At 44.1% G+C, this 72,089-nt stretch overlaps 1 protein-coding gene across 1 annotated transcript; it reads right to left on the bottom strand.

Moving 5' to 3' along the window:
* Positions 1-15,882: 15,882 nt before the first annotated feature.
* On the bottom strand, positions 15,883-57,324 carry IL2RA (interleukin 2 receptor subunit alpha). Its single transcript, XM_061181656.1, has 8 exons — positions 57,261-57,324; positions 28,135-28,317; positions 26,398-26,511; positions 24,009-24,230; positions 22,780-22,866; positions 22,365-22,436; positions 21,098-21,164; positions 15,883-15,941 (listed from the first exon to the last, which is right to left on the bottom strand). Exons 1-8 carry the CDS (start codon positions 57,322-57,324, stop codon positions 15,917-15,919), a joined length of 834 nt encoding a protein of 277 aa, XP_061037639.1. The 3' UTR covers positions 15,883-15,916.
* Between the last annotated feature and the right edge of the window lie 14,765 nt (positions 57,325-72,089).

Raw genomic sequence — 72,089 nt, 5'->3', positions numbered from 1 at the left:
GCGGATTCTTGACCACTGGACCACCAGGGAGGACCCATATTATTTATTCTAAAAATTAAATTTAAAAAGTCTCATGACAACCTTAAACACCTTGTTTTCAAACAGGAATTTTTAGCTCATGGGTAATTTTAAGAAATTGAAACAAGGCAAGCCAACAGCTTTGATATGGTTTTGCAGGTATACTTTCAAGTGAAAGTTTACTTTGGCCATTTTATTAGGGATACTTCTACTGTAAAGTTTAGTATACTTCTAGTATAAAGTAGCCATTTTAAATAAGAATCCTGAAGTAAACAGGCTTCTAAAATGAGAATGTTTCCAAAATAACTAACCAATAAGAGATTTAAAATCTGGCATTCTGGTAGACCAGAGAGGCTCAATTAGGCAAGATTATTCATCCCTAAAAGATAGTTCATCTCTTCCAGACCATCTGTTTACACACTATTCCAAAACCAATAGACATTTTTTTTTTTGTTTGCTGATGTAGTTGCAAAAAAAAAAAAAAAAACCAACAAAAAACTGAAAACAGAGATGTGCTTTATATCTTGTCACTTGATTTAAATGGCCTTAAAAGGAAGGGATGTGTCATTCTTCACCCGTCCTCTTTCTTGCTGGCTGAAATGCAGACATAATGACTGGAGCTCCAGCAGTCATATTGAGCCATGAGGACTCTCAAAAATAGGAGCCACAAGCCACCCATAGAGTAGAGCTAAGATGGAAAGAACCTGGGTCCCTGACACCAGGAGGACCAAAGCAGCTTGGACTGTCTCCCATTGAATTTGTTGAACCTGAAAGAGAAATAGACATCTACCTTGTTTGTCATTGCTACTTTTGGTTTTTTTCTTACAACTAAACTTATCCTAACAATACATCTAAAAAGAGAAACTATGTTCCAGATAGGCTTGGGTTTTTTCCCTTATAGATTTTCTTTTTATTAGCCCTGGTATTTTCATTTCCCTGATGCAAGTAAAAACATTTAGTATATTCTTTATTTTCATCAATTTTGAGATACTATTAAGCCTATTTTGACATCATCATTACCCTTTTGTGATTTAAAATAAATTTTATTTAATTTCATTTATAAAAAACATAAAATTATGTTGTATTTTTAAAGAAAAAAGAGTCTGTTATTATTATACATTAACTTAATAATCACATTTATAATATAACTAAAAGAACATTGATAAGGTTATAAGATGTGTAAGATTATTCTAATTATTCTATTATCATCTGAGCCTTCAACAAGTTGTAGTAGTAACATCAAAGATCACTGATCACAGATCACCGTAACAAATATAATAATAAGGAAAAGATTGAAATATTGTGAGAATTACCAAAATGTGACACAGAGACGTGAAGTGAGCAAATTGTTGGAAAATGGCACCAATAGACTTGCTTGATGAAGGGTTGCCACAAACCTTCAATTTGTAAAAAACACAATATCTGCAAAATGCAATAAAATGAAGTGCAATAAATTGAGGTCTGCCTGTAGAGCTGATAGAAGAACATGCATGCTCATTTCTGGGTATAAATATTGTTTACCTCAGTCTCTACTATTCTTGTACACACAAAATTTAACATTTAATCCAAATGACAAGAAATCCCCCCAAAACAAAATGAAATGAGATAAAATAGTCAACAGAGCCAGATACAGAGATGGTGCAGATGTTGAAACTATCAGAAACTTTAAAATAACTATTATTAATATAGTAAGAGTGTGTAGTGGAAAAAGTGGACAACATGCATGGTGGGGAATTTGACCAGATAGATGAAAACTCTAAAAAAGAGTTAAATAAAAATGCTGGAAATGAACACCATTTCTTTATGGACTAAATTGTGACCTTCCCTCCTTCCCCCCAAATTCATATGTTGTAGCCCTAACCCCCAATATGGCTGCATTTGGAGATAAGGCCTGCTCTGGCAGACTAATAAGACCATGATATCAGACATGAAGAATTCCTTCAACAGGCTTATTAGCAGGGGGAAGAATCAGTTAACTTGAGGAAAGGACAGTAGAAATTATCCACACTGAAACATGAGGAGTGAAAAGGGAGGACAAAAAATACCAGCATCCAAGAACTTTGGGATGATATGAAATGGTCTAACATATGTGTTACTGAGTCCTAGAAGGATGAGAGACAGGAAGATAGAAGAGATAAAAGCTGAGATTTTCCCAAAGTGCATGAAAAACAACAAATTCCAGATCCAGGAATCTCAAAGCACGCTGGTCAAGATAAATACAAATAAAAACACAATTAGCACATCATTATCAGACTGCTGAAAATCAGTGATAAGGTAGAAAATCTTAAAGACAGCCAGAATGAAATAATGAAATAATCCATAAGGAAGATATTACATTCTGAAGACTTCACATCAGGCACTGTGCAAACCAGAAGATGATAGAGTGACATCATTAAAAAACTGAAAGAAGGGAATTCCCTGGCAGTCCAGTTGTTAGGACACCACGCTTCCACTGCAGGGGGCATGGGTTCAGTCCCTGGTGGGGGAACTACGATCCCGCAAGACACGTGTCGTGGCCAAAAAAAAAAAAACAGCAACTGAAAGAAGAAAAAGTCAACCTAGAACTTTAGACTCAAAGAAAATCTCTCACACAAAGGAAAGAAAAATAGTGTTTTTTTTTTTCCTGCAAATAGATGCCAAGAGAATGTATCACCCATAGACCTTCACTACAGGAAATGTTAAAGTAAATTATTCATGCAGAAAGAATATGAGACTAGAAAGAAGTCTGTATCTACACAAAGGAATGAAGAGTACTGGAAATTGTAAAAATGTGGGCAAATATTAAAAAGTTTTTTCTTATTTTTAATCTCTTAAATGGATAATTGACTCAGTAAAGCAAAAACAGTAACAATGTATTATGGGAATTATAACATATGTAGAAGTAAAATGCATTTCAACAATAGCACAAAGGATGGGAGAGAGGAATTGGGAATGTACTGCTGAAAGATTATTACACTTAAAGTGAAGTGCTAAATTATCATTTAAAGATAGACTATGACAAGTAGAAAATGTATATTCTTTAGAGCAACCACACACACAAAAAAGGTACAGATAATAAACAATAGTGGAATGGAATGGAATCATAAAAAAAAATGGAATCATAAAAAAATAATCAAAAAAACCCAGAAAATGAGAAAAAAAAAGTAACAAGGAATAAACGGGACAAATAGAAAACACATAGCAAGATGATAGATTTAAACTCAACCATATCAACAATTAAATTAAATATAAATGGTTTAAGCAACCCAATAAATTAGAGAGATTGTCAGATTGGATTTAAAAAGCAAAACCAGCTATATACCGTAAGAAACCCAGTTTAAATATAAAGAGAAATAAGGGAAAACAATGGAAAAAGATATGCTATGTTAATACTAATCAAAAGAAAACTGGGGCTGTATTAATTCAAAGTACACTTTGAATAAAGAACAAAGAATATTACCAGGGATAAAGAATATTAAATAAAGAATAATCCTAGGATAAAGAGGGACATCATATACTAACAGGATAAATTAATCAAGAAGACATTGCAGGGTTTCCCTGGTGGCACAGTGGTTAAGAATCCACCTGCCAATGCAGGGGACACTGGTTCGAGTCCTGGTCCGGGAAGATCCCACATGCCGCGGAGCAACTAAGCCCGTGCGCCACAACTACTGAGCCTGCGCTCTAGAGCCTGCGAGCCACAACTACTGAAGCCCACGCGCCTAAAGCCCGTGCACCACAACAAGAGAAGCCACTGCAATGAGAAGCCCGTGCACTGGGCTAACGAAGAGTAGCCCCCGCTCACCGCAACTAGAGAAAAGCCCACGCCCAGCAACAAAGACCCAACGCAGCCAAAAATAAATAAATAAATAAATAAATTTATATTAAAAAAAAGACATTGCAAAAAACTTTCAACAAAGTGAGTATAGAGGGAACATACCTCAACATAATAAAGGCCATATATGACAAACACACAGCTAACATCATACTCAACTGTGAAAAGCTGAAAGCATTCCTCTAAGATCAGGAACAAGACAAGGAAGCCCACTCTCACCACTTTTATTAAACATACTATTGGAAGCCCTAGCCACAGCAATCAGACAAAATAAAGAAAGAAAAGGAATCCAAATTGGAAAGGAAGAAGTAAAACTGTCACTGTTTGCAGAAGATCAAAACAGATGAACAAGAGATGAAAAGATGAAGATTTGAATTTTAATATGATAAAATTTATCAATTAAAAATTTTTTTTCTTTATGGTTACGAGGGTTTTGTGGTTTTTTTTTGTCTTTTAAAGAAATTCTTTCTTCGAGGACTTCCCTGGTGGTCCAATGGTTAAGACTCCATGCTTCGAATGGAGGGGGCGTGGGTTCAATCCCTGGTCAGGGAACTAAGATCCCGCATGCTTTGCAGTGTGGCCAAAAAGTAAAAATAAAAAAAATAAGAAATTCCTTCCTCAAAGTCAGAAAGATATTCATCTTTATTTTCTTATAAAAAGTTTAAAGTTCAGCTTTTGACAACGAAGTCCTTACTTAATCCATCTGGAGTTAACTTATTTGCATGCTATGAAATAGAGATCGAATTTCATTTTTTTTTTATATGGAAAACCCACTTTTTCTAGCTGTTTATTGAATAGTCCCTCTGTCATGCTACCTCCTTCATCATTCCCAAGTTTAACTCTCCATAAATAAACTCTTCCAGGAAAGGTGTGTCTCCACGGGATCAAGAAGGGCAACATCTCTGGTGAAATATAGTGGGTGACTCAGGTGAACATCGACTTTATTTCAAGTCATCCCAAACAAGAAAAAGCCAAAGTGTATGTATTTGTCAATAAATATATACACGCATTTATACTGGGGGTGAAATGATAAAGAAAATGTGATGACTGATAGGTGTCCATGAAATATAGAACTTTCTTGCAGTTTTGAAAAACTGCACCTTCATCTTTGATGAGAGGTCCAGGGATCCATGCAAACAAGAGCAATCTTGGCTTCCTTATGAGCCACGGAGAACAAGATTTAACCTTCCTTTCCACCTGAGAAAGTAGAGGGAACAAGGCTCAGATTCTGGCAGTGGGTAAAGAAATATACTCTCAACCAGGCGCGTTCCTTCCTGATGAATGTTCGGTTGCAATTCCTCAAATCAGTCTGGGAAATCAGAAAGATTGTTTCCAAGACCACCTGGAAGAACTAACAAGAATATATTTCTCTTTTCATTCACTTAGGATCCAGATTAATTGTAGAAAACTTAATCCAAATAGCAAGAATAGGAATTGAAATAATCATTAGGGCCCTGAGGAAACACTCCTATTATCGAAGTGGACTCCATGATGGTTCTGCTAGGGATCTGCTCCAGGGGAAGTGCTGGGTGTCATATTGAGATGCCCTAGTGCTATGGTGCTCTGCAGAGCCTATAGGGCTTGAAGTCAGGCTGCTGGAGTTTGAGTTTTCCTGCACACGAGCCTCCCTCTGCCTCCCTTTTCTCATCTGCAAGGTGGGAACAGAAGTGGGGTTGTTTGGGATACAGTGAGATTCCAGGTAGGGTCCTAGCCTAGGGCCTGACCTCTTTCAGCAGCTCATTATTATTACTATTAGTCATCATTATTACTCTTAGTAATAATAGTAGTAATTATTATTTGGCATTTAATGATGTCTAGCTGACTTGGGTTTTCATGGGCAAAGCTTATAAATAGGACATTTTCTGTGCCCAGCTAGGGTTCATGCTTATTTCCTTCATTTTAATCCACAGTAACATGCCGTTAACCTCTGATTTCTTGAGCCTGGACCTAATCTGGAAGGTCAGAGCCATATTTTAAGGTAATTTCATGCTAGTTATTATGGGACTCCTGAGTTTATGAAGGAAAGCATGCTTGGGTTTGTACTTGCATCAGATCCTACATGACTTCATGGGGAGATTTGGTTTTAAGGGTCATTGAGAGCAGATTGGGCCATAGCCTTTATCTCTTTTTTCAGGTATAAAACTGAAATAACGAGAAAATAAAACACAACAAATTACATACTTTTGAATAGTCTTCAGATAACACAGCTGTCTCTTAAAACTTCAGTCCACAACTCCTCTCTTATTTATTGGCCAAAGCAAGTCACAGAGCCGTGCCTGAGTTTAAGAGGGTGGTCGAGGGAACCTCCTGCATGGTGGAGCGCTGAATATTTGTGAGCACTTGTACCCATTAGAGGCACAGTGTGACCCACTGTACTTGCAGTTTATTTATTTTCTAATATTTTTGTCTCTAAGGGTCCCAGCACAAGGTTTGTCCATTTAAAATGACTGAGACATCTCTAGGGAGGGAACTACGGGAGAAGAGGAAAGGAAAAGCCCACAAACCCCACAGATGTACTTTTGGGGAGCAAAGATGCCATCTGATTCCTCCAGATAGAGTGAGCAGACAGCTGCCCTCACAGGACCCGTGTGGCCGAAGCATTTTAGAGTAGAGACAATAATTTCTGATTCTAAACCTCTGACCTGCCAGGTGCATTCCGTCCTGTCTCGCCCACTCCATGCTTTCCCTCTGTCCACTTCCGTAAGCTCTCAGGTCAATTATTAACTCACAGTTTTGTTTCAAATTCTATCCCAGGATTCCATTACCCACTTCTGTAGAGGGGGGACGTCTCTCTTCTGTTTCTGCCCCGATGTCTCCAGGTGGTAAGTGAGAGTGTCCTGTTCCAGGCCCTGAGGGTGACATCCTGCAGGTCCTTGGGTGCCATCAAGTCCTGGCAGGAGATCCGCTGACATTCTTGGCCTCAACTCCCTCCCTGCACCCAGGCTTCTTCCTCGCTGAGGCCTGGAGAGTGTGCGGTCCTGGCCCGCAGTCCCCTCTGGTCCCCACATGGGCACCTGGAGACATTTGGATTCTGTTCAGGCCACGTTCGCCCCGAGGGGAGCTCAGAGCTTAGACCACCTCTGGAAGCTCTCTCTGGCTTTTCCCACTTCTAGGGGTGCAGGATTTGTGTTCCTGGCTACTCTCAAAACAGCCGGACTTCCCTAGGTTCTTTTTTTTTTTTAAACAGCTTTATTGAGATATCTTTGACATATAAAAATTATATACACTTAGGATGTACAACTTGATGTTTGATCCATGTATACATTATGAAAATATCACCAGGATCACACTAATAAACGTCTCTGTCACTCTACGGTTGCCCCTAGGTTCGTGGGTGTCCCAGTTTAATGGGGTGCCTGTATCAGAACCTACCCCCCTCCGCAGAGCGCAGAGCAAGGGAAGGTGGAGGCGCTGAGCTAGACCTCACCCCTTCTCTTCCTTAACCTCGAGGAGGGCCGGGGAGAGTGGGCGTAGGGAAGGAAACCAGTTCTCCCGGTTGTCCCGCAATCCCCCACCTGTTTTGTCCCACACCTGGTGGAGTGTTCTTTGAACAGCAGATTAACATCTGGTGACTTTGTTTTCATGAGTCCGAGTGTAGGTGGTTGCAGGGGCACAGAGCAGAGTTTGGTGCCTTAATTTCTAGCTCTGCCAAAACATCATACTTTACATATCACCCTATCACACCGTCTACGGAGCCGTCTGTCTGCAGGTTTTCCCTAGAGAGTGGTGCTACGTATTTGTAAAACGAATATATGGGAAACTCAAAATCCAGGGGCCCTAACAGAGGTTTCAACACTGTCGTCTTGATCTACGTGGGCTGGATGTCCCGCTCACTGAAATTCACATGTCTCTGGGTGTGTCTGGTGAACCTATAGGGACAGGATGCAGGAATCTATTTGCGGTTTTGGAGAAGTAAGCCCAGGGGACAAGCATAGGGAGGAAGGGAGGACATCCTTGTGTCTGCCTGAGACTGTCCCGTTGGTCTGGCCCCTTGGCCGTGAGTGAGAACCTGATGGCAGGAAAAGCTATAGGCATGAGCTGAGGGTACAGGATTCACGGAGGACTTGGTGAGACTCCAGGGCACATGGAACTTGTTTTAGAGCAAATACAGTCCTGACAAGCAGATCCCAAAGGTGTCTGAGTGAGACGGGGTGTGTGTGTGTGTGTGTGTGTGTGTATGAGACTGTGAGTGTTGTGCGTGTGCCCGTGAGTGTGTGCAGGGCTAAAGTCCTACACTAGCAGGTGGAGCAAGAGCAAGGAATTATGGGTTATCACCAACAGCCTGGCTTGGTCTGAACCTACTGGCTCGTGAGGCCAGAAGACATTTCAGTCAGAGACCAGTCCCCCACCCCAACCCCCCAAAAACCCTGAACCCTGCCAGGAATTTCAGACAGAGGTGAATTTTTTAGAAAGCGTTTTATTGGGGGGGTTAATTGAAACTGTACATATTTGAAGCGTACAATTTGATATGTTTTGACGTGTCTGCACCTGTAAAACCACAATCACACAAATGCCCCTTTGTAGTCCTCACTGTGCCCCTCCCTGCCCATCCCCTGACCATCTGCTTTCTGTCACTGTATATTAGTTTGCATTTTACAGAAATTTATATAAAATAAATGGAATCAAGCAGTAAATACTCTTTAAAAATTGTGGTTAAAAACATATAACACAAAATGCACCGTTTTACCCATTTTTAAGTGTACAGTTCGTAGCATTAAGTACATTCAGAATGTTCTGCGACCATCACCACCATCCATCTTCAGAACTCTTTTCATCTTGCAAAATTGAAATTTTGTACCTGTTGAACAGTAACTCACCGTTCCCTACTCCCTGCAGCCCTGACAACCCCCATTCTACTTCATGTCTCTGATTCTGACTACTCTAAGTACCTCATATTAGTGGAATCAGACAGTATTTGTGTTTTGTGATTGGCTTATTTCATTAGCACAATGCCCTCAAGATTCATCCATGTTGTTGCATATTGCAAAATTTTCTTCATTTTTTAAGGCTGCATAATATTCCATCGTATATATAGACCACACCTTATTTATCCATTCATCTGTTGATGGACACTTAGGTTGCTTCCATGTTTTAGCTATTATGAATAACGCTGCCATGAACGCGGGTGTACAAATATCTTCTTGAGACCCTGCTTTCAGTTCTTTGGGGTATACACCCAGAAGTCGGATTACTGGATCATATGTAGTTCTATTTTTTAGTTTTTTGAAACTCCATACTGTTTTCTGTAGTGGCTGCACCATTTCACATTCCCACCAACAGTGCACAATTTCTCCACATTTTTGCCACCACTTGTTCTTTTTTTTTTTTTTAATTAAAAAAATTTTTTGCCTGCGTTGGGTCTTTGTCGCTGCACGCGGGCTTTCTCTAGTTGCGGCGAGCTGGGACTACTCTTCATTGCAGTGCGTGGGCCTCTCATTGCCATGGCTTCTCTTGTTGTGGAGCACGGGCTCTAGGGCGCACACGGGCTTCAGTAGTTGTGGCATGCATGCTCAGTAGTTGTGGCTCACAGGCTCTAGAGCGCAGGCTCCATAGTTGTGGCGCACGGGCTTCGTTGCTCCGCGGCATGTGGGATCTTCCCAGACCAGGGTCTGGGTCTATTAGGGTCTATTCTGTCAAGGTAATCTGAAGAGCTTAAACCAGATTTTCTGTTCCGAGTCTGCTAATGGAAAACACCTAGCCACCCACCTTGCCTGACTGCTTGAAGGTAGTTATTAGCCTTTTTTTTTTTTTCCAGATGGAATATTCTCTTAACCTACCCTTGTATCAGTAGGATAACATTGTAGAAGAAGAGGTCATGGGTTTTGCATGGCACTCCTTCAGAGGAGGAGTGGAATAACAAAGGGATTGGCTTTGAAAATCTCAGCAGCTCTCTCTTTCTGATTCCTGACTAGCTGGAAAGCACCGTCTGCTAGGAACATCCCCATGTGAGCCCATATTTTTAGAAAGCCTTCAGGGACACCTTAAATTAACTACAGTCATTCTCTGAAGATGAGTAAGGGAGTAGTCAAATTAGTGCAGAGAATTGATGCCATTTTCTCTGATATACTTGTTCACCTCCTGGAGGGAGAATTTTTTTAGATAACATTTGTGGAACAGAAAACATGTACTTACTTGAAAGTCTGCTTAAATGTCATATGCTTATGTATACGTATAGCTGATTCACTTTGTGATAACAGCAGAAACCAACACACCATTGTAAAGCAATTATACTCCAATAAAGATGTTAAAAAAATAAAAGGAGAATATTAAAAAAAAATGTCCTATGCTAATTCTTGTCCCATTTTCCACTGAAAATATTTTGATACCGATATGACTGTATAAGCCAAATTTGGGGGAGGTGCATGTAGGGTGGATGATTGTTATGGGATGTTGATACAGCTGCTCTAATGAGGGCAAAGGTCACAGTGGCCTAAAGGGGAGGGTATTTCTTGTTTTTTTTTTTTGGTAGTTATAACTGTTATAAATATCACATCTGCATTTTATTTTTTTTAAAAACTTTTTATTTTATATTGGAGTATAGTTGATTAACAGTGTTGTGTTAGTTTCAGGTGTACAGCAAAGTGATTCAGTTATACATACACATATATCTATTCTTTTTCAAATTCTTTTCCCATTTGGGTTGTTACAGAATATTGAGCAGAGTTCCCTGTGCTGTACAGCAGGTCCTTGTTGGTTATCTATTTTAATATAGTAGTGTGTGTACATGTCAATCCCAAACTCCCAACCTATCCCTAGGGGAGGGTATTTCTGTCTCATGTCCAGTGCAAGAGTAAACAGCTCTGGCGTGGCCCCTCCATGTCAGACATCCAGGCTCCTTTGGTTTTATTTCCCTGTTAAACTTAATGTGTAGTTTTTAATTCCACTGCTTGTTCTAGCTCCCACCACCAAGACCACCTGCCAGCCAGTGGAAGAGGGGAGGAAGGGCAAGGCACACCTGTTCTCTTCAAGCGCACCTTAGAAACTGCTCACTTTACCGCACTCATGTCTCACGAGTCAGAACTTAGTCACGTGGCCCATTTAGCTGCTGGGGAGGCTGGCAAACGTAATCCTCAGCTGGGGGAGGGCTGTGTGCCACTAAAACCCGGGCTTTCATTACCAAGGGAAGACTGGATTTAGGGGTCATAGCAATCTCTGTCAGAATAATTTATTTTCCATAGTTGTTTTAAATTCCCAGTCTGACATCTCTGCCATATCTGAATTTGGTTCTGATGCTGGCTCTGTCTCTTCAGACTGCATTTTATGCCTTTTAGCATGCCTTGTAATTTCTTTCTTTTTTTTTGGCTGGGCTGCGAGGCTTGAGGTATCTTAGTTCCCTGACCAGGGATTGAGCCCAGGCCCTTGGCAATGAAATCGCTGAGTCCTAACCACTGGACCACCAGGGAACTTCCTAGCATGCCTTGTAATTTTTTGTTGAAAGCTGGACGTGATGTACTAGGTAAAAGGAACTGAGGTAAGTAGGCCTTATGGTGTGAGGCTTTGTGTTTGTCTGCCTAGGAATTAGGCTGTGTTTAGCGTTTACTATACCTGTGGAGGCTGAAATTGCCTATGGTGTCATTGTTTTTATCTCCCTGGCTTTCCCTGGGTTTTCTCTGGGTTTCCCTAGAGACTTTTTCTTAAATAATGTCTAAGATGTGTGGGTCTTTGGGCTGTGTTTCCCTGTTATCATACAGGAGCCATACTGATGTGATGGTGAGGTGTGGGGGAGGGATTGTCTTACAATTATCTTACAATTGTCTTACAATTAGGGGTTAAGTCTCCTTAGTGAGCCTGGGGCTGTGCTCCTCCCCCAACCCCTCAGGTGGGATAGAAAGCCTGGATAGGAATTCAGGAGCCTGGAGTTGATATTTCCCTTCACCCATGTGGAAGGTAGAGCAGGTCAGAGTTGGGCATTTCCCTTCCCTCTGGTGCGTTAGGCTTAGATAAAACCCAAGATAGTTAGGGAAGCAGTTTCTCCCAGGGACAGGCCTCCTTAAGGAGAGCAGAGTGTCTGGTATATTTCAAAATTGGTTCCTTTGCCCCCTACCCCTGCTGCAAGCATGAGGGGGTTTTCTCTGACTATCACCACGAGGACCTGGTTCACCCCCGGGAGGTAAAACTCATGGAGACGTAGGGCCTCCTATGACTGGACCCCTGGAGTTTATACCTCCCAGACTTGTCCACACCGAGCCTCCAGCAGTCATGGGTTTAGGTTGCCCTGCCCCAGAGTCTGCTCCTGGCCTTCTGCTCCAGGAGGCCGTTGATTCTTTGCATCCACCTGTCTGTCACTTCACTTTGGGGGCAGAGCTTTGCCCTGTGACTGACGGATCTGAGAAGAGTCACTGGTGTTCAGTTTGTTCAGGGTTTTCTTCTTACCCCAGCCCCTGGAAACTGCTAATTTGCTTTCTGTCTCTTTGGAGCTGCCTATTCTGGACATTTCACATAAAAGGAATCATACAACATGTGACCTTTTGTGTCTGGCTTCTTTCACTTGGTATAATGTTCTTTAGGCTCATCTATGCTGTAGCCTTTATCAGGATTTGATTCCTTTCTATGGCAGAGTCATATTGCAGTGTGTGGAGAGACCATGGTTTGCTTATCCATTCCTCCGTTGGTAGGCCCTTTGGGTTGTTTCCATCTCTTGACTGTTTGGCTGTGATGCTGTTATAAGCAGTCGTATACAAGCTTCTGTGCAGACACGGGTTTTCTTCCTTCCTGCGGAACATGCCCAGGAGTGGAAGTGCAGGGCCATCTGGTAATTCTTTAACTTTTTGAGGAACAACCACCACAATGGCTGCACCATTTTACATTCCCTCCAGCAATGTATGAGGGTTCCTATTTCTCCACATCCTTGTCAACATTTGTTATCTCCTCTTTTTTATTTCCCTTAAAGTTGTCTTAACGGTTATGAAGTGGTATCTCACCATGGTTTTGATTTGCATTTCTTTTTAAAAAAATTTTTATTGAAATATAGTTGATTTACAGTGTTGTGTGAGTTTCAGGTGTACAGCAAAGTGATTCAGTTATATATATATATATATATATATATATATTCTTTTTTTACATTCTCTTCCATTATAGGTTATTACAAGATATTGACGATAGTTTCCTGTTCTATACAGTAGGTCCTTGTTGGTTATCTATTTTATATATAGTAGTGTGTATATTTTAATCCCAAGCTCCTAATTTATTCCTCCCCCCCCCCCCCCGTTTTGGTAACCATCAGTTTGTTTTCTATGTCTGTGAGTCTGTTTCTGTTTTGTAAATAAATTCATTTGTATCATATATTTTTTTTAGATTCCACATATAAGTGATATCATATGATATTTGTCTTTCTCTGTCTGGCTTACTTCAGTCAGTATTATAATCTCTAGGTTCATCCATGTTGCTGCAAAGGGCATTATTTTATTCTTTTTTATAGCTGAGTAATATTCCATTATATATATATATGTATATATATATATCTGATTTGCATTTCTGAAATGACCAATGATGATGTGCTTGTTAGCCATCTGTCAGGACCTCTTCATATTATTAAAAAGTATTGAGGCTCCTCAAAACGTTTTGTTATGCAGTTACATCTAGTGATACTTAGACACTAAAATGAAGAAATTTAAAAAATATTATTTATTAATTATTCTATAAACAGCAGTAATAAACTCATTATATGTTAACACCAGAGCGATGACATCATCACATATCATGTAGCTTCTGGAAAACTCCACCATACATTTGTAAGAGAATGAGAGTGAAAAAGGTAAATAACATCTTAATCACAGCTGACCCTTGAACAACACTGGAGTTGGGAGCAATGACCCTCTGTGCAGTAAAAAATCCACGTGTAAGTTACAGTTGGCCTTCCGTATGTATCTGTGGTTCCTCTGTATCCTTGATTCTGCATCTGCGGATTCAACCAACCATGGATTGTGTAGCACTGTAGAATTTACTTAAAAAAAAAATCCACATGTAAGTGGACTTGTGCAGTTCAAACCCGTGTTGTTCAAGGGTCAACTGTATTATGGAAAAATTTTGATCTCATAGACTTCCCTCCCCCAAAATGAGTAATGATAATCCAATTTTATTCAAGTAAGATAAATAAGATTAAAAAAATTCTTTTTCTGGTCTTAAATTCCTCTTAACATTAGTTTCCCCAGAAAACATATACTTGGGGGATGTTGACGATGGAACCTGATGGTACTTGGTTGGTCACAGAAAGGACAGAAAATGGTTCTTTAATCTAGATATGGACCTGCTGACTCCTGCCCATTTTTTTCGTAACATTTTCCTGCCCTTTCAGAAATGAAAACTGGCTGCTGATTTAAATTTTTCATTAATCTTCATTATGTGATTTTGTTTAACCTGGACATCTAAGTCAAATGCTTGAGAATTGAGATTTTTGGCAAGAGTCTGAATCTGCACTGAAATCTCAGCCCCTGAGGCTGATTTTTCCAGTGAGAGTTGAGGGTGCAGGCATAAACCCCGTGCTTCTCAAAGTGTGGCCCTGGACCAACATCATCAGCATCACCTGTAACCTGTTAGAAATGTAAATTCTCAGGCCCCACCCCAGACCTAGTAACTCAGAAACTCTGGAGGTGGACCCAGCCTTCCGTGTTTTTTTTGTTTGTGTGTTTTGTTTTGTTTTTTATTTTTGGCTGCGTTGGGTCTTCGTTGCTGCGCGCGGGCTTTCTCTAGTTTCAGAGAGCGGGGCTACTCTTCGTTGCGGTGCGTGAGCTTCTCATTGTGGTGGCTTCTCTTGTGGAGCACGGGCTCTAGGTGCGCGGGCTTCAGTAGTTGTGGCATGCAGCCTCTGTAGTTGTGACTTGCGGGCTCTAGAGCGCAGGCTTGGTAGTTGTGGTGCACGGGCTTAGTTGCTCCGCGGCATGTGGGATCATCCCGGACCAGGGATCAAACCCGTGTCCCATGCATTGGCAGGCGGATTCTTAACCACTGCGCACAGGGAAGTCCCTCCTTCTATGTTTTAACAAGGCCTCCAGGTGATTTTGGTTTGCTCATAGTTGTGCTAACAGTTTGAGGATCACTGGTGTGACCTTGTCCATAATTACATGCTCTCCCTCCCCCGCCCCCAACTTCCTTCTTTCTTTCCTTCCATAAACATTGAATGTATTGCTCCCTTATCAGTGTTTTTATGACACTTCTTTGAAAATGTACACATTTGCACATTGTGTGTCTGTCTGTAAACATCAAATTCGTGCTGGCCAAACACAGAGTATCATTTATAGCAATCCGAGAGAAACTAACTCTTGAAGTGGCCCATCAGTCACGTACAGCTGAAGCTTTTTGACTGGGATAATCCATTACCTAGGACCTAGCTTATGCCCCTTCTCCCGACATTAACTCCAGTGAAATCTTTTCAAATATTGAAGCTCTACAGTTCCAAGGGCTTGGTTGCCCTCTTTTGGTATTACCCAAAGACTATTCCCCCATGGACTCTGTTCTTTAGAAACTCAGAATTGAAGGTTCAGTGGAGGGGGGCTAGTTTAGAGCACTGAGCTAAGGTCAAAAGGATTCCTAGTTACCAATCCAGAGTTCTTAGGGGGCATTCATTAAAGGATGTGATCAGGAGTATGGGCTAGTCAAACAGAGGCTGGGAAAGGACCTACGTGGACCGAGGAACAAGGTCCAGTTACATAGGGTAGAGAGCGTGTGTGTCTATTTACATTAGTGCTAGGGTTTTCCTTGGGATTTCTAAACTGGGAAGTTGGGATGAACTTAGCATGAAGCTACTCTTCTTTGTATTATACATGGTATGGAGAGAGTTCCATGCCGGTCATGCTTTAATGAACACATACACATGAAAATAGGACCAAGAGTTCTGGTTTTTCCTCCTCGTTCCTCCAGTGACCTTGGACTTGCTGCCTACACGCAGGTCAAGCTCACTCGTTGATACTACAGAGCTGGCTTCACGATGGGGTTGCAGGTGCCTGGTGTCCTGTGATGTGACTTCAGAGCTTTCCAGAACCCATGGGATCAGGAGATGCCTCTTGGATGAGTGTTTAGCTGCCTTGATTTTGATTGTGGTCCATGACATCTGCGGGTTCTTCTTGGCTTCTTCTTGCCCTTGGTTTTCTAGATTGTCCTTCTATTCTTCTTCCTGTAGTGATATAACAAGTCATAGTCATGGGTGTAATACCACACCAAGAAGAATGTGGTCTGCACCCCAAACTGATATGGATGGAGCATTCAACAGAGGCCCCCATTGACCGCTAACTTTAAATCCCACCCCAGGATACTGTGACCTTCCCACATGCTGACCACCCCTCTAGAGGTCAAGACTGGCAGCCCCGTGGTCCTCACAGTGTGATGATCCAATCACTGTGTGGTGAGTGGGGCTGAGAAAGAGCCTGAGACCCGGACCATTACAGGTGTGGAGGCTGGGTGGGTCTTAGGGAAGGGGCTACAGGAGGGGGTCTGCTCCAGGGCTACTCCCCACGGGGTACATGACCCTCACGTTACATGTCATCCTAGTGTGTAGTGACAACAGTCCCCCGTAACACTCTAACATCTGGTGTCATCCCCAAGTCAACCGTCTTCCTTAACCCTCACTTCTGATCAGCCACCAAATCCTGCTAACTTGACTCACGTATTTCTTGATATTTTTCCTCCTTTTTTTTTTAAAATTTATTTTTTGTTCATTTATTTTTGGCTGTGTTGGGTCTTCGTTGCTGTGCGTGGGCTTTCTCTAGTTGCAGCAAACATGGGCTTTCTCTAGTTGTGGTGAGTGGGGGCTACTCTTCATTGTGGTGCACGGGCTTCTCACTGCGGTGGCTTCTCTTGTTGTGGAGCACGGGCTCTAGGCACGTGGGCTTCAGTAGTTGTGGCTCGCGTGCTCTAGAGTGCAGGCTCAGTAGTTGTGGCGCACGGGCTTAGTTGCTCTGCGGCATGTGGGATCTTCCCAGACCAGGGCTCGCACCCATGTCCCCTGCATTGGCAGGATTCTTAACCACTGCGCTACCAGGGAAGTCCTTTTCCTCCTTTTTAACTTATGTCCACTGACCTAGTTCATGCTCTCCTCGTCCCCTGTGTGGATTTATTCCATCGTAACATAATCAAACTGCCACCACCATTACCCACCTTAAATCCAGCCTCTATTGTGGCCGGACTGTTCAGAGGGCCAGTGCTACCATTTATCGCATAATCAAGCTTCTGTGGCTCGCTGTAGTCCTCAGGATCGGGCCCAAGCTCCTCAGTCTGGCCTGATCTTCCAGGACTTGGTCCCTGGCCATTCCCACAGCACCACTGTCACCACTGCCCCGTGCACTTTACACCCCAGTGTTCAGAACTGCTAGATCCTCCCAGACGTCCTCATGCCCTTCAGGCTGCCTTACTTCTCCTCCTGCCGTTCTTTATCTGGCCGCTGGTATCAGCTCTGAAAGCCTTCTGGGTGTCCCCATATAGGATTGGGTGTCCCCATATAGGATTAGGTGTCCTTTCTCTTCGTTCCTGTAACACCTCAATCTTAGGCTTTAACAAATTACATTTAAAGTCTCAATTTTTTTCCCCTTCTCCTCCACTGATCTGTAAGCTCCTGAGAGCAGGGGCCATTCGTATTCATCCTTAGGCCCCTGGCAAGTGCCTGGTACATAGGAGATATTCTCGTAGTCATTTTTAAATTGAGGTATAATTGACATAGAACATCGTGGAAGTTTAAGGTGTACCGTGTGTTGATTTGATACATTTATATATTGAGATGTAATGAACACCGTGGTGTTAAAGCTAACACTTCCATCATATCACATAACTGTCATTTCTTCTTGGTGGTGAGAACATTTAAGATCTAGTCTCTTAGCAACTTTTAAGTATATAATACAATGTTGTTGATTATAATCACCTCTGCTGTGCATTAGATTCCCCAGAACTTATTCATCTTCTAACTACAAGTTTGTACCCTTTGACCAGCATCTACATAGGAGATATCCTATCAAATTTTTTTGGAAGTATACGGAAGACAATAGCTACCTAAAAGGAATAATAAAACCAACTAGCTGTGCTAAGGGGTTTTCATGAATTGAAAACTCCTAGTTTTCTAGCTGGCGCTGTACCATAAGAACTTTCTGTGGTGATGGGAATGTTTTGTATCTATGTTGTCCAATAACGTGGCCACGTGTGGCTATCAAACACCTGAAATGTGGCTAGTGCAACGCGTAGGCCGAATTTTTAATTGTATTTAATTTATTTAAGTTTAAACTTAAATATCCACATGTGGCTAGTGGCGACCCTATCAGACAGTACAATCCTAGGCTTCCCCAGCCCTTCCTCAGCCCATGGGAACATCTGGTTACTTCCTAACTTGCTCAGAGCTCCCATGGGGCAAGGCTCCAAGAACTGGTGTGTTGGCAAATGTTTAACAACCAGCTCTCTGAAAAAGGCTGCCTGTTTCCATGGTGTAAAAACTCCCACCACTCCCAGTTTCAGGCTACCTTGAATACAGAGTTGGGAAGAGACGTGCAATATAAAACCATCATATAGATAGTATTTCCTCGATACAGATACACAGATGCAAATAACCCTGAGAATAAAGTAGTAAAATGCAGTAAAACAATTAGAAAGTGATTAATTTTGAGTACTTATTAACTTTGTTTTCTCTCTTAATAAATTTATTTATTTATTCATTTTTGGCTGCATTGCGTCTTCGTTGCTGTGCGTGGGCTTCTCATTGCGGTGGTTTCTCTTGTTGTGGAGCACAGGCTCTAGGCTCATGGGTTCAGTAGCTGTGGCTTGTGGGCTCTAGAGAGCAGGCTCAGTAGTTGTGGCGCACGGGCTTAGTTGCTCCGCGGCATGTGGGATTTTCCCGGACCGGGGATCGAACCCTTGTCCCCTGCATTGGCAGGTGGATTCTTAACCACTGCACCACCAGGGAAGTCCCTGATTTTGTTTTTAATATAATTTATTTAACTGTAAGTTTATGTACTTTAATTTTTAATAATGGCTATGCTTAAAAGCAGTTCTCAAAATTCCAGAACATCTAGCTTTTGGCTCTCAGGAGCTGGTGTAAGTCAGCTCCTAGTAATTGCTTTAAAAAATTTAAAAAATCAAATGTAGTATTTCCGCTTGGCCACAAGAGGGCACCAGCAGATGAAATTCAATTCTAGGAAGGCTTTGGGACCAGCTCTCTGGGTCAGTTTGAGGTGTCTGTTTAGGTCTCCTGGAAGATTGCAATTCTGGGAGATCTTGGAAACTCATATAGTTTCAGGCAGCTCTTGGTTTCACAACATCAAGTCCAAACCTTTCCCACTCCCAAATAGCTTCATCCTTTTGTGTCCGAAGGTTTGGGTCTTTAAGCTACCAAATACAGAGATCCTTGATAGGTATTAGGTCCTGTCAGTGAGGGAAGGAGAGGATCTGTGTGTGGCATAAAGATAACATCTTGGGCAATTTACCTGCATCATCTCACGGAATCCTATAAAAACGCATCAGGAATCAGCTAACACGTAGAGGGATTGGTAGGTTGCCGGGTATGCGAATAATTCCTAACACAACAACCCTAGATGGTTTCTCCTTTGTGTTGCAATCATTTGTGCTTTTTAATTGACACAAGGAAAACCAGGAGTTTATCATGGGCCTTTCGATCAAGATAAGAATGGAAGGAATCTGATGATTTCTCTCTGGCTAGGCAGGCTGTGGGGTCGGAGGGCTTTGGTTCTTGGCGGGGTGGGGCGGGGTGACTCTGTCTTCTCAGGGTCTTCTGGGGGGTTTATATCAGGGTTGGCAGAGTGCACTCGGTGTGGAGGGGGTAGGGGATGCCCTGGGAGGTGGGGAGAGTGACAAGCTAGGTCTCCATAGTCCTCTGTCTAAAGGGAGGAAGAGACTGACTCTGTGTGTGTGTGTGTGTGAAATGATTTCACTCTCTTGATTCTTAACACTGTTAGTGCAGTGGGTCTCAAAGTTTGGTCCCTGGACCAGCAGCATTGGCATCACCTGGGCATTTGTTAGACATGTAAAATTTCAGGCCCCACCCCAGACCTGCTGAATCAGGGACTTTGGGGGTAGGCTTGGCAGGCTCTGCTTTAAGAAGCCCACAGGGAATTAGGAATTTGGGATTAAGAGATACTATATATAGAATAGATAAACAATGAAAACCTACTGTATAGCACAGAGAATTATATTCAGTATCTTGTGATAACCTATAATGGAAAAGAATCTGAAAAAGTATATATACGTGTATTTATATGTATCTGAATCACTTTGCTGTAAACCTGAAACACTGTAAATCAACTGTACTTCAATTAAAAAAAACAAGCTCCCCTGGGAGATTCTGAGGCACTCACGTTTCAGAACCACGGGTCCAGCTCGGGGTTATCTAAACTGGATGTGTATGTATTAGATGCAACTGAGGAGCTTTTAAAAAGTACTAACGTCCCAGTAACAACAGGGCATACAGTACGTTCATGGTTCCATTTACATGAAATGTCCAGAACGGGCAAATCCATAGAGATGGAATGTAGATCGGTGGTGGCCACGGAATGGGGGGGGGGGGGATGGGGAATTGGGAAATGTGGGTTTTCTTTTTGGGGTGATGGAATGTTCTGGAATTAGATACTGGTGGTGTATCACAACAGTGCTGAAAACCACTGAGTTACACACTTTAAAATGGTTAAAATGAAGAATTTTATCTCAATTAAAAAAAAAAAAAGTACTGATGTCTGGGGCCCACCCAAGCATTGGTATTTTTAAAATCTCTCCAGGTTGTTCTCCTCTGCAGCCGGGGAGAGTTAATGCAAATAAGTCCACACGTGGGGTCGTGTGGGTCAGGTTCCCGGTCTAGGGGGCTCTGGTGTGAGCGTCTGCATTGGGGGGTGGGGAGCGCAGGAGAGGACCAGGGCGGACGCTGCCCTTGGTTCTCTGCTGCCAGGTGACAGGGGCAAAGAGGTCCTGGGCACTAGACAGAGGTTGCAGTTTGGGCCTCTGCTGTGCAACCTTGTCCACGTTGCTTAACCTGCCGGAGCTGCTGTAGCAAAGGTTTCAGGTTGCCATAATGTTCGCAAGATAAGCATGGACCCTGGCATACAGTAGGCGCTCAGTGGATGTTCGCTTCCGTGGCTTTCCCATTTCCCTGCGGCTGTAATTCTGTGGGTCGACTCTGGGAAGGCATGCACTGGCCAATTCTCCCTCTGCTGCTCCCCAAACCCCTGGTGGTCAGGGAGGAAGGGGGTGGGCTGGGGGGAGGGGGTTCCTGCCCAGGTGCTTTCCTGCGCGGCGCTCCCCCTCCCCCCAGCGTGGGCGGGGCTTCCTTGCTCACCGGGGACTCACCATCTCTGCTGCCAGGTGAGGCCGCTCAGGAGGAGGATGCTGATGAGTAGCAGGATGCAGCCGGCCACTGTGGACGGACAGGCAGGTCAGGGAAGGGGGCCGTGGGGCTGAGAGCCAGTCCCCTTGTATCCGTCCCCACCCCCAGCAAAGGGCTCGCGGAGAGGTGAGCGCTGCGGTTTGTGCCGCCCCTTTTCAGAACGCGGCTCCCTCCCGGCAGAGTTTCCCTGGAGGCTCCAGGACCAGGGCCTGGGGGTGTGGACTGGAAGGGCACAAGCCTTTCCGCAGGGGGCTCCACTCTTTCCGCGGGGAGCAGCTGACAGGCACCCTCTTCAGAAAGCTTCAGAGTCCCGGCCTCAGTTAAAGAGGCCGTGAGTGAGGCCCGCGATGGGTAAAAGAAATGTTGAAATATAAAGATACATGATAAACACTTAGCATCTCCTGAAAGTGATCTATTTCCCAGATGCTGCTTTCCTGTAGTCCTGAAACTGTCAAGTTATCCATACGTCCATCTGTCTATGTGTCTTAGATGTGCCTCGAAGCCTGTTTGTCTCCACTCACCCCCCTCCCCTATGAGATATAATTGACGTGTAACGTTGTCTAAGTTTAAGGTGTGCAATGTGTTGCTTTGATACACTTATACATTGCAAAATGTATTGTAATTACCATTTCTTTTTTGGGCCAAGAACATTTCAGATTTACTCTTAGCAACTTTCAAGTCTGCAATACAGCGTTGTTAGCTGTGATCACCACGCTCTACGTTCCATCCCCAGACTTGCTCCTCTTCTCACTGGAAGTTTGTGCCCTCTGACACCCGCCTCCCCATTTACCCCACCTCCAGCCCCTGGTCACCAGCATTCTGCTCTGTTTCTAAGAGCTCGGTTTTGGTCTTTGTTTTGTTTTTTTCTCAAAGCCCGTTTTTGCCTCCCACCAGGAAACACCTGGAGTGTTGATGGCATGCTTCTTCCTCTTCCGCTGGTTCTACCACATCCCCGCATCCTGGCCTCCCCTCACACACAGGTGCCGGGTATTTCGTCCTCTAGGATCTGGTTGGGAGGCACTGGCTGAGGCTGGTTTGAGACCTCACTCCTAACTCACTACAACCGGTGCCTGTGATTCCGAGTCATGTTACTATCTGGATTCGTCTTTGACTTTTATAAACATTATATAGTGTAAAGAGCTAGTTTATAGTAACTAACCAAGCAACTCACCAACCCACCAAGCAAACGTCCCCTGGTCTCTGTCTGGTGCACGTTTTGTCACTACCCACCTGCGATCTGATACTCGGTTGTAAATATGAACGTATCCATGGTCGCAGCCACTTCTGTGGGTGTTTGGAAATCTGTGCAAAAGAGAGAGAAGGGTGCTAGTCACTGCTGGTCGTGGGGCTGCACAGGGCTGGGAGAGTCCAGGCTTCTCGGGGCTGGGGGCTCGGAGGCTACTGGAGAGCTAGGAGAGACCGGGGGAGCCTGGGGCCAATATTTGAACATTTCGTTCTTCTGCCTCGAGGTGCCGCCCTCATCCTGTTTCTCCTCCGACACTGGCGGTGTTTGAGGACTGGGAGGTTGCACGCAGGTGTGTGATCATCTCTAGCACCTACGGGCAGCTCCCGGCCAACTCCTCCCCTTATCCTGCATCATGGTTTAATAGCCAACCTTTTATCTTCCAAGAAACTCCAGCCATACCTGTGGTACCTGCCATCCTCGTTGTTAAGGGAAAAGAAGTTTCACTGCCAGGGGGAGCATCTGTGCTCTCCTGAGGCTCTTCATCACCTGGAGGAGAGAGTAAGGATGCTTGTGGAACAGAAGGTGGGAGTGGAGGTCTCATGTCCACCCCCTCCCTGGCCTCCTCAGCTGACCCCAGGTGCACTAGCTGAGGTGTGAGTCTCAGTTCTCGGTTCCCCATTAGGGTCACAGCGAAGTGGCTCAGTGGCCGCAGCAGAGCAGGAGGGAGGGAATTTTGTGACCCTGACCCTGGCTTTCTACAGAACTCTGAGCAACTTTCTCCCCACGCTGCCTACTCAGCTCTGGTTTCCTTCTGTGGCTTGGAAACGGGTCATCATAATACAAATACCATCGAACCATTAAACGAAGTAGAAATGCACAAAAGGAGAGCTTTTCTCTGTGACAGGTTCCCCATTGCTCGTGGACACGCCTGGCGTGCAGTGGGCTCATGGGGGTCAGGCTATGGGAAAGAAACACAGCAGCCTCCCTAGAAGATCCAAGAGGGAGATGTGGGGTCTCGGAAACCGGGGTGAGCAAAGAAACCACTAACACTTAGGGTCAAATGGAAGTGACTTTTGATTGTAGACATAGTAAGACGATTTCAGAATGAAAATAGCAGAAGACCTCAACGTAGGTGGCTTGTCTGCGTGTGTGAATGAGCGTGCATGCGTGTGCATGTGTGTTTGTGCTTGAAAAGTCCCTTCCCTGCACATTTGCACTTTGGCAAAGCTCAAGTGGGACTCACGCAAGAGGAGGGGGCATGCTAATGGTGTGACATGGCACAAATAATAGATTTCCATTATGTATCTGCAAGTTGGAAATGTGTGCATGGCATGTGGACTTTCCTTTTTGAATGAGGAAGTCTTGGTAGCTTAGAGGCAGAAGGAAAATTTCAGGATCAGCTAGAAAAGGGGGCAGCAGGATCACCAGTGAGGTAGCACCCAGGGGGGCTTCGGAAGACCTTTCTTCCTCTTCCATCTCCTGCTATTTATCCCCATCAGGGTACAGGGGACCTCAGGTGATGAAGACCTTGGAGTTTATCTAGTTATTTTCTAGAATGAGAAAAAACAGAGGCCCCAAGAGAGGAAGAGACTTGCCCAAGGTCACGTAGCGGGTGGGTCAGGGATTCCAGCCTGGTCCGCCCGATGGAAGCAGCAAGGTGGTGGACCTGGCAGGGGGCATCTCCATACCTGGAAACTGACTGTTCTCCCTTTCACTTATGCACTCAAGCTTGGGCTGGGTCCACCTCATGTTCCCATAGATCATCTTGCAGGTGCTCTTGGTAGGGCCTCCCTGTAGGGCCCTGAATCCCTGAGTGCACTGGTAGTAAACTGTCTGCCCCACCATGAAATGGTAAATTCTCTTCAAAGGTTCACGTTCATGTTCCCATGGTGGAGGCTCCTTGCAGTGACCTGGAAGAGGGAAAGGAAATTCCAAAGGCAAGTTGGGGAGACATTGTGAGTCCAGGTTGCCTCTTCCTAGAGACTGGACCATGGTTCTTACTCTTTTCTTTGTCCCCTTCCTCCCTCCCTTCCTTCCTTCCTTCCAGTAAGTATTGATAACATCTATGTGTTAGGACCTTTGCTAGACACGTTGTGAAAAGGCATAACGACCCAGTCCCCCTGCAAGGAGCAGACAGTGGATCTGGTAAGGAAGCACATACAGGCAGAACGTGGTGAGGATGACAGCCAAGAGACAGACTCTTGCTCTCAGAATGCAGAGAAATGAGCAATTACTTCTGCTGATGGTGAGAGATTTGATAAGTAGACAGGCATGCAAACGGTGGTCTCAGTTTAGGGCTAAAGGCAGGCTCAAGCCAATCTGGGCCAATGAAATGTGGAGACCTTCTGGCTCCCCACTGCTAAGTGAGTTGCAGCTGGTGGTCATCTTGGGGCTGCGGCGGAAGGACTGGGGACAAATCCAAAGCCAGGAGGAGGGGAGCACTGAGATGATATTGGAGAAATGGAGCCTGATCCGTGATCAAGCCGTGCCTGAAGCTTGACCCAGGTGGGCCCTTTTAAGAGCTCTGGAAACTCCCATGCCCAGTAACTTTCCACTCACCCAACTAAAACCCAAGCCTGGCTGACCTTTAACCTCGGAGATCATGTCCTGCTCTGATTTAATCCCAGAATCCAACCCCCGCCCCCGCCAAATCTGGACATATGGACCACAGGTCCCTCTAAGCCCAGAAGTGTGAAACTGCATATATGCTCTGACCTTCCACAACCCCAAGGACCCATATAACCTTTCCCAGCACCCTCTGTAACCCTCTACAGCAGGAGGCCGAGTGGTCCCATCCCGGGTGGTCTGCTCAGTGCAGCACCTTGCAAATCATGACTGAACGTGTGTTTCAGTCTCAGAATCAAATTGCCTTTACAGTCAGTAAAATTCATAACCGTCTGAACCCATTTGAATTGGGTTTGCTTCTTTCAAGTGAAAACCTCCACATTAAGACAATCCGTGAAGTATCCCTTAGCCAGAGCCAGCTGGTTATCTCTTGAGTAAGGACAGTAAACTTTGACCTCTTGAGAAAGCTTTCAGTAATTGTGGAAGGTGATGTGGGAGAAACAGGGAGAAACAAATAATTAAATGTGTTCGGAAACCTTGTTCCAGCACAAAGTCAGAGTGAAAAGGGCTGGAAACAGCATGTTGCAGCGTAGTCCTTGGATTAGTCATTGGGTTTTAATTTTTTTAATTAATAGAAGATGAAAATAAACTCAGACTAGTTTAAATAATCAGTAGCAAGATCCCTGTTCTAATTCAGGAGACCCGAGGCCTTATTTCAGTCCTATTATGTGAGTTTAGCCAAGTCTTTAAATGTCTCTGTGTCTCAATTTATTCAGTGAATTGAAGTAATATTTCCTGCTCCTGACTCACTGGCTTCTGAGGTTCAAATGAGATTATATACAATGTCATAAAGTTCTTCGTAAGGTTATAAAATTAGCATAGGACCATAGGGTCTTGTAAGGTCAGCTGGTCCCCCACAAGGCTCAGGTTTTCCTAATGGGCTCTCTTTCTTCCTGATGTTATGGCTTGACTTCAACATTATTAATTTTGGGAAGTTAGTTGGGGCAGCAACTCGCTGGGCCACAGCCTATTAACTAGGAAGTGTTTGTCCGCAGCTTCCAGAGGCACCAGTGTGGCACCGCCCACTTCACAACCCTGTCCTGTAAGAAATGTCTGGAAGTAAATTGCTTTGCTTGGAGTTCACTGCCTTGTACTTAAGGGGAAAACACAGCATCTCTTTGAGGGCAGGGATGACCTTCTACTCAGGTTTGTATTGTCTGGCTGCAGTGCCTGGCACAGTTTGTCCCCAAACATGCTTTTTGAATTGAATTGAAATGAAGTGAGTTGAATTGAATTGAATTGAGTTCTATTTGGCCAGTTCCCAAACCCGGAGGCAACCCAGAGCCCAGGTTGGCTGCTGTAAGAGTGGCTTGAAATGCTGAGCAAACAGCCTGCAGACACTACACAATAGTTCTTGTCTACATGACAACCTTAGGAAAGAGGACAGCAGGACAGATCCTCCTCCTTTGCGGCACACATCCTGTACCTGCAAGAGAATGGGTCCCCTCTCACCTGGAAGGTTAGCTTGGTCTATGGGCTGCATTTGGCTCTGCATTTCTGTGGTTTTTTCTTCATTCTGTTCTTTGAGTCCAGGAGTAACTTGTTTTCCTGGGGTCTTAGGGGAGGCTAGAGAGTATGGATGGAATGAAGAAGAGAGCTTCACAAAAGTTTAAAAGAGAATACGCTCTTCATGTATTCATTTGCTCAAAAAGAGCGTCTTTCTAGGGCCTGTGATGTGCCAGGCAACATCGGGGGATACTGGGGTTATAAAGATGAGCCCCACACACCCTGCCCTTGGGGGGCTCTCAGGGGGCCTGTTCACGGCCAGTGCAGCACTGGCCTGTCAGTCAGGTTTCCTGTACATGATGTCAATGGCCTACAACGTGTTTCTGAAGGAGCTGAGATTTTTCTGGTGGAATTGTTTGTGTCTGTGTGTCTCTCCAAAAGGGACTCCATTCTGGCCATCAACCCCATCAACACTGTACGTGGGGGTGAGTGTGGCAGCGAGAGGAGCTATTAATTCAACAGCCCGCCCACTCCTCTGTTTCCCAAGGCAGTTCATTTAAAAGCTAGAGAGAGGCCCTCCTAAAGCAATGACAATGGTGCAGCCACTATGGAGAACAGTATGGATGTCCTTAAAAAACTAAAAATAGAGCTACCATATGATGCAGCAGTCCCACTCCTGGGTATATATCCAGAAAAGATGAAAACTCTAATTCGAAAAGATACATACACCCCAATGTTCATAGCAGCACTATTTACAATAGCCAAGACATGGAAGCAACATGTCACTGACAGATGAATGGATAAAGAAGATGTAGTATATGTGTGTGTGTGTGTGTGTGTGTGTGTGTGTGTGTATATATATATGTATATGTATGGTGGAATACTACTCAGCCATAAAAAAGAATGAAATAATGCCATTTGCAGCAACATGGATGGATCTAGAGATTATCATACTAAGTGAAATAAGTCAGTCAGAGAAGCACAAATATCATATGATATCTTTTATGTGTGGAATCTAATCAATAGTGCTAATGAACTTATTTACAAGACAGAAACAGACTCACAGACATAGAAAACAAACTTATGGTCACCAAAGGGAAAAAGTGGGGGAGGGATATATTGGGAGTATGGGATTAACAGATACACACTACTATATATAAAATAGATGAGTAACAAGGATTTACTGTAAAGCACAGGGAACTATATTCAATATCTTGTAATAACCTATAACGGAAAAGCATCTGAAAAAGTGTGTGTGTATACACAAAACTGAATCACTTTGCTGTACACCTGAAACTAACACAACATTGTAAATCAACTATACTTCAATAAAAAAATTGTGATAAAATATGCATAACATAAAATTTACCATAGTAACCATTTTTAAGTGTACAGTTCAGTGGCACAAGCTACATTCACATCATTGTGAACTAGAATTATTTTTAGTTGTTTAGTAATTATTAGTGTAATGTCTGTCCTCCCTCCCTTCCCCCGAAGTATAGGTTCCTTGAGGGCTGGGTCTGTCATATCCCCAAGTACCTGGAACAGGTCTTGGAACTAGGAGACACTCATTCAATATCTGTTCAGTGAATGACTATTCTGGGAACCACCAACATTAGTTTTCACGTAGATGGGGTGGCCAGTTTTTGTCTGTAGGGCCGTGCGAATAATAGTTGAAGCCCTGCCTCCCTCTTTGCTACAGTTTTTCTCCTTCCCTCCGGGGTTACAAATGGAAACACTTACAGGTGCTGTCGCAGTGGCATCTGTTTTCCCAGGCAGAGTGGCTGGAGTTTCCCGTGCAGCGCATGAAGGGCGACCTTCTGCGGAAGCCTTTCTTGCAGTCACAGTTTATCATGGTGCCCACCTCGTACCTGAGGACCTTGAACGTGGCGTTTCTGAGACTCGGTGGGTCTTCAAGACAAGCATCTGCCAAGACAAAAAGGCACCTTAGGAGTCCAGGAGCTTCCAAACGTGGGCATATGATCGAATCACACGTTCCTTCGCTCGATTTAAGGGGTTTGTATGTACCCCACTGTTTCCTGGAGAGAAACTAAGGCTGTTGAAGCTTCTTTAGAAACCTTCATATCAGAGATGGATCAAAATTTAACTTCAGCCAAGTTCATCTCCAAACTACAGTGTCTTTTAAACTAAATGAATGGAAACGAATGAGGTTTTATTCTGAATATGCCTCCTGCCGAGCAAGTATAGAATGAGGGGGCACAAGGGATATGAGGAAAGGGAGGGACGAACCACATGGATTTAATTGAGGGATGAAATGTGTCTGTGAGACATACTTTGAAGGAAATAAAGATTGTCTGACTTTCTGTAATTAATGATTCTGTAAGGTTTTTTTTTGAAGAAATATTTGTAAAGTGCTTCACTCAATGTCTGGTGAGTAGGAAATGTGTGTTTCTCACCCACCAACCCACCTCTAAGTTTACCAAATTCCTTCTCACACCACGAAGACCTGACCCTCCCTCACCCCCAAAAATGGTCTCTGGCTTCCCACTAAAGACCCTCGAAAAAGTGGCTGAACACCCAACTATTATGGGAGGAAAAGGTGCTGGTCTCATCAGAGCAATGATTCCATTGTATATCTCGCGACAAACTCTCCTGCTTCAAGAGATGAGATTTTTCAGGAAAAAGTCACAGGCTGGATAAAGGAAGCAGACAGGAAGGACCACAGGAAACAGAAAAAAGGGAGGCAGCCGGGGCTCCCACAGCTGGCCTCGCCACCCAGCAAACGGGCACAGGGTCTGGGCAGGTTGCTGCACTCGCTGCTGGCAGAGGACCATCTGCCAATCGTCTATTAATCACTCGGGGTGGAGTAGACCTTCTGTGAGCCCTCACAGTCTGCCCAGCATCTTGTCATCCTGGAAACCACCCCCATCCAAGATGCGGGACCCTCCTGACACCCTTAAGAAGGTGAGGTGAACCTGGACAGCTTGTCCCACCTCTAACCAAGAAGGGACTAAACAAAAGCAGTTTGAATGGCTCACTGGGCCAGCAGTTGTAGAGGAACATGTAACATAATGTAAATTCCAGGAATTATAATAATCATAATAAGGCAAGAAACACAGCATGGTGGAAAGGGGAGAAGGATGGGTTTCTAAATTGTAGTTCTACCAGCTTACTAGCTATACAGCTTTATTGTTTTTACTTATCTAAGACTTGGCTTCCTTTTTTGTAAAATGGGTATAATAATTATTTTACTGATTTCTTTTAAATATTACATGAAATAACATATTAAGGTAACTTGCAGAGCACCTGGCACATAATAGGCATAGAATAGATGCTAGTCAGTTGCAAACTATCATATATAGAATGGATAAACAACAAGGTCCTACTGTATGACACAGGGAACTATATTCAATATCCTGTGATAAACCATAATGGAAAAGAACATGAAAAAGAATGTATATATGTATGTATAACTGCACCACTTTCCTGTATGGTAGAAATGATCACAACACTGTAAATCAAGTGTACTTCAATAAAATTAATTTAAAAAGAAAAAGAAAAAGAATAGGTACTAGTTCCACTCCCTTTTTTTCCTGTCCAGAAAAAGAAAATGTCCAGATAGAAACTGGGCTGAGTTTTACCTTAACCCTTAACTCCTGCAAAAGTTCATCTCTCCCTACAGCCCATATCATCAGTACCATTCGCTGGCACTTATCATACGTCAATACCAACCAACAATTTAAGTATCGGAAGGTAAATCTGTTGCTAAAACAAGATGTGTGTAATAATCAGAAAAGCCAAATGAAGGAACAAGGCAAGGATGTTCCCTCTTACCACTGCTTTTCAACATCATATTGGAAGTCCTAGCTAATGCAGTTAGAAAAGGAAAGGAAATAAAAGGTATCCAGATTGGGATGGAAGAAACAAAACTGTCTTTGTTTGCAGAAGACATGTTATCTATGTAGAAAATCTGAAAGAATAGACCAAAAATAAAACCTCCTCGTACTAATAAGTGATTACAGCAGGGTTACAAGATACAAAGCTAATATACAAAAGTCAACCTCTTTGCTAAATACCAGCAATGACCAAGAGGAAATTGAAATTAAAAGCACAATACCATTTACATTAGCACCCCAAAAATGAAGTACTTGGGTATAAGTAAAAAAAAAAAAAAAAAAATGATGTACAAGATCTGCATGAGGAAAAACCATAAAACTCTGATGAAATAAATCAACGAAGAGCTAAATAAATGGAGAGATATTCCATGTTCATGGATAGGAAGATTCAATATTGTCAATATGTTAGTTCTTCCCAACTTGATCTATAGATTCAAGGCAATCCCAATAAAATACCCAGCCACTTATTTGGTGGATGTCAACAAACTGAATCTAAGTTTATATGAAGAGACAAAAGACTCAGAATAGCTAACACAATATTGACTGAAAGGAGCAAAGTTGGAGGACATACTACCTGACATCAAGACTCACTATAAAGTTACATTAATCAAGACAGTGTGGTATTGGTGAAAGGATAGACAGATAGATCAGTGGAACAGAATAGAGAGTCCAGAAATAGAACAACTGATCTTTGACAAAGGGGCAAAGGCAATACAATGGAGCAAAGACAGTCTTTTCAACAAATGGTGCTAGAACAACTGGACATTCACATGCAAAAACAAAACAAAACTAAACTAAACTAAACACACGTCTTATGTCCCTCACAAATATTAACTCAAAATGGATCACAGACCTAAAAGTAAAACACAAAACTATAAAACTCCTTGAAGATAATATAGGAGAAAGTCTAGATGACCTTGGGTTTGGTGACAACTTCTTAGATGCAACACCAAAGGCACAGTCCATGAAAAAAAGAATTGAGAATCTGGACCTCATTAAAATAAAAAAATTTCCAGAGATTGGCACAACATTGTAAATAAACTATACTTCAGTAAAAAAAAGTAAAACAAAACAAACAAAAAAGAGGAGTAGGGTGTTTGTTTTTGTGTTATTTTCTTGTTACCATATGCTTTAAAAAAAATAAATCCTGATTTAACGGAAAAAAAATTTTTTCTGCTCTTAAGAGACACTGTCAAGAGAATGGAAAGACAAGCCACAGACTGGGAGAAAATATTTATATGATAAAGGGCTGTTATCCAAAATATACAAAGAACTCTTAAAACTCAGCAATAAGAACCCTGATTGAAAAAAATGGGCCAAAGTCCTGAACAGACACCTCACCAAAGAAGATATACAGATGGCAAATAAGTATATGAAAAGATGTTCCACATCATGTCATCAGGGAAAAGCAAATTAAAACAACAATAAGATGCCACTGCACACCTTTAGAATGACCAAAGTTCAGAACACCTAATGCTGGTGAGGATGTGGTGCAACAGAATCCCTCATACATTGCTGATGGGAAAGCAAAATGGTACAGACACTTAGGAAGACAGTTTTGGCAGTTTCTTACAAAACTAAACATACTCTTAATGTACCATCCCGCCATCATGCTTCTTGGTATTTACCCAAAGGAGTTGAAAAGCTGAGTCCACAAAAAAACCTGCACACGGATGTTTCTAGCAGCTTTATTAATAATTGTCAAAATTTGGAAGCAATCTTAGATGTCCCTCAGTAAATGAGTGGATAAATAAGCTGTGGTACATTCAGACAATGGGATGTTACTCAGTGCTAAAAAGAAATGAACTCTCAAGCCATGAAAAGACATAGAGGAAACTTTAATGCATATTACTAAGTGAAAGAAGACAATCTTAAAAGGCTATACACTGTATGAGTCCAACTATATGACATTCTAGAAAAGGAAAAACTATGAAGGTCGTAAAAAGAATTGGTAGGTTGCCAGGGGTTAGGGAGGAGGAAGGGATGAATATGTGGAGCACAGAGGATTTTTAGGGCAGTGAAATTACTCTGTAGGACACCATAATAATGGATACCTATTAGTCCGAACCCATAGAATATACAACACCAAGAGTGAACCCTAATGTAAACTATGGACTTTGGGCAATGATGATGCATCAGTGTAGGTTTATCAATGGTGACAAACGTACAATCTGGTGGGGGATGTTGATAATGTGACAATGGGGGAGGCTGTGCATGTGTGATGTCAGGAGTATATGGGAAATCTCTGTACCTTCTGCTCAATTTTACTGTGAACCTAAAACTGTTAAAAAAGAACAACTTACAAGCACACAATGGACATTCCCTGAGCTAGATAAAATAATTGAAGGGAAAAAGAAAAACAGCCCATGAGGACTTCTGCTTCCGACCATGACAAAATTTATCTTCCCGCTGAAAACAACTTTAAAACCAGACAAAATATGTGAAAAAGCGTTTGCAGGCATTTAGCAACGGGCAGTGCAGCACAGCATTATTTGAGAGGAAGGAAGCACATGAAGTGAGCCCACCATTACCATGGCTTTCCTCCTGGGTCACTTTCCTGCCAGGTAGCACCAAAGTGGAGCTAGCAGAGTGGTGGCCTCACTGACCTGAAGAGGGAAAAAATCAGAGCCCTAGGCTGCTGGCATGGGTGGAATTTGTGGGATGGGGCTCTAGAGAGGAGGGGGGCAGAAGTGTGTGTGAGGATACTCTTTGGGTTTTTAATCCTGCAGCTGGGCTGAATATGAACAGGGCAGGACCCTGTGACTTAGAACCAACTCCCTGCTGTGGAGACTGAGAGAAGAATAGTTATACCAAATTTTATTTACAAAAACAGGCATCTGTTGCCAGGTGTGGCTATATTTATATCAGAGAGTAGATTTCAAAGTAAGAAACATTAGTCACAGATGACTTGGTTGGTTACATGAAATTACTGAGAAATCTCCAAAATAACTATGAGAACTTAGCAAATTTAGCAATCTCAATATACAAAAATCACTTGTGGTTATACTGTGAGCCACCAATTAGAAAATTAAAAATTTTAAAACAATCCCATTTACAATAGTATGAAAAGACATAACATACTCAGGAATAAATTTACTGAAAACTCGCAAGGCCTTTAAACTGAAAGTTCTGAAACACTGCTAACATAAAGAATTATATAAATGGAGAAATGCACAATGTTTATGGATTGGGAGATTTTTTTTTTTAAAGATGTCAACTTATCTTAAATTGGTCAATAAACTCAATGCAATTACAATAAAAAAAAATCCAACACACTTTTTGGTAGAAATTTGGCAAGACACAAAGACCTAGAATTTTAAGACAATCTTAAAATGATGTACAAATTTGGAGGATTCACATCATCTGATATCAAGACTTTCTATAAAGCTTCAATGACCAAGACAGTACATATTGATAAAGGATAGACAAATAGAATAATGGAACAGAATAGAAAATCCAGAAATAGACTGACATAGGTATATTCAGGTGATTTTTTACAAACACACCATGACAATTCAATGAGGGAAGGGAAAACCTCAACAAATGCTTCTGGAACAAATGATAATTGTATAGGGAAAAAAGAACTTCACTCCACATACAAAAATTAACTTTATTATATATTTAAACATAAAAGATCCATCCATACACCAAATCCATACATTATAGATGTAAACATAAAAGATAAAACTATTAAGTTTCTAAAAGAACATAAAGGCAAATAGCTTTGCAAGCTAGGGATAGGCAAAGATTTCCTAGGGAAGACACAAAAAGCGCTAACCATAAAGTAATAGTAAATTTAAAACTTCTGCTCTTCCAAAGGCATTAAGAAAATGAAAAAAATGAATGCTACAGGTAGACTGGGAGAAAAATCTTTGCAACACATATATCTGACAAAAAGACTTGTGTCCACATTATACAAAGAAATACAAATCAATACTAAAAGTCAAACAACCCAATAAGTAAATGGGCAAAGACTCGAATGGTCACTTCTCCAAAGAAGCTATCTGATTATCAATAAGCACTTGAAAATGTGCTGAAGACATCATTAGATATCAAGAAAAAGCAAATTGGAAACCACCATGAAATAGTCCATTAGAATGGGTAAAATGGATAAAAGACTGACAACACCAAATGTTGGCAAGGAGCTACTGGAACTCACTTCCATTACTGTTGGGAGTGTAAAATAATGCCAAAACTCAAAGTTTTAAAAATGAAGTTAAATATATACCTGCCCTATGATCCAGCCGTTCCACTCCTTGGTATTTATCTAGGAGGAGTGAAAGCACATGCCTACAAAAAGACTTAAGCAAAACATTTATAGTAGCTTTGAATAATCTCAAAAACATTATGTTGAACAAAAGAAGACAGACACAAAATACACACACTGTTTGATTCCATTTATATGAAGTTTATGAAAAGACAAAACTAGTATGCAGAAAGAAGTCAAAGTAGTGGTTGCTTGTGGTGGGTGGGGATTGACTGGAAGGAGACAGTAGGGGGATGGAAACATGAGTGTACATCTTTGCCCTGATGACAAATTGAAATTATAATGGACTTGTCACAGTTCAAGTCGGGGAGCCATTGAAGACCCGGTCTCAGACATGTCCCTGCACCACTGAGAACTTGAATTTTCTCTGAACTGCATCAAACTTAAGGACACCACCAGCCATTTTCAAAACAATATCCGCCAGCAGCTGCAACCTTATGGTCTCAAGGTCTCCCCTTGAAATTATGCAACCATTTCAGACCCCAACCAATTCTTACTCAATAAGCACCCTTACTGCTTGCCAGCTCCAATTATAATTCTTGATAAACAACTCATGTCACTAACTGTAACCTTGTGGGGTTTTGCCTTTATAAGTGTCCCCTATTTTGTAGTTGGAGGGAGGGGGTGGAGAAACAATTCAAGGTCTTCTTGAATCTGTCACTGGGGCATTCCTAACAAACCCCAATTAACACTTTTTTATTTCAATCAGGTCTCCGTTTCTGAAATGTTGGTTAACAGCCCAGACTCATCAAATTGTACACTTCAGATCTGTGCATTTCACTACATGTAATTTTACTTCAAAAAAATCATTAAGAAGTATACTGAGCAATTCTCGTGATTATCCACTAGCACAAATAATCAAGGATTGACCTCAGACGCATTTGGAATCTGACGACTCAACCACAAACCAAGAGAGTTTCTAAACACAGAAATTTGAAAAGAAGGCAGACAGATTGCCTTCGGGGCAACTTTGTGTCCTTAAAAACTATTTACATGATGATATGCTTTTCTAAATTAGGCCATGGAAATTTCCAGGATCATCATAAATTAGCCCGAGCATCTGAGGAGGTCATGCGGGGACAAGAGAAATTTCCAGAACTTCTTACTCCCACAGACTTTCCTTTTATAAAAGCATCTTTCCTGAAATCTAGAAGCACTGAAACTTCCCTGGTCTATAGCTAAGAACTAGTAAAGAACTTGACTATAACCCTTTTCCCTGGAACCATGTGAAGAGTGTTCCAAGTATCACCTGAAGAAAGTGTGTGTGTTGGGGGGGCAGGGGAGTGTGCAGGAAAGGTAGACCTGGGGTGCGGGCGGTGTTTCTTTTAACAGGAATAAATCTGGGATTTTTAAAAGCCCTTCTCAGGGCAGTGCCGTAAAAGAAACAGCAGTACAACATCTTTAAAAAAAGGATGAAAACACTTTGTCTGTCCTGAAATCTTGCAGAGGAACATTGAAGGACAGTTCTATTTATGTGACTCAGCAAAATGTCTTTACAGCCTCCTTCCCCATATTATCACTTACAAATTTTTACACAGCATGGCAGCTGCCCTCATTCTCTAGTCTTACTCCAAAAGCTCTAAAATTTCTCGAAATTCAGCAAACAGGGGCTTTTTCCGCCTTTACTCTTGCACCCACCTTTCCAGATCTATTTCTTGCTTCCACCAGAGGCTCTGACTTTCTAACAGAAATTATTCTCTGCTCTCAGCTCTGGCCCATTCTCCCAGCTCAGGAGGCAAATGCAGAATTTTTTTTGGAAGGTGGGAAGGGAAATGTTTTTCTCTCTGTCATTTTTAAGTATTGGTGCATTTCCGGGTTGGATGTCATTTTCTCTTCTGAGAGTTTTGAAAGTGTGTGCTGCCTGCAGATTGGAGGAAAAAGTTTAGACTACTAACCTCGTGTTGGGACTTGGGGCGAATGCTCAGAGCTGGGACGCTGGGGCCCCAGGAGGGGTCCTACCATGGGCTCGGAGGAACATTGATGTGGTCTTGCCTCCTACCTTTTATGTAGGAGAGGGGAAAGAGAGCCAGTAATTATTATTCATCCTGAAAACTCCCAAGGGATTTTCCCAAGGGACTTGCATTGAGAGTTAAACTGAGCTCTTCCAATGTTGAAGGTGTTTCACATCTTATTTCAAATTTTTGCTAAGAATGGTAACTGGAAAGACACAGGCAGGACCCCATATGTCCCACCCCCTGTCCCCACCCAGCCTCCATCCCTGTCCCTGAAACACTGTTCCAGGTGCATCTTCCCTTGGGATATTTGTAGGCTTGTTGCCTCCAGGAATTCCCTGCTCAACTGAAATGCAGGAATTCATGGCTGCTTTTGGCTTCTTCAGCTGACATTAGCTACAGTAATTGAGAGCCACGTTGCTCTGGGCTGTGTCACCGCACAGGTCTGGGAGGAAGGTGGCTGAGGGTGAGGGACCCTGGGACATGCTTCGCCTTTTTTTCTGTGTGGTTTTGCCTTTTGTTTTCCCTCCACTGGATTGCTGGAGGCTCATCTCCTCCATCTCACCATGCCCATGCTAGGGAGGGAAAGATTAGGCATTCGTAGGTTACACAGCAACAGATTTAGGGATTCAGACCAGCTTTTCTGTCTCCCAGGCGTCTGCTCTCTCCTTTCCGCCACTGTTCCCAGAAGGACAGTTGTGCAGCTTCTACTGCTTGGGTTTCCAATAAAAGATGAGAAACTTGGTGAAACGAGGCACTCCCTTCTCTTCCTCTAAGTGGCCTGTCACTCACTGAGAGAGACAAGAGAGGCAGAGCAGGGCTTCCTGATTGGATCTGGAATCCTGACACCCTTTCTCTCATTTAGCATATGACCTCAACTCCACTCCCCTAAATAAAGCTACCCCTCGGTGTCTTGCTGTTTTGTTTTTAGAAGGGAATAGAACTAAGGTAAATTTTGTGCTGATATATTCTTGTGTTCCTCGAGTTAACCAGAAATATCAACACCTGGAAGGCAGTCGGTCCTTTGAGCCGGGAAGTCGGTTTCCTACAGCTGGTGGGACTCTGCTTCACTTGTTCACAGCAGAGCTTCTCAAACTTTAATGTGTGTACACGTGGCTTGGGGGGCTTGTTAAATGCATATTTGGGCACAGTGGGGTGAGTGTGGAGGCTGAAACTATTTCTCTCGAGCGCCCCGATGCTGCCGGGGCTGTAGCCGCACTCAGCACCCAGCAGTGGCTGCCCCATCTTCCCCCCTCTTCTACCCCCTCCGGAGGGCCCGCCTCCCCCAGGGGACGGAGAGCGGCGCCCTCAGGCGGGGCTGAATCTGCTTACAGAACACATCGTTCCCAGGCAAAGCATCTAAGAGGGTGCAGTGAGAACTCCCCTGGCTGGAGGAAAGGTGGGTGGGTGAAAATGGCTGTGGGCAAGGTGATTTTTTTAAAAAAATTCTTTTCTGTTTTTGTTCAAAATGAGAGAGCACTCATCTGGCCCTTGTGGCCTGTGTAATGTGAAAGATAAGGAAAAGGAAGGGGCTTCAAAAGGATGTGGACAGGGTCTGAGATAAGGTTCTTTGCTCTGTGGATGAATCAAGGTCAAGTTATGTTTACCCGTATAGCCCAGCCAGCACTGAGTGCATGGCTTCATCTTTGTGTCCTTCTGCTTGGCCGTCTATACAATGGGGATCGGGGGTGAACATTAGAATAACTCACTAAGCACAGAAACTTCTAGATGATGATTTACTAAGCTTTATGCAAGGGACATAGGTGTCCATCAAGAGTTTGGGGCATTGGATAAAGAAATTGTGTGGTTCTTGACCTAAAGACATTCATCTTCTGTGTCAGATCTGAGAAGAACCCCAAGATATACCCAATGTCAAAGACAGTCTCCAAATTCCTTGGGAAATCCACTCAGCAGTCTGAGCCTTATAGAAAGCAGGTGTTTTGGGTTCCAAATAAAATATTATAGGACATGTTGACTATTCCTCTCAATAGGATCCCAGGATCTGAGAGCTGGGAGAAACCCCAAAGATGATTTAGATTAATCTCCCCTTTTGTTGATAAGGAAACTGAGGCTGAGTGCCATTCCTCCAATTGTGGCAAACCTGGGAGTAGAACGGAGCCCTGACTCCCAGTTCAGTGCTTTCCCATCATTATCTTCAGGAATGAGTGTGCTTCTCACCCTGCTATGGAAGGTTCTCTCTAGCTAGGAGTTAGAGCTATGTCTAAATTATCTGGGTTACTGGGAAGTGTTTGTGAGATGTTGTGGTTTAATTCAGATCATTATCTTTGAAGTCAGAGAGCTCAGGTCCTCCATTTGGGGCTATTTATATAATAGTAACTGACATCTGAGCCCTGCCTGTGTGCTGCTCACTTGTAGAGATCACCTTCCATGCTCACTACAACCCTCAAAGGGACATATATTGTCACCCCACTTTGTACAGCAGGAGATTGAAGTTCAGAGAGATTCAGTCAATCGCCCAAGTCACACAGCTCAAGGTGATGGGATCAGAATCACAAGAAAGCCCACTATTGCTGCCCTCATGTCTACCTTTTTAAAAAAAATCTCACTTTTACTTTCAGGAAATTCTTTCAAATAGCAAACATAAATGTCTCAGGAAGAAGCAAGGAAGAAGAGGACAGAGTGTGGAGAAAAGGTTTGCATGGACCTCAGGTCACCATAAAAGCTCAGAGGGCGATGCAGTTGGTTTCTCTGTAGGAGTGAGATTCAGAATGTTGAACAAGCAGGGTAGCAGGGTCAGGAACCAAGGATGCCAATGAGGATGAAGCCGAGGGTCCTGGAGCCCTGTCTGCCACGCAGTAACCCTTCAGTGCTGATATGTGGGAGGAGCCAGGGGAATGAGTAGGGAGGGTCATTTGACAGGTTCAAAGCAGCAGATGTTTACCAACAAGCTTGGAAGTATTTCAATTTTTAATAACCAGTATGACGAAGGCAGTGATTCTCAAATCTTTTGGTATCAGGACCCTTTTACACTTTCAAAAATTACTGAGGAGCATCCCCCCCGCCAAAGCATTTGTTTTTGTGGGTTATATCCATCATTGTTTGCCATATTAGAAATTAAAACTGAGAAAGTTTGAGTACATGTTTATGAATTCATTTTTAAGTAACAATAACAAGCCCTCACACATATGAACTAATCTGATCCTGACAACTATACTATGAAGTAGACATTATCATGATTACTGCCATTTTACAAATGAGACATCAAGGCACAACGAGGTTTGAAGAATTGCCTGAGGTCCCCCAGCGAGGTCACCCAGCTAGAGGACCCACAGTGATGGAGCTGGAGGCTCATCTAGGCTTCCGAGCCGTGGTCTTGACAGGATGCTGTGCTGCCTCTTCTAAATTCCTACCTCTAGCCCTGAGCTCTAGTCTAGACGGAATGCTTTCCGCCTTTCCATCTGGCCATCCTCTGGTGCTTCAACTCTGTTCAAAACTTCTAGGTAAAGATACTATTTCTTCTTCTACTTAACATTGCCATTGGGGTTTTAGTCAATTCAATCAGATGAAAGAATGTAGGGGCATAAAAACTGGAAAGAAAAGAAATAAAGCTATCTCTGCTTGCAGATTATACGGTAGTGTGTCTAGTAAACCCAAGAGAATCAATGGTGGAAGTAATAAAATAATGAAATAATTTTAAAAGATAGCAATCAAGAGTGATACTAAAGAAGTGTGGCATGGGGTAGGTAGGGAAGAAACACTTTTTTTACAGGATAATGCCAGCTAAGGAATGCAGAAAGATGGATCACAAGGGAATTGTGTGCAGAAAGGTGGATCACAAGGGAATTATGTGCAGAAAGATGGATCGTAAGAGAATTGTGTGCAGAAAGGGAAATAGGTTGAGTGAAAAAAGCCAGTTTCAAAGGTTACATATTGTGTGATTCCATTTATTTTGCAGTCTTAAAAATGACAAAATTATAGAGATGGAGAGCAGCTTAGTGTCTGCCAGGGATTAGAGAAGAAGGAGGCCTGTGGCTGTGGTAATGTTAGGGCAGCGGGAGGGATCCTTGTGATGAGAACTGCTGTGTATCTTGGCTCTGGTGATGGTCACATGAATCTACACATGTGGGACAGTTGTGTAGAACCAAAGACACACATGCACGGATTACAGCATATAAAATTGGTGAGATCTGAGTAAGACTGATGGATTGTAGCAAGGTCAATTTTCTGGTTGTGATATCATGCTATAATTTGGGGGGAAATTGAATGAAGGCTATATTGGATCTCTCGATATTATTATTTACAACTGCATGTGAGTCTATAATCATCTCAAAATAAAATGTTAAAAACATAGATTTACAGTAGCTGGTCCAAGATCAAGCAGAACTAGAATTTGAACCCAGCTCATTCTAAACGCCAAAGCCCAACATCTTAACCATTACAATACAGAGCTTCAATACATAGTTATCAAAATCTTCATAATCTTTTACCCATGCATCCTATATCTGGAAATGTATCCTGAGAAAATCACAAAATAAAAACTTTATACATAAAAAAAAGTTAAAAACAAGCACACACACAAACAATCCTCTGTTCCTCTTCTTGCCCTTGCTTCTCTTGGTGACCCTGGCATTCCTGTGATGTGACACTTCAGCATCTCCCTTAAATTCCACTTTCCTTTGCCATCAGGTCCAAACCCTTCTCAAAAGTCCTTGCTTGGGCCTCTGCGGGAGCCTCGCGCACGCCCCCTCTCTTCTGTAACGTTCACCACTCTCCTGCAGCCCTCCCAACTGCAGACCCTCCAGAGCAGTAGCATCTTATCATTTCCCTCCACCTCCCGTGTCTCCCAGCCTCCGATATGTCTTTAAAAATATCATCTAGCCAAGCATCCTAGGGTCCCAGAGCACAGAGCTGATGCACTAGTGCCACAGTAAATGCCTGCAGGTGAGGTGTTCTCTGCCTCCGTGATTCACCTCGGGGTACCACAACCGCCCCTCCCTCTTTTTCCTTTAATCTGGGAAGTGGGTTTGTCAAACACTGGACTCCCTCCTGTCGGGAGGGATTGACAACATTTCTTTGCTTTGCTTTGGGGACTGAGTCTGCCAATCAAATAGCAGATGGCAGATTCCTCAGAGCCATTAAGGAGCTTGTGACCATAGGAGCTTCTTAGATACTCCAGGTCACTGCCTTTGCCATGCTGATTGGTTTTCTGGGCCTCCTGGTGTGGTGCCCCTGATGGTGGGGTGGAATCCTTCCTGGCCTGTGAGCCAGGTAAGGAGGAAGGCTGCTCCTGACTGTACCTCGTTTGAAGGGTGAACGGGGTTCACCTGGCAGGTTCAGCAGAATAGGTCACCCTGGCAGGGGGAATGCCGGGTTCAGGGGACTATAAATGGAATGTTTGCTGGAGTGTGAATGGCAAGGGTGTGAATGACAGAAATGTATCTGGGAAATAATGTAAGTGAAAGGACCTTGATATCTGTAAAATGTCCCACAAGTCTTGATTGTTGCTATTATTATCTCTCGAGCAGTGTTGTTTTTAGGACCAAATGATAAAATATGTAAGGTTCCTTTGTGAGCTGGAAAAAAATTATCTAAAATGTTAATTACTTAAAGCTTGATTGTGTCAGAGCAAGGAAATGGAGTTTCTTTTGACTTCATCTTCTAAGGACTATTTATGAGAATTCTGCATTCGTTTCCTTCCTCTCACCTATATTCACAATGGCCTTCACATCTAATAAAACATGGTCAACTTCCTGATCACTGCCGACTAGCTCACCATGGTTTAGTTTGAAAACTTCTGGTCATTTCTGGTTGTTGTTGGCTGTCCATGTCACCTACTATTTATTTAAACTGTTTCTTCAACGTGGGCAGCTGTAGGCACTGAATGAATGCTTGAGTGTATTGGCAATTGCGTCGATATTATGGTCTATTAATCAATTAATTCAGACACATATCCATCTTCGTTCAGCATAAAGGCTGAGGGGAACGTGGGAGAGCCAAGTTTGTTTGTGCTCAGGGCTGGGGGGACGGGTTAAGGCAACTTAATGGCATCAAAGAAAAGGTGCCTGATTCCCCGGGTGGGAATAAGAGGGGGGGCTGCGTACTCTGAAGGGGAAGATCTCAGTGCAACTGGGCTCATTCTGCAGTAATTAGCATCCTTCATCTGTGAGTTCTGTGTGTGTCTGACCCACAGTTTCTGAGACCCGGCTGGGCCTCCCAGGCCAAAGAGTCAGAATTTCCACGACCCAAGAATGAGTGACTCACAGGGTAAGATCCTTCTGGAGAACATCTTCTTCCTTAATCAACACTTATTACCAAGAAAAAAGAAGGTGGGGGAGATGGGTGGGAATCCAGTTATTTTCTCTTTCCCTTGGAAGGGTAAAAAGGAGACTGAGAACCAACAATATTCCTCCCAGAAGCTGTCCCTGAATGAAAGCTCTCATGTTTCAGGGTCTCAAATGCTTCTGTGAATGAAACTTTTGGGGTGGTTGTGTTTTGCCCCTGGGAGTCTTAGCTGATAACAAACTTCTGTACGTGAAAGGGTTAACCACAAGTTTACCGCAGAACGTCAACCTGATGAAAATTAAACGGTTGTCAGATAAGAAAAACAAGGGGGATAGAAATAGACCCGTGTTTTTTCTCTGAAATCGAAAAGCAGTTTTCCTTCAAATCTTTGAAACCCATTTCTTGGGACGAAATAATGTTTTTAGTAGAAATGTGCTACGTTGGTGAATCCCACCCACTGTCTTCCCCAAGGGGAGTCTTCTGAGAAATTAGACCATGAAGTCGAGGAGATTTTTCAACTGGATAACCATGGAATTTCCACTGGAATTCTGAAGAATGCCAGATGGGTAAGTGTGGTGCCGGGTAGAAACTCAAGACCCGAAGGGAAACATGGGAAAGAAGGAAAAAGGAAAAGGTCACGTGACATGATGGAGGCATCCAGACTAAGAGTTACTCGTCAGAGCCGTTGCCCCATTTGGGTGTCAAACAGCAGCTGGCCATGCTGACACGGACCCTAAGTGTGGCAGGCACCCCAAATCCACGTGTACAGAGCCTGGGAGGACCCGGGTCAGGTGTTGCCAGCAGGAACCCGCACCTGCCGCCTCCACTCCACCTCCCGGGGATGCCCGCCGTCCCCCTAACTCTGGGACACTCTTCTTCGCACCAGCTCTCAAGAATCACACTCAGTTTTAAACAAGACACACGTGTGTGCTGTTTGGATTCAATGTTTGAGGACCCCGCCCCCCAAATTCGTATGCCGAATCCTTACTGCCCCACGTGATGGTGTTAGGAGGTGGGGCCTTGAGGTGAGATGAGGCCATGAGGGTGGAGCCTCAGGGGTGAGTTTGTGCCCCTGTAGGAGTCACGAGAGAGCCGGCATCCTCTCTGCTCCCAGCCATGTGGGGACACAACGGCCCTCCTCCAAACCCCACCACGCCGGCCCCCTGATCTCAGAGCCCAGCCTCCAGGAATAAAGTGAGGAAAGAAGTTCTGTTGTTCTGAGCCCCCCAGGCTTTGGTATTCTGTTAGAGCAGCCTGCACGGACTAAGACATCACCATGCGTTTTGGATGGGGATCAGACCCTTGCATGGAGAATGTCAATCCAGACATGGAAATGGAGGACACAGACTGCCCAGAGGGGAAGGTGCTGATTTAGGTTCTGGGGTTCTTGGTGCTTTGGGGGCAGCCCTGATCTGCTTGTCCACTGTGACTCGCTTAAGTCGGGTTCAGGGTAGACAAACAGCAGCCTGAACGTATTTCCCAAATCTGCATGTTGGCAGGCGCTGCCCCATAAATAGAAGGATGAGGATGTGTCAGAGTGGGCGGATGATGGGGTGGGTGACACAGGGTCGGGAGGAGGTTATGTTAAGATCGTCGATTAAATGAGACCCAAAGCCCTCCCCGGTACTCCAGGGACTGGCCTCAGAAAAGCAGCCTCAGCTGAAAGGCTTTTGATGAATTCAGTCTGTGGACTCAGCCTGGGCTGTCCTCCCTCAGCCAGCACTGAAGGAAACAGGCTTCGGGTTCCCCAGAGCGCCCTTTAAAGTGCCAGCTCTACACCATTCCTGCCTTCCCTAAATTCTTAGGTAGCACCGAAGTCCTGACCTCTGCTCAGTGCCGTAGGTGGGTGCTGTTCCTTTCAACAGACACCTCAGGTTTTACGACCACAGGTGATGGTCCTGCAAGGGGCGTTTGTGTCGGGCTTCTTATAGAATTTAAACCCAAGGTGGCAGCACTTTCCAAGGACATGGGAACTTAAGACCTGTTACCATGATTCACTGGGAATTGCTTTGGGCTGAAAAGGACAGATGGGACTCGCCAAGGATGTGGTAATTGTAGCGTGAACCAGATAGACTTCCTTCCGTAGCGTGAACTGATACCTTCAGTCCTGCTTACAAACGGACCGGATGCAGGTAGGGGAGCTTGCTGGCCGCTGGGGGGCTGAATGGCTCGGTCAGCACAGGGCTGAAGGGATGACTTTTCACTCCACTATAGGGTGTTTATTAAGCCATACAATGTCGGGACCGAAAGGGGCTTAGAGACCCTCTTTATCCATCTCCTCGCATGCTTAGACAGTGCCCGCTCTGTCCAAGGTGTGTGAGACACTGCACACTGGGCACTGATCGGGGTACATATATGGACCTCTCTGGTCCTCACAGCCCCCTATGAAGTAGGCTGTTAGGAATATTCATGACAATTAATACAATGATTATTATATAGTACATTATTATAATTAAAATATTAAATGTATAATAAATTAAGATATACAAAGTACTACAGTATGATTAGTATAGTTATAAATAAGAAACATTTAAATATGATTAATTATTAGATAGTCGTTCTTACTGGCTCTGTGTCATACACGATGGCGGTGAGGCCCCGACAGGGTCAGTGACCTTCGCGGAGTCACACAGCCAGTCGGTGTGAGGCCAGCGTTTGGACCCGCAGCCTCACAGGTGGAGGTGCTCGTGACCCCGTTCGCCCACAGTTTCCTCCCTGTGTCTCGGCTGCATCCTGTTCGTGTGGCCACTGTAGCCTCTGACCGCCCACCGCCCCGTCCCACATGTGTCCCACATGGTGGGAAGGCCATTGCGGGCATCTCTGGGTGGGGTGGGTGCTGGAGCTTGGAGAGCAGATGCTGGGTGCTAACGTACAGAGATCATTCAGGCTGGACTCTGCAGGGACTGGGGATTCGTAGGGAGTGCGGGGCCAGCCAAGGGAAAGGAACAAGGATTTTGCCCAGGGTTCCTGGGCACCTGGGTGGATAGTAGTGTCTTTCACTAAAATGGGAAATAGAGGAGGAAGAGTAGGCCTGGGACCACAGCTCTGGCTGTACTGAGTTTGAGAAGTCTGTGAGACAGCCCTGTGGAGAGGTGCTCTGGGCCTTGGCTGTGCAGATTGGAAGCCCAGCAAGCCATGTTTACTGAGCACCTACTATATCCTGGTTGCTGTAGGCAGGCCGCCGCGTCCCACTTTATACCCACAGCAACTGAAACCCATGGAGGTTAGAAGAACCTGCCCACCACCAGCTCCCCACTAGGTCACTCAGCGCCCTCCGGGGCTGCACCGCCCCCCCCCCGTCCCGCCTGCCGTCATACGCACGGATGCCAGAGCCAACGCTCTAAAGCCCAGACCGCATCCTTCCCTTGCCCATGCCGCTCTGTGGTACCCATTCCTCCCAGGATACAGTCGAAGCCCCTGTACTTGGCAAGGCTCCATGACATAGCTCACAGCCCAGCCTCAACAACCTCCACCTCTGTCCCCCGCCTGAGCTCTCCGGCCTGGTGGACCATGCCCTGTCTTTTGTCGTTAACCTTGCTCACGACTTAGCTTCCACCTTCTCGACTTCTGCTTGTCCTGCAGGCCTCCCTCGTTGTCACTTTTCTCTGGGAAGCCTCCTGGACCCGTCTCTTTGGTTTTGGGCATTCCGCTGCACTCCCGAACCACATGCCATTTCTTTACATAGTGCTTGCCACACTGTGTCCATCAGATGCCCCCACCCTGCTGGAGCCTGCAGAGAATGGTACCCAGCGATTGTTTTAAAGGAAAGTAGAGTCACACAAGTTCAAACCAGGATCTGAATCCAAGCCTGCAGAATCCCACGTTCATGAGCCCTTTCTGCTCTCCCAAGATGCTTTCCAGTTGGGAAGAATTCCAAATAGGCTGATGAGATGCGGAAGATTATAAGAGGGGAGGATGCCCCTAGGCTTTGAAATCATAGGTGAGGAAGCTACGTTTGCAGAATAGGAGACCTGCGGGCTGGGGTGCCTGGAGCTGGGGGGCCTGATGTGCAGAAGACATGCAGATGGTCCAGGTCAGAAAGAATATGGGATGCCAGGCAGAGGAAGTGTGCCCCACAGGCAGCAGGGAAGGATTTGAGCTCTTTGATCAGGGGAAAGGCATCACGAAAGTTGTTTTCAGGAGAATTAATTTGGGGATGGATCAAAGAGTGACTTAAAATGAGACCTGGAAGGCTTACCTAAGAAGCCCAGGGGAGTTAATGAGACCTGTCGACTGTGTGCTTCCTTTGTACAGGGATGGAGCCGGTAGCCCGCCTCCATCACTTTCTTGGGCGTGGGAATGACTGCTTCATGACTTCAGTTTCCTCATCTGTAAAATGGGAATGATCATGGTGGTACCTGACTCACAGGGTCGTTGTGAGGCTTCTGTGAGGTAACAGGTGCAGTGCACACAGTTACTCTCTCAGGAGGAGGAGGAGGAGGGTGGGAGGCTGAGGTGTCCTGACAGCTCTGCTCGCAGACCCTCTGCACAAGCCCACTGCAAACTCAGGCTAGGGGAGTGAGATTAACGAAGCCCTGGGAAGAGGGAAAGTGACACTTGATGGCCTGGCCAGTGAAAGGCGTTGAAAGCCAAAAGTGAGATAAACAACGACCCATTTGCACATCAGAGCCGAAATGCTCACCCTTTGCGGTCCCCGTGCTCTCCTGGGCGTCAGCAGGATGTCAGCGGAAACTGCCCTTTTATTTTTAAAAGGTTTTGGGGTTTGTAAGTTTTTTTGTAGTTGTTTGTTTTGCTTTCCACTTAAAATAAGGAGTTTTCTCTTCACAAAGATCCTTTTATTCTAAATCAGGCTCTGAACAGAGGTGTCACTACCACAGGGACCGGAAACGGATACCACACTCAGCTGGGTGTGCAGGCTCTGGCGGGTTTCATCAGCCGGGGACGCCGTGACAGCCCCGGCCGCAACCAGGAAAGATGCCAGATGCGCAGCCTCCCCCGAAACTCCCGGGAAACTCACAGAGCCCCGAGGCAGGAAGAAGCTGACGTCAACTTAGCCTTCGGGGAGTTCAAGCAAAACTCTTAGAAATGATTCCTCTGCCCTTTATTTGGTATCATGATCTTTCTCTGAGGAGATGGGCCAATTTGCTCCAAGGACCTCATTTCATGAAACTATGTATATGTAGTTATACACACATGCACACATATATATATATACACACACATATTATATACACGTGTGTATATATATAAACACACATATATGTACATATATACACATATATGTATATATACCTAGTATATATGTATGTTTGTGTATACATACACAAACAGGTATACATATAAACACATTTTATATATATATATATATATGTTTTAAAGAAACACTGTTGCTTTGCTTTTAAGTATGTAAGGTAACCGGACTGACTAGGTTCCCTTCATCCCTTCCTTGGAGAGGAAGGTCCTTCCTGGGCGTTTAGAATTGGGGAGTGGTTCACACTCCGCTGAGGACGTGCCATCGGTCAGCACTGTGTATAAATGGTACTTCTGCAATACCTGGGGCCTGTGGGAGCCATCAGTTTCTTCTTCAAGGAATGTAACTACTCCCACCTGAAATGTTCCCACTTTCTCGGTCAGGGACTTTCTCGAGCAAAAGAAAGCTTCTGCACATCCTCTGACTATGTTGTTATAAATTCAAAATCTGCGGTGTTTGATTTTAATAACTTCAGTAGTTGATAATGACCAAGTAATGCTCTCAGCCCTCCTTTCTGTCCCAAATGTTAGCGTAAATGTGAGGCAGTTCTTGATTCAAGAGGTATGGGGACTCGTATAAGAACAAACATTTGTCTGTGTGTTCCATCCACTCTTTCTTTGTATTTGCATTTTAGATCTCAGCTTGTGTTGGCATTATCTGTGCGATATATTTCTCTCCTGCTGGATGGTGTGTTCCTGGAGGCCAAGGACTGGGTTACATTCATCTCCTAACCCTGTATCTGACACATAGTAGTTGCTCAATAAATATTTGCCGAATGAATGAATCAACAAAGGAATGAAGCAGTGCCTGAAGGTGATGCCACAGGCAAGACTGTCCCCATCCACCCTCCTGCGTCCCTCCTCCACCTGTCACACCCATCCTGTCTGTCTACCTTGGCAGCAGTGTTTTCACTCTGAAAAACTTCACAGCAGAGAAGACTCCCACCACCATGCCTCAGAGGCACACCTACCCTCGCCTTTGTTTTCTTATTGCTGAGGATACAAAAAGCAGCAAGACTTCTGAAGGAGGTATCTATTTTGGGCCCAAACAGAAAAGAGTGGGTGATTCTGTGGGCAGAGATTCCTGAACGTGGTGGGGTTGACTCATGCCCGGAGGTGCTCAGAATTTCCTCTGTTTCGTGGGCGTCTGGGGCAGACGTGGCTCGACTCAAGTGCTTTCTTTCAAGCACAGTCAAATGCAGGAAAGACACCCCGAGCTGCTGTTTGGGGTGTAGAAAGAGGGGGAGAGCGGGATTCAGAGAATTTAAGTCTGCAGGGGCTCTGTGCGCCTGAAGAGGTCAGCTCCTAGAGGAGATGGAGGGATCACTGCTGGGCATCTGGGGTCGGAGTCTGTAGGAACAGGCTCGTTCATTTACGCACAACCACAGCAGCAGCGGGACCTCCTCAGAGCAGACTCTCTTCCACTTTTAAAAAAGTGAAAGTAAACTTGTTTACTAACATGGTTCAGGAGAATCGTCAAGAACGCGGGCTCTGCATCACTCCAGCCTGGTTCACATCCTCGCTCCCCACCCCGGTTGTGTTCCATGGGCTAACTTACTCACTTCTGTGAGCCTCAGTTTACCAGGTGCAAAATGGGGGTGAGAACAAGGCCGACCTGATTTTGAGGATTATCCGAAGGAATACTACGTTTTCACATAATGCCTGTAAGAGAGCATGTAGGCTGTGAATATTAGCTCTTGTTATTATCATTCATGTTTAAAATGTTTCTTGGGGAGTTCCCTGGTGGTCCAGTGGTTAGGACTTGGTGCTTTCACTGCCGTGGCCCCGGGTTCAGTCCTTGGTCAGGGAACGAAGATTCCACAAGCCACGCGGCGTAGCCAAAAAAAAAAAGTTTCCTGTAACAAGGCTGAAGGCAAATAAGCCTCAAAGGAAAAAGTGGGTACTGGGATCAGGGTTTGTGCCAGGCCTGCCCCAGCCAGCCGTCTGTTCTCCAGTTCACAGCTTCGCCCACCACTCAGCTTTCTCTCTCAAGAGGGCCTCCTGAAGACCAGCGGGCTTTCCACGCTCTTTCTTTTAAAGGAACCAATCGCCTCCTTAGCACTTACTTTTTATTCTTTAGAAACCTGCTTCTCTTTCTTCTTCTCTTGGGAAAAAAGTATTTAACTGTTCCTAGTCTCCTGATGCCAGCCTGCCCTTTCACTGCATCCAGAATGATTGGAAAAGGGGGGAAAGCAGCCCAGGAAGCAGGTCTCACTAGTCGGACCCAGGCTATTCACCTTACTTGGTCCCTTGTGAGCTTCTGGTCAACCCCAACCATGGCATCCACACTTTGGTGCCTTAGTGTTTCTGCTGCCTGAAATCCTCCTGGGTACCTGACCCTGGGTTCAGAGTGCAGGCACCGTGGCTGATGGAAAGCCACGTGGCCAGGGTGGGTGGGGGCCAAGTGTCACGTGGGTGATCAGGATGGAGGTCCCAGAGCTCTGGCCTTGTGGTGTGCCGTTGGCCAGGGCTAGGTCGGGGCATAATTTGGATGTAGGGAAATAAGACCCTGGACTTCTTGACTGTTACCCAGAGGTGTCATGTGGCCCTGGTGATGCTGATTCAGTGACCCATTGTGGGAATGAAGTCTACCAGACCCCAACAAGGTGTGTAGACACTAGAGGATCAAAATGAGAGGAGGAGAACACAGGTGCTTCTTGTCGGAGCAAAAGTGCTAGTTTTTATCAGATCATTGCTAGCCATTTGAGCCTCATCTTGCTCAGCACGCAGCCAACACGAAATATGAATAAGTTCGTTCGGGTTTTTCCGTACCATCTTACGGAAAACCCCAAACAAACTTTTTGGTCAACCCAATATTTGAAATATGGGTCATTTGTTTCATTGCTCTCATTAACACCTCAATTTTCAGTTGTTACTCAAGGAGCATGACCCACGTATACAACTGTAGCAACATCATTAGGAAACGCCACCCTCCAGCCATCTTCTGAGATTCAGAAGCACAAGCTTAGAGCCACCTTCTCCAAGAAGCCTTTCTGAACGCTCCGCGAAGCACCTTACCCTGCTTTGGTCACTGTGGCATGCATCAACTTTGCTACATACCACTTTGTAATATTTGATCTTGTGTCTTTCCCAGACTGGTTTTCCCATTTTACTTGCAAGTTCTGTGTGGGGTGGACACACCACATATTTCTTCTCTCCTGTGACAGCCTTGCTACTCAAAATGGGTTTTGGGCATTAACAACATGGGCCTCACAGGGAGCCTGAACCAGAATCTCAGCCCCCATCCCTGACATCCTGAGTCAGAATCTGCCTCACAACAAGCCCCTAGGTGACCTGTAATAGATTAAACTTCGGGAAATACTGTGCTAGGGCACCTATTCCTAGTGAATAGAAATAAAACGATGGAATTGGACCAACCATGGAATCATTATTCTGTGGATTTCAATCCTAACCACATCTTGAATCATTTGAGGAGCTTAAAAATAATGTTATCCTTATGTCCAATTCTCATCCCCGGAGAGTCTGACCCAATTGGTCTTAATTGGTCTTGGGTGAGGCTCGGGCATCATTTGTTAAAGTTTCCCAGACGCACACTTAATGTGCAGTTCGTGCTAGAAACCACTGCTCTAAATACATTTCCCAGTTGGACTTGTGTTTTCTCCCTGATGGAGGCGAATCCCAGAGTAACCTCCAAACAAGTCAAACAGCCAAAAACTTCCTAAGTAATCTTAGAGTGGAAAATACCTAAAATACCTAGAGATGATTGTATTATTGTTTTCCCCTAAATGGGTGACTTATTTGAAAGCCTGAGAGGGGGAGGGATTCAGTGATGGCTGTTGACTCATTGGCAAACACTGCTGCCTCCCTTGGCAAGTCTTCAAGGTGGGAGTTGCTCAGCAGATGTTTTATCTCCAGTCTTAGGCCAGAAGCAGTTTGAGAGCAAAGACCTTTTCCATCTTGGTAATCCTAACGCATGGATGGATGGATGGATGGATGGATGGATGGATGGATGGATGGAAAGATGGATGGAAAGATGGATGGATCAATGGATGGAAAGATGGATGGATGGATGTCACTGAGAGTCGACGTGAAGACCTAAGGGGAATATTGGACTGGAATTTGGGAAGCCTGGATTCTAGTCCTGGCTCTCCACTTTTCTTGATTGCCTGGTGTCCTTGGTACCTTTTTCTTACTATCTTGTCTAGGCACTCAGGCCTTTTAGGTTGCTTTTGCCAAGCCAACTATAGCTCCCTTACCAGGGAGCATATCTTCCTGTGTCTCATCCTCTGTGCTCACAACTATAGCTGTTCAGATATTAAAGAACCTCATTGGAGGTCCTTCCTGGAGACCCTGGTTCATAGGGAGGCTACAACCCCAAATATTATCCAAAAAATTTTGTGCATATGTACAGTTTTCTAGGGAGACAGTTAACAGCACTCGTCAAATTTGCTCAAGGACTCACCACTCAAGAAAGATTAAGCCAGATGGAGTCTTGCTATCACTTTGTTCTTCCTGTTGGGAGATTCAGGATGTATGTATAGGAGTGATAAATGAGGTCTGTCTTTATGTGGTGAGGTTCTATGGACCATTTTTTTGCCCCCTTGATAATACTTGGGGCAGCGGCTGACTCCACCTAAGCAGAACTTCCTGAAGAAATTACTAGAAAGGGTGGCCAAAGAGGGAATGAGGGAGCTCGTTAAGGTTCTCCAATCTCTCTTCCCCTGATACCTGCCTGGATGAAGAACAAGAGAGGAGGGTGTCTGGAAGTTTAGAGACCCCCAGTGGCTTCAGAGGGCCCCTGGGTGGGCTATGACTGGTACCAAGGTGACACACATTGTTAGCCTGGAGAGAAGGAATCCTAGGTTCTAAGTCCAAAGGGATCAGAGGCCATTCCTTCAGCCTCCTGCCTGGCTTGGGAAATCTCTACACCACTTTTGACAAATTTTCATTTAGGCTCTGCTTAAACACTTGCAGAGAAAGGGAGCCCAGGAGTTAATGGAGAGGAAAAGGATAGAGGAACTCTTTACGCTGTTTGGCTGTTGGACGCTCACCAGACACGAATAAACCCACAGTTCAAAGTTTTACCTTTTTTTTGGCTTTGCCACGCAGCATGTGGGATCTTAGTTCCCTGACCAGGGATCGAACCTGCGACCCCTGCATTGGAAGTGCAGAGTCTTAACCACTGGACCTCCAGGGAAGTTCCCAAAGTTTTACCTTTTCAGCGGCATCCCCCACCCAGCCTCTGTCACCTTTCCACCCAAGTCTCCTTCCTTTTCTGATTCTCACTGCCGCCTAAAGTCTGGGGCAGGGGAGCAGATGATGAACAAAAGCCAAGATCCTCTCCTAAAGCCAAGAATCTACTGGTTTGCCATCTGGGTGCTCTTACATTTGAAAAGTATGAAAGGCACATGTCCCTAATTTCACTTTCTAGGAGGGGAAGTTAAAACATAGAGATTGGAGGGCAGCAGAGAAGAACTGGAATTCCGCCCCGTCCATCTTCCCAGCCAGCATACGCGCCCCTCTGTGGCTCCCCTGACGTGGCTGGAAAGCCTTGACCACTTTCAGGGATGCAGGGCTTATAGCTTTTTGAAACAATCGATTGAATTAAGGTCCTCTTTCCTTTTCTCATAGGGAATGGCCTCAGATAAAGAGAAGAGAAGGAGGTTCCCACTCATGTAAGACCTCCCCTGTGAGAAGCAAGGAAATCATTTGAGGGCAAAAATGCCCAAAAAGCAAATAGCAGAAGCCTCACCCAGCAGTGAGAAGCGTTTTTGCCTTGACGTTTACAACCTCGCCTGAGTGCTGCGCGGTACCTTCCAGGAGTTGGAAATAACCTACAATGATACGTCAGCCTCGGCACTTGGGCCCGCAAAGGTCTCTTAACCCAGACCCTGCTGTGTATGTCTTTGGTTTGGAAACTTTTTCATCCAAAAGTACGCCGGCTTGAAAAGGCCTTTCGACAGAGCTTATTTTATTTCCTGTTCAGAATTCTTGACATAGAGCGATAGAGCTAGAAGTCAGTCTCAGGATCAGCTCCATCAACCTTTTCATTTTGCAGAGAAACTGAGGCCCAGGGAGGTATAGCAATTTGCCAAAAATCATGCCCTTCACCTCCTCTGACAGTGGTCGTTCAGAGGTGCCTTGGACCACTTTCTGTTCCCTGCAAAGTTCAGTATCCCTGACTCTTCTCTCCACTGACCTCAGGTGACATGGCCCCCCTTCCCAAAGGAACTCTGTTTACTTTTATGGTTTCTACTGATCATTGGAAATGAAGGGAGCGGGAAGTGAACTTGAATGACCACGTTGAGGGCTAGCCTGACTTAAGGGTGACTGTCGCTATGATAGGAATGACTTCAACAAGAAACAACACAGAAGCCTCCAGACTACTCAGGGCTTTAGCCAAAGAAGCCAAGAAGTCTTCTCTTCGGATGAGTGGAGTTGAGTGCAGGAGCTGTAGAGCGCATCAACCGTCTTCTATAGCATCTCTAGCTGACCGTCCATCAGTGAAGTCAACTCTTTTTGGTGCCTTAATTCTCTCAGATCTCAAAAGGAGCAGATGTACGGGTGATAAACAGCACTGCCTATTTAAGACATGCTGTTTTTAAAGAAAGTAGCAACTGTTTCATGAGGTACTTCCTAAGTTTACCAAAGCCCCATATATACATATATATATATATATACATCTTCTCCAAAGTACATCTTAAAGGTGAGCAAGGAAACAGTGGTAGTAACACCTTGGGATCTAGAGAAATTGAATGATTAAATATGAAGAGTTAAACATTTTGTGTTGTAATGACAAATGTGAAGATGGAAATTCCAGTGTGGGCAGTCATCTTTACAAGAAGGGATAATTAGACAAAAATATCATCTTAATGGGTTTCCGCATTGTGTGTTTTTTTTTTTTTTTTTGAGTCTAGGGCATGAAGATTTGATCACAGAATTCCTAGAATGAAAGAAAGATGATCAAGGCATAGATAAACTCTCAGAATTTCCACAATGCTGAGAAAGGCACCTTCAATAACGTGCCTGTTGGCAACATCAGGAGAATTCTCTTTTCAACCACATCCCAGGATCCAGTAATACAGAGACTCAAAACACTCACGTTGACTAATACATCCCCTGTCACCCATCACAATTTTAAATGGTGGCTTTGGAAATTTTCAGACTGAAAATCTGCCTTATGAATCAGCTAGAAATTGCATCTGTTGACAGTCTGATTGATTTCGTTAGCAACCTCTCCCTTCTGAGGAATAAAAAGATTTGTTTATTTGAAGACTGGGTTCCCCTGGGAGGAAAAAGTCTGAGATGAGATTATTTCTTACCCTGGAGTGGTTCCTAAGCCATATGTGGATCCCAGAAACTCAGCCCGTGTCATTCTCTTTAGCTACCAAGTCCTCACTTGCCTCTGGATGGGACCATTTCACGCCCTGTCTGTGCACCTACTCTCTCTACGGAATCTTCTCTGTAGAGCTCGGACCCTGTCTGCAGGGAACAGAAGGAGCACATGGCTGAGAAAACTGGGTTTGAGTCCTGGCTCTGTCACTGCCTGTGTGACCTCTGAGTTTTGAGGTCTTCTTCATCTCATGGGTTGGTGACGTCCACCTTGCAAAGGGGCTATGAAGAGTAAAAGAAGACTTATACATCTGGCACATAGAAGGTACTCTATAAATGGTCATTTTTACTTTCTAGTAGTCTTTTACTGACTCCCAAATGAAGTTTAAATTTTTAAACTTGCTATGAATGACCTTGGGTCATTCATTTGACGCCATCCTACCTTTCCAGTTTTAATCCCCAGCAACCCCACATCCCCGTCCAAGGCTGGGGGCTGTTCCCTGATGCTCTGCTGTGTCTTTGCTCCTGTGGGCCTCTCTATCTGGAATCTCCACTCAGGGAAATTCACTGCCCCCTCAGGGCACTTTTTGCTGCTGCTTTCACGAAGCTTTCCCTGATACACCCCCACTCCCCTAGATCTTATCCCATTCCACCCATACTGCTGTTATTATATCTATGCCTTTCTTCCCCTTACTAGGTTATATCTCTCTTAAGGAGTGAGGCTATGTCTTGTTCATTTTAGTATTTCCTACAGTGTTGAAAAGGGGAACAAGACGTATTAGATAGATTTTTGAAGGTGTGAGTGTATGAAGCAGTCCTCACTGCTACAAGACCATTCACATCTTCAGATAAGTCATCATCGGCCGGCAATAACACATGTTTACTTGAAATGTGTTTCCCAGAGATGGGGCATGATTAACTGTAAAGACTTTTCTGTTCTGGCTTGGCTTGACCTCCCACTTTGCAAAGACCCTGTGGAGGTAGAAATCTCATTATAAGCCTTCCTAAAATCACGCCCACTTTTCACTTCAAAGTAAAGAAGATCCTACACCTGGGTCAGTTCACAGCCCAGTGACTTGGTCATTTCCCCTAAACAAGCAAAAAAGACTCCTTATGCATCATCCTGTTTCACTTCTTAACATATCTTTCTGTGGCCACTTAGCATCATTATATATCTAGAAACGAAGGATATAAAATCATAGACTCTGATATCTTACCTGTTTTCCTGCATAAGCAAGGGAAGACGTTATTAGAAAGTTCACACTCAATTAGGAAGGAGGTTTGAGGTAGAAGTTGGTGGTTTCTTATTGCTTAAAAAAAAAACCTGACAAACCCTTTTGAAAGGATGAAAGGAATTCAAACCTTTCATATATATATATATATATATATATATATATATATATATACACACATACCCATGTACATACATACATGCATATATACACATAAGAACATAAGAAGAATTGATGTTCTGAAAGTCATATGCTTATTTTTTTTAAACTTCTATAAAGTTACACATATAAGAAACTTCCTAGGTATTATTTCCCAAGGCAGTAAAAAACAAAGTATACATCCTTGAGGCTTAACTTTTCTGAGCTCTTAAATGATCCCAATGTTTCATATATGAGTTAGTGATATCTGCCGCACATTCACCTGGTCTTAAAGAGACTCCTAGTAGAATTTTAGTATTGTCTTACAACTTGGTGGGTGCAGTGGAAAACTGAATTCAGTGGAAAATCCAATTTCTTGAGGACTCTGCTCAGTAGTATCTGCTAACATTCAAATATCACATCACCCTCTTCTTCCCAGAATCAGCCGTCAAAGACTTTGAGCGACGGAAGAGCCCACCGTTCCAAGTTCTCTTTATAGGTCGGCGATAATTGAGGCATAAAAAGGGCCCCCGGTGGGCTGTGAACATAGGGGTAGAACCCAGGATTCAACCCCCTTCCCCGTACTTTCTACTTAGGTGCCTCTCGGATTCTGTGGCTGGGGAGAGTCGACATCCTTAGCCTTCCCAGGACTCCGAGGGCACCAGTGACCCCTTACCTGTCACGCAGCCGGGTACAACGATGAATATGAAGAATCCCCACATCAGCAAGCCTGGCTCCATCCTCCGGGTCCCTGGGATCAGCTGCCGATGTGGGGGCCAGGAAGAAAAGGTACTTCTCTGCAGAATGCTGGGTTTCCTTTCAGCCTCTTGCTGGCATCGCGCTGGGAGGCTGGGGAAGGATCAGTCCGCCCAGGTTGTCATCCTCGCTGGTCCATCCGTCTCTAGGACAGTCAGCACTTGCTCTACATAAGTATTAGCCTGGTTTGTTCAGTCAGGAAATTGTGCCTACCACTCTCTTCTCTAGTCTCAAATATAGGAAGTGGTTTTAACCAGCTTTTTTTTTTTTTCAAGTTCAGTTGCTGGGAGGTGTGGGCCGGGGTTGGTGAGAAGGATTGGGGTTCGTGTATGAATCCTTTCTTCAGTTTCCCCCCGAAAAGGAGAGGGAGATTCCACCTGCCGTTGATGGAGGGTGAGCAAGCACTTCTTGGCAGTGGTCTCAGCTAGAGTTTCATAAACTGAGGTCACTGTGAAACTGAGGTCCTTCCCCAGACTTGCAGCTCCCCGAGGAGTGGGCAGGTGCCACACAAGATGGGGGGCAAGGTCATGCCAGGAGTGTGGGAGAGCAGTCTTGGTCCTGGACAGGAATTTCCTAAAGCTGTCTGACCACGGATCCCTTTAAAAAGTCTAGTGGGCATCCGGGTGGGGTCTCCATACTCAGAACTCAGGAATACTCTCCCAAGATTTATAATCAGTACTAGCCATAATTATTTCACCACGATGCTCTGGGTTCCTGCATGTGAGTTGTCATTTTATAAGATGTTTTGCCACCAGATGTGTCTTTCTCTTAAAAGATCATTACTGGGGACTTCCCTGGTGGTGCAGTGGTTAAGAATCCGCCTGCCAATGCAGGTGACACGGGTTCGAGCCCTGGTCCGGGAAGATCCCACATGCCGCGGAGCAACTAAGCCCGTGCACCACAACTACTGAAGCCCGTGTGCCTAGAGTCCGTGCTCCGCAACAAGAGAAGCCACCACAATGAGAAGCCTGCGCACCACAATGAAGAGTAGCCCCTGCTCACCACAACTAGAGAAAGCCTGCACGCAGCAATGAAGACCCAATGCAGCCAAAAATAAATAAATAAATTTGTAAAAAAAAAACCCCCAAAACACGGATCATTACTAAAATGTGGACTTTGGTTTTCGATGTTGGGATACTCAGGATTTTTGCTGCTGTGTGTGGGATCTTTAGTTGCAGCATTCAAACTCTTAGTTGCAGCATGTGGGATGTAGTTCCCCGACCAGGGATTGAACCTGGGTCCCCTGCATTGGGAGCGCAGAGTCTTAGCCACTGGACCGCCAGGGAAATCCCTTCCCTGTTAGAGATCAGAGCTGTCTTCTGATTTTCACGAAATGGTTGACTATGTTTTGCTAAGTGGAAATTCATGTAATCATGTAGTTATAGTAAAATACAATTTAAAAAATATTAGAAAGCAAGTGAAAATATTGACAAAAGGAAGAACCATCCAGGCAAGCCAAAGCAGTTCATGGTTCCAATATGTGTTGTTGATAATTCTCTAAGAACATTCCGATATTCTCTAAGAAAAGCAATTATGATCTCTGAAAAGGGCCTTGAAAGGCTGCACATGAACTAAGAGTGGTTTCCAGGGTAAGTACCAGAGTTTGCAGAGAAAAGCATGAACTGATCTCTTTCCGGGAGTGAAATACTTTATCGAAATGTGACAGGATCATCTTCTACGATTCCAGAGCAGGCTTATGCTCATTGCTGGAAACACTTCAACCGTGTGGATGAGTGTGGCAGTTCCTGTTATCTGCTGGGCTGTCCCTGTTATTTATCTGGAGATTTTGCCTGGCTACAGTTATCATCATATAGTTTTGAAATAAACTTACAGAAAAATTGGAAGTATAATATAAATAACTCCCCCTCCAAAACCATGGAAGAGTAGCTGCCACTGTGATGTTCCAAATACAGAATTGACGATGTTCACTTTGATCCCTTGATGCAAGCGGTGTCTCCCAGGGGCCCCCACTTTACAGTCACTATAACCCTGACCCTAACCCTCTTTGTAATAAATAAGGACTTGGTGATAAGATGTAAATATCGTGTTACACATCAAACTTTCAATTTATTCATTTATTTATGTGTACAGGGTCAGGATTTTCTATTTTATTCACTGGGTTATAATCTATCGCTGTCATTAATTTCAGTGCTCAAACTGTCTCCTGTTTGTCCACTGCGAGTCCATTCAAGGTGGCTTCTGTGTCCTTCTGACACATCTCCATCATTCTTTCTGTACTTCTTTGCTTTGGGAGTGTAAGGAGATTTTTCCAGGCTCATCTTGTACTTCCTCTGTCCCAGCCCTGGAATCAGCCATTAATCCAAAGAGTCCGGGTTCCTTCAGAGGGAAATAGTGTTTTGATGCCAAGATATGCTCATTGCTATTGGGGTGGCACTACTCCTAGGCTCTCCCAATGAACAGGGCTAGGGACAGAGCTAAGGAATACGTGCATGTACACACACACACACACACACGCACCCTTTACATCTATATTTATTTCTGTATCCATCTATACATATTGGAAACCATGAGTTCACACTGATACATCCCAACATCCCAATTCCAACTGAGCACCACAGGACTGAATTCTAGTTTTTTTCCTTTTCTGTATGTGTTGGTAACTCTCTTCCCTGATGGTGGGAAATCGGCTTTGTTAGCCCTTGTCTGTTTACATTTGATCAGTCCCCCTGTATGTTACCAGTCTCTCATCTCTGCTGCCATCCCCTTCCCCACACAGGTACCCTATTCTCCCTGCTCAGGCTCTGAATCCCTGTTCTGAGCCCACCCCCAGACTCTGAGTGAATGGCCCCCTCGCCCTGATCAGGCTCTGACAGCTCTTACCAGGTCACCCCCCCCACCCCCATGGATGTCCTTCTGACCCTGCTTGGGTGCTGCATCCCCATCCCAAGTCGTTCCCCTTGGGGATGACCTCCTCCCCTTGTGTGAGCTCTGACACCCTTGCCACCGGCACTAGGTGTCAGCCCCCTCCCCCCGCGTGGGCTCCGATAACACTAGTGTATCTGCCTGTCTTTGTGAACCCCCCTCACCCTGATCAGGTTCTGACTTCCCCCGCTGGGCTGCTCCCTGTGGGGACCCCTGCTCCACTCTGCTTGGACCCTGACTCCTCATCCTGGATGGTCTCCCCATAAAGACACCCTCCTCACCCCCTTTGGGCTGTAACCACCCCCCAACTCTGGGCTACTGTGTCACCTCCCACCGGACACACAGTTGTCTCCCCTCCTTTGCTCCACCAGAAAGCTTTAGCTGAATTATTCAGAAAGGGAAGGAGAAGAGGACGGTTAGTGCCCACCCTTCAAGAGTAAAGCAGTAAAAGGAAAATGAGGCCAAAATGTGCAATCCAGCCGAGCTCAGAGAATGAGCACACATGCAATGAAGAAGCCCACAAACCATAATGACCTCCAAGCTTTTAAGGTGCTTCATATGTTTTTAAACTCTAGAGAGTCTTAGGAATTAACATTTCTTCTTGGAAAGTAACGGTTACCTAAAGTTTACTAAAACCTTCAGTTTTGTTTTTATTTTTTATTATTATTTTTTAATTTATTTATTTTTGGCTGTGTAGGGTCTTCGTTGCTGCACGCGGGCTTTCTCTAGTTGCGGCGAGCAGGGGCTACTCTTTGTTGCGGTGCGCGGGCTTCTCATTGCGGTGGCTTCTCTTGTTGCGGAGCACGGGCTCTAGGCGCGCAGACTTCAGTTATTGTGGCTCGTGGGCTCTAGAGCGCAGGCTCAGTAGTTGTGGTGCACGGGCTTAGTTGCTCCGCAGCATGTGGGATCTTCCCGGACCAGAGATCGCACCCGTGTCCCCCTGCATTGGCAGGCGGATTCTTAACCACTGCACCACCAGGGAAGTCCTCAAAACCTTCAGTTTTATATCAGCTTCTTTTTCTTCTATGAAGTTAAAGTAAAATTAAATTTAACGATATATATTTGCAAATTTTTGAGGATCAAAGAAATATTAACCAGGACTTATAAAGTACATTTGGACTGAAGTAAGTAGCAAACATTAATCTCACAGATTAATTCGCTGCTATGTAAAATAATCAAAACTTGAATTGTAATTTTTTTTTGCTTTACAACAGAACCTCCCTCAACCCCTCCTCACAATAATTAGAAGAGTTAAATCCATTTTATTTTATTAGTAACAAAATAATAGCAAAATAGATTAAACATCTTTGATTTTACACTTTTATTATTAAAAAATAATATACAAACTATGAAAACAAAAATAGTGATTTGGGGGGTCTTTTTTATAATTTAGAAGCTTTATTCCCACCCCCACTGCCAATTAGCAGATGGGTTTCGTATTAGTTCAACTGGAGGTTTTCTTCCTATAGTTGTCTGGGGGGTCTTTTTAGTCAAATAACTATAATTTTTATGAGTGGTGTTGCTGAATTAGAGCCTCGTATCAGAGGCTCGCATTTGACATCTTATCCTGCACCGGAATGCTGAGGAAAAAGGAGGAATGTAGAAATTGCACACTGCTCAAGAAAATGATCAGTTGTTTTATCTTGGGAAGCTCACTTCTCCATTTTTAAGAAATTTCAGGTTGGAATTTTTCATTTTCACTTTGAAATGTTAGGACGTGTTGTTTAAGTCAGTCCCGTTGGGAGAACCATGTTAAAACTCTTTTAGTCACAGAGCCAAGTCAACATGATATAAATGTGGGGATTCGTTAAACTGAATAATATCATAAACACATGATGAAATTAAAACCCCAGTTACAGAACAGAGACTAGAGACCAATAAGTTGACAACCACACCATGACAGTTGGTGGGATGGAGACGGCCAGCAGGTCCCCCAAATCACCCTTCCCTTCTTCTTGGGCGAATGATTAGAACACATTCCCTGGCCTCCTGGAGCTAAGTGTGGTTCTGTGGTGATGTTCTTGCCAGGAGACGTTAGCAGAAGTGATGTTTAGCGCCTCTGCCTGGCTTCCCTTCTTTCCAGCTGGCTGGAATGCTGTGACCAGAGTAATCGTGGAAGTTGGGTGCTCCACCTGGGTTGCTGAATGCCTGGAGCACAGCTACCTATGACCCGGAACATGTACCTCAAATTGCTATATAGGAAAGTGGTAGATTTTTTTGTACATCAAGTCACATTCTTGTCGGGTCTTTTTGTTACAGCAGCTTAGGTTACCCTGACTAATATCAGTGGTCCCAACAGACCGATCAAACATCACGTGCTCCTGTATCAGTGATTTCCTTGGGGCAGCAGGCTTGCTTAGGAAGGACTCACGCATTCTCAAATCATCATAATAGCCTCAGTCTGACTCATCATAAATGGAAAAAAACCCCAGCATTTTGTGAGCTTCTAACCAAAAATGTTTTACCTTACCTTTTCAAAATGTAGGGCTCTAAGCACAAAATCTAGCTAAATGATTCAATTGTTTGACATGTTATTCAATCCAGGTTTCTTCTTAATATTATTTTAAAGTTTCACAGAAACGTCTTGACCTCTGAACCAAGACGTTGCTGAAGTTCAAGTAGCTAAGCAACACCTAGTCCACTAGTACAGCAGCAGAAAAAATATCTTTAAGTATTTAATGGATTGCAATGATGAAATATTTACATTCATATTAATGAAAAGCTTTAAAAATATATTACAAAGTCCCCTGAATTTTTCTAACAAAATAAGACCAGCTCTCTCTCGGCACTAAGATGGACTCATGTAAGACAAATAACTTGGTTATCTTTTACAGTTTGCACTGAGCTGAACTTTCAGTCTTGTCTCCTGACCTTGACAGCACAGTGTCGAGGCAGAGATGGGAGGAGAGGAGGAGAAAGCAGATCCGTTTTGTCGTGAATTGTGTATAATCTCGTACTGAGGCTCCATGGAGCAAAGCTGCTGCCCTTAGTGGATTTACGATTAAGAAGGAAAGACACTTGACTGTCACTTTCTAATTCTTTAGCCTCGAAACCCTGGGTTAAATCCATTTCACCCGTCTTCACTCATCAAGGTCATTTTAAGACTTGCACGTCCTTGAAGTGGCATGTAGCCTAAACAATAAGATATTTGCCCAAATTGTCTTTTAGGAGTTTGGACTCGGCTGTGTCTATTTCAAGCTGAGCTAGTTATGCCTAGACAGGACCACTGACCCTTCAACTGGGCAGGTGCACGTGCCCACGTGGTGACCTTTTGAACGTGTAGAGGCCTGTAGCTTAGTTACGCCTGCGCAGAACGACCATCATCACACCTTTTCCCAATCAGCTTTCCCCACGCTCCCTACGCCTCAGACCACCCTGCTTCTTTAGTCTTCATCCCATAAATGCCCCGGCCCCTTGCCTTAGGGAAGCTGGATTTGAGACTTGTTTTTCCGTCTCCTCGCCTGGCTGCCTTGTGAATAATCCCTCTCTGCTTCAAACCTCAGCATCCCAGCGTTTTTGTCTTGCTGTGTTGGGTAAGATGAACCTGGTTCCGTAACAGACTGACTCTATCATCCACTATTCATACGCCTTTTTTTCCCTCTAGTCTGGTGGTTAATCTTTGGTGGGGGGAGGGGCGTTAGGCTTTTGAGAATCTGATGGAATCTCTGATTTCTTCCCTTGGAAAAAATGTACATCAGCAAATCCCCAGGAATTTGGCAGGCCGTTTCAGGAGACTTTCGGTCACTTTGAGGACCTCAGATTAAAGATCTTCATGCCAAGTTATGGGCCTCTAGGAAGCTGAACTCATATGACCCAACACACTGTGTAACACACATGGATATCCAACTGCTATTTTTTAAGATACATACCCATAAAAATATAACTGGCATCTATTCAAGCAACTTCAGACAAATTCTTTGTGAGCACGTGTCGAACGTTTGTTTCAAGCCTACTGCAAGGAGGTAATTTCCAATCAATCCAGGTCAAAGTTTTCTTTCCTGGGAGAGATTCTTTATGGAAGAAAAGGTGGCTAGATAACATTGATTATGTTCAAGAAAGGAACATTTGGTTAAAGGTAACTAAGCTCCTCCCAGGAGAGATGGTTAACTGTGCAAGTTGAATCTCAATTTTTCAGGAAATTGCTCAATTCTATTATCAGAAACACTTGGTACTTCCCAGAAGGGACTGTTCATTGCATCAGACAACACATTTCTGACCCACACTGCCTTATCTGAGGTTTGTGACAATTTTGTAGCAGTAAAAGGTGACAAACAGTAACGATCATGTTAAGAGCAATAGTAATTCAAGAAGGGAAAACTACTGGGTTGATATGATCGGGACCTGCTAAGAATTGTCCTTGAAGCATGGCTGTCACCTTGGTAGGTGGATACTGAGGTGGGAAGGCATGGTACTGAGGTGGGAAGGCGTGGTCTATGGCCAAATAGAAACAGAGGTAGTAGACAGGTGGTGGGAGCCAAGGGTAGAAATGTCAGTTGGATTTAGACTGAGGTGGACCTCAAAGGACAGAATGAGATGTTTGGACTTCAGCCACTGATAATATCTAAAAAGGGGTGGGACATAATTCAAGTGACATAATTAGCCTGAGCTGGTGCAGGAGAGATTTAAGTTGCAGGGGAGATTAGAGGGACAGAGATGCTGAGCTGCTCTTCGGGCATGAAATAATGAGGACCTGAATGAGGTGATGATGCAAATTGGAATGGCAGAAGGATTGATGTCAGAATATCTTGCAAAGGAAAAATGCAATTTTTAATACCTGGTATTTGGAAACAAGAGGTAGAGGATGGAAGTTGTGACCTTTGGCAGAAGTGAAATTCATTGATTTGAGTTTCATCTTTTCCTTCCCTTGAACACTCCCAGGCAGAGTTGCTAGTAAATGTGAAATAAAGAGGGCAGCGGGGTGGGGCATGGGGCGTGGGGTGGGGGGGTGGTGGAAGAAGATGGCAGATGATTCAATCCAGGTGTGTGAGGCTGAGGTTAGGTGAGTGGCAAAAAGCTGGATTAATGGATAGACGTTAGTTGTTCACTCTTGGTTGTTCTCTCATTCCCACTCTCTTGTTTGGTCTTTGAAGACAGGAACTTTGTCTTTGTTGTTTATCACCCAGAGCATCCTAAGCCTTGACTCTCCAATCTCTCCCTCCATCCCACTAATGAAGAGCTTATAACAAACTGTTTCTATTTATCAGAATCTAGATTGGGGAGGAGGGGGTAAAGGAGTAGCAGGTGAAAGAGGAAGAGGCGGTGAGAAATCAATCACCTTCTTTCACTTTTCCTTCACTTACCATTATGGCTTGTCAATGGTCATCTCAACAATGCCCCTAGTCCCAAGTGGCACAGATTCTCCTATGAAAGAAAGATTTTAAAAGTGGGTTGTGAAAGAATGAGTGCAGAAATTAAAAAGGATGAAATAAGAGAAGGCTGGGGTAAGGAAGAAAGAGATGTGACCACAGTGAGCGATGGTGAGTCCCACCTGGTGATGCTAGCCCCTGATCATCGTGGGAAGGGGTCATCCTGGAGACTAAAGTTTGCTAGGGTGAGCTCTCTACTGAATCCACGTATTACTGTTTTCGGCTATTAAAACACTAGTTCTCCAAGGCGTCCTTGCAAGGATGGGTATGAGTATGCACATTAGAGAAGCCAAGGGCGAGAAAAATTACTCCACAGAAAAAAGAAATGGTGGATGAATGAGGGGGAAGGAGCGTTGAGAGAAAGTGGCAGAGAGGGGATTAGGATAGAGTGAAAAATTAAGGGAAACTTTGGGGGGATAATAGAGAGCTCAGAAGAGATTTTAAAAATCACTGGAGGATATCACTTCGCGATTTGTTTTGCAATGTTCACCATTTACCCCAACATTCCACAAAAATCTTGAGTCAAATGCCCATTTCTTGTTCATGCCTTTTGGAGTTGCATTCGCTTTGAGGATGTGTTCAAATGCTGAGCACAGCTTTCTCTGTGAGATTGGGACAAGAGGGAAGCCTGTTTAGCTCAGAATCACATGATTTCTCTCCTTTCTTTCCTGCTTCTGCCCTTTTTACCATTTCATTTTTTCTAACATCTTCAAGGGAAGTCCAAGAAAGAGAGAAGGTGAGACTTGGATAAAAGGATTTCACTTCTGTCAAGTCATCCATCTACAGATGTTGACTGAGCACCTATAGTTAAACAAGTGCTGTGATAGGACCTGGGGAATCCAAGAAATTAGGGCACATCCCTGCTCAGAGGGTGCTCACGATCTACTCAAAGAGGAAGAGAGGTGGGCCCTCGACAAGGGAAATGACTGATGGGTTTGCAGGGATGCTTAGCCGCCCAGGCCTGCCCTGCCTCACCCAGCTGCACCACATGAAAGCAGCCTTGCTCTCTCATCTCACACCCTGCTTTCTCTAGCAGAGCGATGTGCTGAGCTGTGGTCTCAGAGTCAGAATCCAAGAGAAGAGAACCTTTGCTTTCTTGGATAGTGGCAGTGTGATGACCACAAGTGGTGCGGGGAGCCTGTTGTTTACATAGTGGGTATGCCTTATGCGGTTCCATAAGAGGTGGTTTTCTCAGGCCTGTGGTGCCCCAGGCCTTTCTGCCCCTTATCTCTTAGCTGTGGACCTGAAATCTCCACTGGCGGTCCCGCAATTTACTTTATTCCATAGTTCCTGCACTCTGGGGGAGCATTCTTTAGTATAATTCAATTCAGTGAGTACTGGGAGATGCACAAAGGAATTTAAAAGTGTTCCTGCTCTCAAAGAGCCCACCATCTAATTTTGGGGGTTGGGAATCAGAAAAGCTCCCAGCTAACTGCAAACATATCTGTCAGATTGATAATCCCTCAAGTAGAGAATCAATCAATGCAAGAGAGGCCTGAGCGCAGAGGTCTTCAGTCCGTGTTTGTTAGATGGTGGACCGTATCTGCTGTGATTGATGTCTGCCATCATTGAGAGTATGAGCAGTATTGATGTAATACTGCTTCAGATTTGGCCCCAGTTGGTTCTGTGAAAACAGTCTTATTTCTCTCAAACTGGTGTCAAGAGAATGCTGCTGCAAATTCTACGAAATCTACAGGTACATCCTGTTATTGAGACGCTGAGTTGAATTTCTACAATTTGTAATTTCCACCAGATCTTATTAGTAGAAGGGTGCCGTGGAAAATCAAAATCCACTTTGAATCAAATACCTCTTCCCCTACTCACACGTCTAGTTTCTAAGGAACTGTTTGACTGCTGTGACTTGCCCTGCCCATAAAATCCTGGGAGCGAACAGTTGGTTTGTATGAATCAAAAACCAAGTCCTCCGTCTCTAATGGTTAAAAATTGACTTTGCTATCATTTTGTAGCTTATGAAGACTATTCCTATTGGATGCCACAGAGGTTGTCAGAAAGTGAGGTTCCTTTTCTCCCTTTCTGTTTGAGAGCAGGATATGTTTGCTAGATGGAAATCAGCAAAACCCCCTCACCTCTTCCATTGTGGCTCTAGTTCAGGGATGGGTAGTAATGCATTTTATCTCTCAAGCCAGTGCTGATCAATTACCAATAGTTGCCTGGAGCAGATTCTGGGCTCCATCTGAGCTCAGTGGCTGTGGGTATTTGGAGGGGGTATGTAGGAATACCTGTATCATTTTTTGTCTAGACCTCTACCTAGGTTCCCAAGTGGCTTCCCTGGCTCAAATGTATTAATACCTCTTACTCCTCCATAATTCTTACCCATTATGTTCAGCTTAATCTTTCTGAAGAGCACGGTAATTTTCCCCCTTCTTTTATCCAAAACTTAGAATCTTAGAAATGTCCTTAACGTCCTTGAAATTAAGCCCAGATTCCTTAGCCTGGCATTCAAGATCCTTCATCATCTGCCCTAGCCTATCTCTCCAACATGAATTCTACCCCCCCCCCATTCTCCTTCATGCTGTCTCTGCTACAGAAAAAACAAACAAAATGAAAATCATCAACTGCTCACTAATCCCCTAGCATGGCCCCCTCTGTTCTTGGTTCTGTCTGCCAAATCCTTAAGTCCAAATCTAACTCACTCTTTAAGATCCAGCTCAAACACTACATCTGTCCTAAAGGGAATCTCACCTAATCCCTCTGTCTGGACGTGCCCTCTCTTCCCCGTGTCTCAGTAATACCAAAAATAATCACTGACATTGATGAAGTGCATGCTACAGGGCAGGCACTGTGCTAAGCTTTTCACATGTATTATCTCACCTACTTCTCACAGAAATTGGATGAGGTCCCTGTACTATCAGGATTTCCGTTTTACAAATGAAGACAGACTCTCCTTGTGGTTGTGAAATGCCCACACTTAAAATTAGCTGGGAGTGGTGTCATGTCTGGGTCCCCAGGTCTCCCGCCACATCCCATCACTCTCAGGGCACTTCCCAATTTATAGCTGTGTCCAGGGTCTCTGGAGACACGTCTGATCATTCCTACTCGACTCTATGTGTCTTAGAGGCTGGAAATGCCTCCACGTACCCTTTCATTCCCAGAGCAGTACCTGGCACAGAACAGAAACTCACTAAGAATCTGTTGAATGAAGATTGCGTGGGGAACCCATTCAGAGCTCTGCTTTTGAGAGACAAGAGTAATATGGTATCAGTCTTCACTGGTTTTCATCAGGCTTTTACTTTATGAAATTGGGTTTCGGGAGAAATCATTTGATTGTGGCATATCTGAGTCCACACTTACACCAAGAGTTTGGTTTATACTCACACCTTCAGTTTTAGGAGGCAGGATGGTCAGTATTTTCAACCAAGAATCCAGAGAATTGGATGCAATCAACCAGCTGATGTAAGGAGCTGAGTGTGTTCCCTTAAGCTCTGGACTCACCTCTTCTTAAGAGCAGATGGGCCTCCAGGAACTCAGCTGGGCAGGCCAAGCAGGGGGAGGGGCCTGGAGGGAGGAGTATATAACATTTTGCTTCTTTAGGTTCTGAGCAACTTTGATCCTCTGTTTAAAAACTTGCAGTTTTTCCACAATTCTTTCTGGCAACTTCTAGTTTCAGAGCTTGAGAAAACAAAATGAAACAAAACAAAAATAAAAACAAAGCAGGGACTTTTGGGGGTAATGAAGCCAGAAGATTATTTCATAATGGGCAAATTTTTTTTTATGATACCTGGAGGACGAAAACAGAACAAAGGAGCTCATTTGAAGAATCTAGAAGTGACATTAACAAGTGGTTAAATTCATGGAATCCAAATATCTGTCTCATCAGTCATGGCTAGATGGGGTATTAACAATACCTCGAATTGATGAAATTATTTCTTTCTGAGAAGTTCAAAACTTTTTGAGTAACCTCATATTTTTCCTCCCCAAACTACTGTGACATATTCTGTTTCTTGTTTGCAAAATGACAAGATTGAGAGCTGTTGAGACTAGGTTAATTTCATCCTGGCTGGAGACAGGACTAATTTCTAATTTACTCACCTGGCTTTTTCTGAAAAATCCCTATCTTGCCTATTGTTATCTGTATTTCCTACCTTGGCGACTTGGCTGTTTTACACAAAGAAGGGAATTCTTCATTTTCTGCTGAACTCATTTTTGAGCTCATTTGCTGTTACCACTGCTATTTATTGATACCTACTGTTTGCCAGGCACATTGCACTGGCATTATAGTGAGAATAAAACAGACAAAAATCCTTGCCATTATTATGGTGCTTAAGTTCTGGTGAGGCAGACAATAAACAAATAAACACATGAACCTACAGTGTAGTGTTCCATGGTGATAAGCGTTACAAAGAAAAACAATACAGGTAGGTAAAGCAGGCCCGGGATGGGGATGGAGAGGATGCTCCTTTAGGTGAAGAGGTCAAGAAAGGCCCCTCAAGGACTTCTCCGGCGGTCCAGTGGTTAAGACTCTGTGCTTCCACTGCAGGGGGCACGGGTTCCGTCTCTGGTAGGGGAACTAAGATCCTGCATGCTGTGTGGCACAGCCAAAAAATTTAAAAAAAAATGTTTTTAAAAAGCCCCTTGGAGGAGCTGACACTTGGGCAGAGACTTGGGTGAAGTGAGGGAACAAGACATGTAACTATTTGGGGGGAAATCAGGAATGAGCTCAACGTCTAGGAACAGAAAGCAGGATGGTGTGAGTGGATGAGCCGGAAGACAGAGGTGAGATGCATTTGGAAATGTTAAGAGGGATGGCTTGTTTCAGGGTCTGTAGACCAGGTCAGGAGTTTGGGATTTTATTCTGAGTCGATGGGAAGCCATGGGAAAGTTGAAAGCAGAGGAGTAAAGTGACCAGGTTATCACCATTGTCCAAGCGAGATGATGGTGGTTTGGTCTGGAGGCGGTGAGAAGTGCCCACTTTGGGGATACATTTAAAAAGTAGAGCCCATAGGGAACAGGTACCACAGATCCACAGGTGGCCCAGATTGCTAGTGACCAAACCCACGATCAGTCAGAAAAGACCCTGCTCCTTGAAAATAATCAAGGGGAACTGAGAGTTATGTTCCAGGTCCAGGGCAGGAACAAGGAAGGTAGCAAAGGAAGGAGAGAAAGAGGACAGAAAGCATGCTGGGCAAATCTTTCAGTCTCTCTGCCTCAACTTCCTCATCTGTAAAATGGGAGATACAAGTTCTCTCTCCTAGGGTAGTTAGTGAAATCATGAACACATTTAAGGAGTCTGAGCTATAGACTGCTAGTTATCCTCCAATATCCATTGTCCCCTCCCTCTGATCTTTAGCTGGGCCCATGGCTTCCTGGAATCAAGACTCTGTTCTCAACCTCCCTTGCCGCCATCTTGCCTATCTGATGACTAAATTCTGACCCTAACACTGTAAACACAAGTATGGTGTGCAGTTCTGGAGAGTGTCTGTAAAGGGAGGACATGCACTTCTTTGTCCCTTTCTCCTCCTGGGGGCTGGAACCAAGCAGCCATCTTGGGCCATGAAGTGGAAGTCATTGGAAGAAGACGGCTGAGCAGCAAGAAAGAATGATTGATGCCGACTTTGAGAAACCTCTCTTCCAGCCTCTAGGCTATTGATTGTTTGAGACAGAAATAAATTTCTATCATTTTGGCAAAAAAAAAAAAAAAAAAAAGTAGAGCCCATAGGACTTGCTTGATTGATTGGATGAAGACGTCAGGAAAATAGAAGAATCAAGAATGACTCAGACCTTTGGCTTGAGTACTTGTGAAAGGGGTCGCCATTGACTGAGATCGGGAAGACGAGTAGGAGTTGGTTTAGGGTTCTGAGGGAGAACTGGAATCAAGAGTTCTGTTTTGGCCATGCTATTTGGCATCCAGGAGGAGATGTGGTGTAGTTGGTTCGTGAACAACTCATTTGAGAGGCTGTGTCCTAAAGGGGAGCAGAGGATATAAGGCAGTAGCTGGAGGGAGTTGTGGGGCTGTTGAGGAGGGGCTTTTGGGGGGAGAAAAGACGTTGTTAAAGCAGTTTTAGGTTCACAGAAAACTTGAGCGGTAGGTACAGAGATTTCCCATTGACCCCCTGCTCTCACACATGCACTAGCAACACGCCACCAAAGTGGGACTTTTGTTACAACTGATGACGCTGAATGGACACGTCGTCATCACCCAGAGTCCACAGTTGACATCAGGATTCACTCTTGGGGTTGTACATTCTATGGGTTTGGACAAATATATAATGACGTGTATCCACCATGATAGTATCACACCGAGTAGTTTCACTGCCATGAAAGTCCTCTGTGCTCCACCTGTTCATCCCTCCCCCACTAACCCCGGCAATTAGCGAGGTTTTTCAAAAGATTATTTTGTTTTCTAAGAAGGAGTTATTACAGTATAGTGGTATGCTGATTAAAATGCTGAAGGGAGGGGAAGAGAGAGAGAGAGAAAGAGAAGATTGCAGGCACAAAGTTTGAGTAAGAGAAAAGTCAGAGGATCTGGTGCAGAGATGAAG

The sequence above is a fragment of the Eubalaena glacialis genome, chromosome 2 (assembly GCF_028564815.1).
Source record: "Eubalaena glacialis isolate mEubGla1 chromosome 2, mEubGla1.1.hap2.+ XY, whole genome shotgun sequence".
Lineage (NCBI taxonomy): Eukaryota > Metazoa > Chordata > Mammalia > Artiodactyla > Balaenidae > Eubalaena > Eubalaena glacialis.
Note: the sequence above shows the minus strand (reverse complement) of the source record. Positions and strands in the feature narration are given on the sequence as shown.

Excerpts from the sequence above, each read along its gene's own strand:
- IL2RA (XM_061181656.1), bottom strand. The coding sequence starts at position 57,324 with ATGGAGCCAGGCTTGCTGATGTGGGGATTCTTCATATTCATCGTTGTA. Across the intron at positions 28,318-57,260 it reads TGTACCCGGCTGCGTGACAG|ATGCTTGTCTTGAAGACCCA; the intron begins GTAAGGGGTCAC and ends TTGTCTTGGCAG. Across the intron at positions 26,512-28,134 it reads ATGCCACTGCGACAGCACCT|CCTCCCCTAAGACCCCAGGA; the intron begins GTAAGTGTTTCC and ends CATACTCTCTAG.